General features: G+C 41.8%; 2 protein-coding genes, 1 non-coding gene and 1 pseudogene across 6 annotated transcripts; 2 read left to right on the plus strand and 2 right to left on the minus strand.

The window, feature by feature from the left end:
• Positions 1–6,520: 6,520 nt before the first annotated feature.
• On the minus strand, positions 6,521–31,951 carry SNX5 (sorting nexin 5). Of its 2 annotated transcripts, none has more exons than XM_075564023.1 (14): positions 31,788–31,951; positions 31,478–31,557; positions 21,388–21,492; positions 20,282–20,392; positions 15,692–15,813; positions 14,703–14,826; positions 13,662–13,757; positions 12,495–12,600; positions 12,324–12,399; positions 11,552–11,591; positions 11,384–11,470; positions 10,163–10,322; positions 7,681–7,766; positions 6,521–7,301 (listed from the first exon to the last, which is right to left on the minus strand). In XM_075564023.1, the coding sequence occupies exons 2-14, from the start codon at positions 31,523–31,525 to the stop codon at positions 7,251–7,253; spliced, it is 1,212 nt and encodes a 403-aa protein (XP_075420138.1). In that variant the 5' UTR covers positions 31,526–31,557; positions 31,788–31,951; the 3' UTR covers positions 6,521–7,250. The 2 variants fall into 2 exon arrangements, with proteins under 2 accessions (XP_075420138.1, XP_075420139.1); XM_075564024.1 differs by having other exon boundaries at positions 31,478–31,553; positions 31,788–31,937.
• LOC142422215 (eukaryotic translation initiation factor 4B pseudogene) lies at positions 17,928–19,140 on the plus strand (annotated as a pseudogene).
• LOC142423697 (small nucleolar RNA SNORD17) lies at positions 29,502–29,742 on the minus strand. The gene has a single exon (XR_012779300.1). It is a non-coding gene; the product is annotated as a small nucleolar RNA SNORD17 (small nucleolar RNA).
• Positions 31,952–32,079: 128 nt separating the features above from the next.
• Positions 32,080–53,217, plus strand: MGME1 (mitochondrial genome maintenance exonuclease 1). 3 transcript variants are annotated; one of them, XM_075564026.1, is made up of 6 exons: positions 32,080–32,206; positions 33,814–34,388; positions 38,295–38,511; positions 47,105–47,237; positions 47,615–47,885; positions 51,926–53,217. In XM_075564026.1, exons 2-5 carry the CDS (start codon positions 33,887–33,889, stop codon positions 47,846–47,848), a joined length of 1,086 nt encoding a protein of 361 aa, XP_075420141.1. In that variant the 5' UTR covers positions 32,080–32,206; positions 33,814–33,886; the 3' UTR covers positions 47,849–47,885; positions 51,926–53,217. The 3 variants fall into 3 exon arrangements, with proteins under 3 accessions (XP_075420141.1, XP_075420140.1, XP_075420142.1); XM_075564025.1 differs by lacking the exon at positions 51,926–53,217 and having other exon boundaries at positions 47,615–48,891; XM_075564027.1 differs by lacking the exons at positions 32,080–32,206; positions 51,926–53,217 and having other exon boundaries at positions 33,864–34,388; positions 47,615–48,892.
• Positions 53,218–61,603: the final 8,386 nt, after the last annotated feature.

Below are 61,603 nucleotides of genomic sequence, written 5' to 3' on the forward strand. Positions count from 1 at the left end.
TTGGAGGGCTGCACAGGGGCTTTTTCTTGCAGCTCCAAGGGCGGGGATCAGGACTCTGCTGCATTGTTGCTTTTGTTTCCCTCTTCTCTATATCCCTGCAGTCTCAGGGGGCTTACTTTTTTTCCCCCTCCTCTTCATCTCTTTCCTGATCCCTCACACTTCAATGCAGACTTCCAGACCACTCCCTTTAGCCTAGGGCATTTATGTCTGTGCCACACCCAGCTAGGAGAACTCCATCTGGTTAAACTAGCCTGAGGCTGGGAAAAGCCATGCCAACCTCCATAAGGGGATACTCTGCCAAATTTCTTTGCTGAGGAATTCCTGCCTGTGTGCCTGGGAGCCTAAGGCAGCTATGACAACACTCGCCAACATTCCAAGCTGCTGCAGGAACCTCTGCCCAACCTCCGCAACACCAGACAACCCACCAGCCTTCTGGAGCACTACTCTGAGAGGGAAGCCACAGGAGGACGAAGTGGTAGGTTAATTCAAAGAAGCATTCCTACAAGTCTCCCAGAGAGAGCCAGTGCTCTTCAACAACCTGGAAAATGGCACCTGGCTCCTCTAAAACAACGCAACACAAACAGCCATCAGCCTCAATGACTTCAACGAAAAAACAGGAGAAACAAAAGTCAATGGCAGAAAATGTCCCAAACATAACGACATACACAGAAGCAGACATTGAGCTGCCCCTGGAAATTTTTCAGAATGCTTCTTGGAGTCATACAGGATATGAGGCAAAAAATACAGAAAAAGGATGAAATGATAGAGGAGATAAAGGCCATACACCAAAGGGAAATACAGGAGCTTAGGGAGGAGATAACAAAAACCAGTAGCAGAATCACAAACCTTGAAAATCGACTGCAGGAAGCAGAGAACCTCATCAGTGACTAGGAGGACAGCCAAGTAGACTAACAAATGCGAACAAAAATCTAATAAGATCATCAGAGAAGCTGAAGAAAACAAGCGAAACATTAGAATTATTGGCTTACCGGAGGAAGACACAACAAAGAAGTCATCTGCAACAATAGCGAGAGAATTCTTGGAGGAACATTTCCCCAGCCTTTCACTACGTGTTCCTTGAAACAAGCATGAGATCTCGAGAGTCCTCCCCTTTGGCCGATAGTCTAAATTCTTCCCACAGGTGCCTCATTCCCTCAGCTAAAGGTACTCTGGATGGATCTGCACATAGCTAAGAGCTAGAAGGCAGTGATTGAGAAGAAAACCAACACTGGGCTGGGATTATGGGCATTTCTTTTACTAGGTGTTTTGAGTGTGAGGTGACCCACTATTTAACATCAGAAAGAACTTGGTAAAGGATGTTTTAGATAAAAAGAATGAAAGTCCTAGTGGAGGCCCATCACTCCACTTCTCCCTAATGAGAAGGCTATGGGAGAGGAGTAGAGGGATAGAGAAGATAGTGGCTGAACAGAGTGAAAAGACAGTAATGAGACGGAAAACAATTATCAAATGCCATTTATGGCATGTGGCAAAGGAACCTTTATTTCTAGATTATACATCTTTGTGTTCTTTAAGTTCCACACATGTATTATTTACTCCTAGAAAATAAATATTTCTTTTGGAAATGCAAATGTCTTTCAATAGCAACAGTCCAATTCTCCCATAAGGCGTTACTTAATTCTGGTCCAGGCCAGTGGTATTACACAGCTGATTGTTCGGGGGGTGGAAGTGAGTTGAATCTTCTAGTGTCTTTAGTGTTCCAGCTGTGTAAAGTTCCTGAGTCACTGGCTAGCTGTGATTTTCTCCCTCACGCATGTCACATGGCTCAATTCTGTATCCCCACCACCTCATGACTGACTGACACCAGTCTCAACAAGCCCAGTTCCCAGGACAAAATGAACCACCTTAACAGAGATTGAGTCACAAGAATACAGGGCCCAAACAAATCCTGAAGGGACTACCGGTATAGGAAGGCACCACTTGGAATTACAAACGCTCAAGTTTCCCTTCCCCCTAATAGCACTTAAGCCTCAAGGTAACTTAAGCTCCTCTGAGGAATGGGAGTCTTTGGGGCATAACAGTTATGCATTGGATTGTGAATTCCAAAGTAAGCAGTTTGAAACCACCAACCACTCTGTGGGAGAAAAATGAGGCTTTCTACTCCTATAGTCTCAGAAATTCACAGGCAATTCTACCGTCCTATAGGGTCACTTTAAGTTGGCTCAACTCTGTGGCAATGAGAGTAATGTCAGGCTTACGAGGGAGGACACTGTAAAAAAAGGGGGGGGGGAGAGACACTGTACTGGGTTGACACTGCCCACTACAGGTGGAAATCCAACAGTGCAAGCAAGATTTAATCCCTCCATAAGCTGGAACACCCACCAAAACCTAACCTTCCCAATTCCAGTAAGCACACTACTGTGGAAGCAGGTCCAGGAGGATGGATTATGTAAATGCATGCTGAGTGATCCAATGCTTACTTACATGTCATCAAAAGCTTTAGTTGCTTTTTAAAATCATTTTATTAGGGGCTCATACAACTCCTATCACAACTCATACATCCATCAATTGTGTCAAGCACATTGGTACATTCGTTGCCCTCAGCATTCTCAACACATTTGCTCTCCAGCTTTAGTGGTTTTTGGTGAACACATGGATCCCAGCTCATGTGTCCTTATCCTCTAGCCCCAACGGCTTCACAGTAAGCAAGACAGTTACACTCACCTTGATTGCTTCCGGATATTGGCTGCAACCTCCAATCAATTCGATGACAGTGAGTACTGAGAAGGCAGGGGAACTGACATGGATGGGAATGGTAACAGACCACTAACAACTCCAATAACCACACCTCCATCTATTTTGTTAGCTACTGTTATACCTAATGAAAGCGTGGCAGTGTCATGAGTTACATGTTGGGCTGCTAAACCCAAAGTTAGCAGCTCAAAACCACCAGCCCTCCCACAGAAGAGATGAAGTTTCCTACTTCCGTAAAAGGTTAGTCTCCATCTAAAAGTTTAGTTACCCCCCAAAAAAGTGGAGAAATACATGGGGTACACCCCAAAACTCGAATTTCTCTCCCAAAGTTATGTATTAAATTTCTTTTACAAAACTTATCATTTTCAAATACTCTCCATTATTACACCTACTACAGTTGACAAATATGCTATTTCATTCTTGGGAACATTTTTCAAACTCATCTGTTTGGGTGGCTAACAGCACCTCCATTGTTTTTTCTTCACCCCTTCTACATCGTCAAATCTCTGCCCTTTCATGCCCCTCTTGAAGGAAACAAAGTCACACGGAGTGAGGGCAGGTGAGTAAGGTGCGTGGGACTCAGGGCATAGTGTTTTGCCAAAAACTAGTGCACTGAGATGGCTGTAAGCAGGTGCATTTTCATAGTGGCAAAACTAGGCCTCTTTTGGCCACAAATCAGGCCTTTTTTGTGCACACGGTTACACTATCTTGTCAGAACCTCTAAATAGAAAGCTTGGTGAACAGTCTGATCTGGTGGAACGACCTCCAAATGCACTATACCCATCACATCAAAAACTAATTGAGCATAATCTTGATATTTTATTCCACTTAATGAGCTTTTTGTGGGCCAGGTGAAGATGGCACCTACCACTGGCTTGATGGATGTTGGTTTTAGAGTCCTAAGAATAGCACATTTGTCACCTTGAGGAAAAAAAACTCTTGGTGGCTTTGAAGCTGTTTTGAAAGCATGGCATGATTCCACTCAAAGCTTTTTCCTGGTCAGTCAGAACCCAGGGGACCAATTTTGCAGGGATCCTACTCATGCCCAAATCTTGCTAAAATTCACGGTAGTGAGCTCCAAGATAGTCCAAATAATTTCCCCATCTCTTCAATGGTCCATCACCAGTTTTGTTGACATTTTCGTTCATTCAGGAAGTTGACAGTCGAGAGGGATGTGAGTTATCATCAATTTGCATTTCACTTATTTTGAAACCAGAAAACCCCTTGATATTTTTCCAAAGCAATGTCCTTGTAAGCTGTGTTCAACATCACAAATTTCTGCTGCATTTTTCCCAAGCTGGAAACAAAACTTCATAGCCACATGCTGCTCTCATAAAGCCACATGCTGTTCTTATAATTTGGTCATCACAAAAAACAAGGTTCAAACACAACTGCTTTTATGAAAAAAAAAATTACTGTGTCCAAAGAGCGCTTTCTCAGGTGCCACTTGGTGCACCAACTCAGCAAGTTGCTCCATGCTTGCCTGGCAGGAAAAAGGTGTACTACAAAAGCTCCACCCAGGAGAGTCGTTATTCTTTTGGGAGGAACCTCCTCTTGAGTATGATGCCCTCAGGCAAACTCCCCCTGGAAACAGACCAAGGATGTGAATGCCCACATCAAACTCTGTCAGGGTTCATGCCAACTCATCGTGAGCCCCGAGTTGTTTCCAAGACGGACTCTATGGTAGTAGAAAGCTCCCGAGGAGCAGGTCCGCTTCAAACCAACTATGCCAGTGGTCCTCAACCTTCCCAATGCCACGACTCTTTAATACAGTCCTCCATCCCCCAACCACAAAATTATTTTTGTTGTTACTTCATAACTAATTTTGCTACTGTTATGAATCACAATGTAAATATCTAATGTGCAGGATGTATTTTGTTACAAATTAAACATAATTAAAATATAGTGATTAATCACAAAATTACATATTGTGAATTATTTGTTTTCTGATGGCCTTAGGCGACCTCTGTTAAAGGGTCACTTGATACCCCTCCCAAAGGGGTCGAGACCCACAGGTTGAGAACCACTGAACTGTGTGGATTGCAGCCCAATATGTAATCACTACACCACCAGGCCTCTGATAGATTTAACTAGGTTAAATTCCAGTACTGTATCATTTGACCGCCCTTGGCACATTTTTTGAGTTTGTTCACTTAATATTTTGTTTCTGTTGTATTTTATATTGATAGCCTTCTTGGCTCTTATGTACCATGTATACTCAAGTACAAGCCATCCTGAATATATGCCGAAGCACCTAATTTTACCACAAAAAGCTGCATTAAAAATGTGTGAAAAACTTGGCTCATACTCAAGTATATACCAGAACTGGTTTTCGGTATATGAAACCCAGAATGGGTGAATCTACAGACAAAAATTGGGATTAAGAGTTTCTTAGGGGCATAAGAAATGGGTGATAACATAGCAGTACAAGGAGAAAGAAAATGTTCTAAAACGGATTTGGTAGCTAGTGTCTAACACTATTTGGTATTACTGAACTACAGAATTGTCAGATCTGAACTGTGTCCTCATAAAAATCTTATTTTCTAAATGTCCCAGAAACCCATGGGATAGTTACAGCTCCTATATGGTCACTGTGAGTCAGCATTAACTTGATGACAGTGAGATTTTGGTTTGCTTAGACCTGAAGACTTTTAATTATCCTTGAAGCAAATCATGTAAGGGTAAGCCTATCTATAATCATGTTATAACCTTATCTAGTAACAAGTCTTCAAGATATTGAGGCTTATAACAGCTGGCTGAGAAGTTTCCTTAGGTCATGTAGTTTCTGATGTGCCAAGTTGGTTTAGCTTTGTAAAAAACAGGGCCCAAGGTTTGGGTGAAATTTGAGATTAGGATGAGGTCAACAGCCAGACCTCAATAGGTTCTGGATACCACATATACTGTTACATTCCAGGAACCTCACAGAACTCAAGGGTCACTGTGGACAGTAAAGGGGAAGGACAGTGCCATGCTTAAAAGGCAACGGAGTTATGTGGGGGCTTAAAAAAATTCTTGGGAGATACTGTTACTTTTTAATCCATTTGCATAAACTTTTAAAAGTCCCCTCCTATAGCAGCAGCTCTTCTATACTATGAAGGAGCCCGGGTGACACACAATAGAGGAGAGCAACTGCCCCCCAGAAAAGCTGGTGATCTGCTCATAAAAAGCTCCGCCTGGGACACGACGCCGGCACTGTTACAGGGAAGTGCCGAGTAGAAATCAGCTCATCACCTCGCAATGGGAAGGCAGAATTTACTGAATCCCACAGTCGGAAATCCAAAACACGAAGGTTAAATATTAATTATGTTCCATCTTGCAACTCTCATACATTTTATCCTAGTCAAGGTAGGGTGTCCAGTATGCTAAAATGGGTGAATTTAAGAACAAACACGTCCTCTCGTAAGTTACTTAATAAGCACAAAAGACAGAGTACACTCCAGCAAGACACTAGCAGTAGACTACCATTAACTAATAATGGGACAGACACCTTGTGACTCCCACATAATGCAGTAAGCACACAGCAACATTGGCAAACAGGCCGTGCCAAACATGCAAACCCGAAAAGAATCAAGCAAATGAACAAACTCAGACAGGGACCCTAAGGAACAGCTGTGGCCAGCCGAGTCCTCAAAGATACATGACATGAAATTTATGAGAATCCACAATAGTGTGACAAAGTGGGTTGGCACAGACTGGGCACAAACATACCACACTGGTCCCCCCAAAACCCAAAGGGAACCCCACCCTACTTTGATGTTATAACCGCTGCTATTATTGAAGTGGACAAAAAAAACTCCATAAAGTCAAAGTCTGATTTATTAGTTTATCACATACTTTATTTATGAAAAATAAAAGCCAAATTCTTACAATGCTGCTCACTAGGAGGTGTCAGAAAAGAATAACACATTCTTGTGGAGAGCTGACCATTTTCTGTAAGAGATCATAGCACACTTGTTTCAGTGTCCTTCCCCTGATATCCCAACTTCAAAAACGGAGTCGCATGTGAAGGGTGTATAAAGATCAACAAGATGATCTTGCTCTTGGTAGAGCGCACACACAAGATGGCTAAAAACCATGGGATCAACAGGGAGACCTAAGAAACGGAATGTCTGTGACTTATAACAAGTATTTGCTGTAAGTGATCCCTCTCTTAAAATATCTGTTTGTGGGGACATGGACACATAGTGAGGCAAGCATGTGCCAGGCATTTTCTTATCCTTGTTTCCAAAAGGCACACGTTTCCCACACCCTTTCTTGATAAAAATAAATTACAGGAGAACCCTGAATTTAGATTCTGACAACTTTGAGGTATTAAATGCGTACGAAAAGGATTAGTTATGACTAAGTAATATGCAATAAAAATAGCTTTAAACCAACATGGTTAAGTGTTAAGATTTTTAGAAATCAAAATATTTATCCACATCATTTTAAACTAAGGTAAGAAACTAATAAATCTCCCATGGCTAATGACTGAAGTGCAAGTGCTGCTGCTTTCACATTGGTTCTGTTGCTTTTCCTTCACTCAGAACAAAGGCAGATCAGTTGTTCTTAAACAAGTCAATGCAGCTTTGCAAGAGGGACACATTATTCTGGAAGAAAAGCAGAAGTCAAGATAGTGCTATTAACTCTCCGGTCTAAGGCATATCATTTACCTCCAAGAATAAAATTCAAACCTGCTAACCTTTCACAAAAATCAACCAAAACAAATTAAGTGCCTCCTTTTATTAAAATGTGTAATGAAAACCCCCAACCCCACCCCACCAGGGTCTGGGATGACTGCCTGGGAAGGCTCAAAGCTCAAGGACCAAAAAAATTGCTTTATAGATTTACAAATGACCAGGTTGAAGAAATTTAGAAAATTAGAAATACCCAGAACATTATATATGTGATTTACATACAAATCATCCCTGTTATAGTCAGAATCCCCGAATGATATAGGCAGTCAGTGGGCTCGGCTGCTTCACTTACCCTGGCATGCTTAATTTCCAACTCAGACATTTCAATGAGATTCTTTCTAAATGCTGCCACTCTCTTCTCTTTGAAATTAGTCAACTCTGTAAGTGAGAAAGAACAAGTTTGCAAAGCAAAGTAAAACAATTTTCATCTTCAGCCAGATGTTCTTATGCACCAGGACAGTGTATGTAAGACTTGCACATCACACTAGATAATAGAACCAACCTCATTATGGTCTACCAAGTCCCAGGGATGACCCCCCTACTCAGAGTAGCCATGCACAAAGGATGGTAGGGCCGGTCGCACCATGAAACAAGACGTTCTCTCACTGACCCATGGTGCTATGGGGAACAGCACAAGAGACAATGCGCGGCAAATGTGCCCATGTACCCCATGCACAGTGGAATAAAATACAAAGTGCAACAAGGCAGCAAAGGGAACAAAGCAACCAATTCCCCAAGGAATCCTAAAAATAGACTTGACTTGGGGGACAGGGTTTGCACTTCATCAGATCTGATTCAAAAACACTCAGAAAGACCTAGAACTATCGGTTGTTTTCCTTTTGCCCTATGTCTAGCTATATTAGACAGGCAGGACAAATAATCCTGAAGAGAAAACACCGGGAACAGGAGTCCCAGGGGGACATGGGAAAGGACAGGATGGGGAGGGTGAGTGGGGAGCCAACATACTCAGGGATACGGGAAACAAGAGATCTAAAAATGTTAAGGAGACCTGGTTTGGGGGGGTGGGGTGGTTGATCAAGTACAACGTAACAAGAATTTCTGAGAGCCAAGTGAAGGGTGAGCATTATAGTGGATCAGGAGGAAGGTGAAGAGAGAGGAAATAAGTAGGAAACAAAAGTTATTTATAGAGGTAGAGCTATAGGCATGTATATATATAAGTATATTAATTTACAATGAAAGGGATAGAAGCCAATGTATATATATTTGTACAAGAGTAAGACGATGGGCCTCTACTCAAGTCCTCCCTAAACATAAGAGCACTTTGTTCTAATAACCTGGCACTGTTTGATACTCACCATCCCGACAAAATCACTGAAGACAAAATGGGTGCATAGGCAAATGTGAAGAAAGTGGATGGTGTCTGGCTATCAAAAGATATAGTGCCTAGGGTCTTAAAGGCTTAAAGTTAAACAGCCTTTAGCAGGGAAGCAGCAAAGCCCACATGGAAGCACACTAGCCTGTGATTATGAGGAGTCATCGGGATCAGGTATCAAGTATCAAAATATCCAAAATAAGCAATTATATCGATGTGAATGAGGGGGGTTGAAGACCCAAAACCCATCTGTGGACAAATTGGACATCCCCCTACAGAAGGGTTACAAAGAAGGGACAATGCAACCGGCGTGCAGTATAGCACTGATGAAACACACATCATTCCTCTAGTTCTTGAATGCTTCCTCACTGCTACTACCGTGACCCAGAAGTTCTACCTTACAAATCCAGTTAGAGCAGAGTGCACACAGCGGTACAGCTACGAGCTCTTGACACATGGAATTGAGAGCAGATAAAACCCTCAGGAACAGTAGTGGGAGTAGCAATATTATGAGCGCGGGGGGACACAACACCCATCACAAGGTTGGATATATATAGCCCACCCCCCAGGACGAATAACAGAAAGGTGGGTGAAGGGAGACAACAGACAGTGTAAGACACAAAATAACAACAATAATATTTAATTGATCAAGGATCCACGAGGGTGGGAGTAAAAAGAGCTGACACCAAGGGCTCAAGTAAAAAAAAAAAGTTTTGGAAATGTTGATGGCAACATATGCACAAGTGTGCTTAATATAACTGGATGATGAATTGTCAGAAGATTTGTAAGAGCTCCTCAATAAAATTATTAATTTTAAAAAAAGAAAGGAAATAAGTCCTAATGGTACAATGGTCAGCACTTGACTATTAACTGAACCCACCTAAGGTTTAATGGAAGATTTAACAATATGCTCCTGGTAAAGATAGCACAATTAAACCTAGAGAGCAGTTCTACTCAATCAACTACCAGCTTTTCTTAAAGTGTCTCAAGAGAGATCAATCCCCGGGAGGACATCATGCTTGGTAGAATAGCCACGAGCAAAAAGGAGGATGACAGAATGGACTGGGGCAGTGACTGTGACAATAGGCACAAAAATAATTGTGAGGCTGGCGCTGAGACTGTTCCAGACTAAAGAGGACTTAGGAGACCTGACACTTAAATGAAACCCTAGACTGAATTTGCATGTACAGATGCAGGCTGTCTCAAGATTAACTTTACCACAGTTGATTAACTGTCCTGTGTGTACACAAGAGAATACATTCAAACCAGGAAGGAATGTGCAGTAGTATGTGTGTTCAAATGATTCATAAAGCAAATAAGGCAAAGTCTGATCATCTAAATAACCCCAAAAAAGAATTGGAAGGTGTTCTTTCAATGTTTTTGCAGCTGTTCTTCCCCATAATCTTGTAAATATTTCCAAATAAAGGTGTCTCTGTTCTACCTTCCTTTGCAGATCCAGAAAGCTGCTCAAATTTCTGGCAATATTCCTGTTGGTGTGTCTCTGCCAGTTTGACATCTTTGCTCTTTAATCGGGCCTTATCCAAAGCTTTATTTGAGTTCTCGTAGTCAATGAGAGCTTTGGTACGTCTGTGTAAAAGATCCTGAGAAAAAATGAACACGTATGGCATGGTAGTTACCTGATTCTGAATAATTCCCAGAGTTCCAAACAGGAGAACGAAATATTTAAGCTATTAATATAACCCGTCACCACTGAAATGCTCGATTACTGCCTGCAAAGTTAGATTATACAAGAATCTCATCTGTCTTCCCAATTTGAATTTTTTAATCTCGGATTTAGAAAGGCCAACTAACTCTAAAAGTGCTGCTGAGAGTTTTAGAAAGTTTCTTTAAATGAATCAGAAGACCAACATAGTACAAATGGAAGAACCTATTCTAATTGATTGCTCTTTTGCTTCAGAAAAATCAACCATTTTTTATCAAAATAGATGTACATTTACTGATGGAAGATTCAAAGGGTATACTAGTCAAACCAAGTAGGACGATGGGACAGTCGCACAACCTCCCCCACCAAATTCTGCTTCTATGAACTTAACCTGCCAAGCTAATTTGAAATAAAGATCTCTTTCAAGAAAGAAATTACCATTCACTAAATCACTAAACTGGGTAGTCATAAGTTTTTTTTAAAAAAACTATTACAATTAATACAATAGCCAAAAATGGGAGTTTAACAAAACAATTGAAGTTAGGTAAAAGATAACATGCGATTTTTAAACTATGTACTTTTGTGAATACTTGAAAATTTTCAGAAATGGGTAAGCTCTTTAATTTCATGAAAATAAAACTACTTTAAATGTCCCACATTCAGTAACCTATGTTATCGTATATACTCGAGTATAAGGTGACCCGAATATCAATCAAGGCGCCTAATTTTACCACAAAAACTGCATTAAAAATGTGTGCTAGAAAACCTTGGCTTCTACATGAACATATACAGTATATAACCTATGATGTGTCTACTTAGCAAAATCCTTACAGAACCAACAATAAACATTTATATCACAAAAAATGTTAGGCTCACTTACATAAATAATTCTGATAAGTGCCGGTCTTTCAGACTACAAATACACCATGAATCCTGTGTGGGTTGTGGCAAGATTTGCCCTGTACTGCTCTGATTTTTTTTTTTTAATCCTGAGCTTACCTTAGCAGCCTCTATGTTGAGCATGTAGTATCTAAGGAGCTCTGTCAGCTTTAAGTCTTCATCAGATGAAACTCGGTTCTCTACTTTCTATTAAAAAGTAAACATCAGAGTCAAAGTAGTTATCCTACATTAGAAAATACTTAAGAACGCCAACTCAAAAATCCTTACCCTAAGTTTCTCAAATAGTTCAGCCACCTTCAAAAGGTACCTGAAAACACAGGCATAATTTTAGTCTAATGTCTTAAATATGATCTTTGTCGATACTCATAAGTGCTTTCATTGAGACTGGCTCGAAATAAGGGAAAGCTCAGCCTACTAGCAGTGCCATCCAGCGGGGCTGTTGGGTTCTTCCTTATGATCACCATAACCAAATCTATCCTGGGACAGTGAAGTCATGGGCATAGTTCACGAAAAGATGACTCCAAAATCACTCCCGTATTAAAAGAATCAGAACCTGAGAGGAGGAGGGGTGGGGGGGTGGGGGGGGGTGGCGGGGTGTGTGTGTGTGTGTGTTTTAAATGGGGTGGCAAAAGGTGAAAATAGATAGCATTTACCTATACCGGGCACAAATTTGTTATGCCAACGTAAGGGCCAGAGACTGGTTCTGTCTGTGATTAATGAGCTTATACTCTGGAGCAGAACTGAAACCACATAGTTATTACTCACTTTGGCTATGTGCCAGAGTTGCTTCTGTCTCACAACAGTCTCTATGACAGAGAACTACATCCAGTCTTCTAAGGCAGTGATCTTTAGGAGAGCAGATCCAGGTTTTACTCTCTTGTAGTGGCTGGTAGATTTCAAACGCCAACTCTACAGTTGGCAACCAAGAACTTCACCAAGGAGCCACCAGTCTGCTCTATTACTCATTATTCTTCCAACTACACCAAAAGAATGTCTGCAACGAGGGCCCAGGAGCAATGTTTTGCCAGCAAACACTCACTTTTTGATGACGGTGGGCTCTTCTAAAGCCAGACTATGTAAACAGGCTGCGGTGTGGATATAGTCATCAGCAACACCTGCAGAGAGAAGAGAGAAGGACACCTCTTTTGACATGAACAGAGCTGGGCATGCTAGCAAAGCTGTGAGTAGCCAGTATGTGAATGGTATTTACTTTTATGAGATCTGGTCATTCTGTCAGCTTTTGTACACGAATCCTTGATTCTATTGTAATAGTTAATGAGGAAATTTTTCTCCTGCTCAAAAAAGTCATCCACCTCCTAAAAGGGAGGAACAAAAAATTTAGGAAATAGGAGTTTTGTGATTGCACTTTAAGAAACTACAGCAAATAAGCTGATAGACTAGTGTCTAGAGAGCAAGAGAATGTAAATCATTGAGGTGCCATTTTACACTACAGACTAGTACACACCCAAGGGGCACCAATAATGTGAGAAAACACTTACTATCGCTCAGACAGCAATATCAACAATTTGGAAATGCTGAGTAAATGCCTGGCATTCCAACCCCGTGCCCACCCCATGCTCCCTCCCTCCCCCCCAAAACCCAAACACTCACTGCCATCCAAAGTCGATGAGGACTCTCATAGCGACCTTCCAGGGCAGGATAGAACTGCCCCCTGAGTGTCTAGGACTGTAACTCTTCAGAGGAATAGAAAACCCCACCTTTCCCCCAGACATCCTCTCTGGGAGTCGGGACTTCTAGTACTACACACAGAGCTCAGCCTGGTGCAATACGACTACTTTTTCTTGTATACAAGGATCTGTGTGTGCATATGTAAGTAGATTTGACTGGTTCAAAACTGGAGGGAAGCCTGGCATCAACATTAGTACTTTCTTTGAGTACCTATGAATAATTAAAAAGTATATTCTGGGAATTCCTTACCCAAGCCTAAAGTAACTGTAAAGGTAAGTCAGTTTTGTTTTTTAAAAAAGGAGAAAGGAAGTGAATAAACAGCACCTATGAAAACAACTTAGCGGTTATGTATTCGGGTGGTAAATCAAAGGTCAACAGTTTGAAACTAGCTGATTCCAGGGAGAATGGTGTAAAGAGTTAACCTCAAAAATCCACATCAGCAGTTTTACCTTGTCCTACAGGTCAGTATGAGTCAGCATGGACTAGATGGCATTGAGTTTGTTATATGATAGAGATATGAGACTGTCCAAAAGAAATATATGCCATTATGTGGCAGTTACATTTTTTCTAGCAGACACATTATCATAAAAACCACATGAAATTACCACTACTATTTCACTTGAGATAAAAAATAATTCAACAGCTGGAAGCCAAGAGTTTCCTAAAACAGCCCAAAGTCAAGACTTACCTTCACTCCAGAAAAGAGGACTTCGTCAGCACTTTTCACCACACTCTTGAAAAAGCCGCCAAACATCTCTTTGGTATTTTTCCGCCTTACACTTAGCTAAAGAAGAAGTTTGCAGCATACATTATTTTTCCAGAGTCACATTTTATAGTCTAAACACATTCAAAAAAATACTTTCCACTAGGATGAGATACTTGTAATGTAGACCAAACCTAAGCCACTGAAATGACCAGGCCTAAACACAGGCCCTCTTCATTCTCCAATGTTAACATAAGAAATGTTTTCAAAAAACTAGATCTTGAATGGCTTTTAGACCTTTGGCTAAACTATTAATAATTCTTTTGGGTTATAAAATGATGAAGTTTCTGATTTGGCTGGTCCAATGGTAGTGGGTCATTAACGTTAGTGTCACTAAAGTTGGTATACAAACCCCACCACTGCTGAATTTGACTGCCTTTAAAAAAAAAAAAAAAGAAAACTTTCTGATTTAGAGTTTGTCTCAAACATATTCAGGAAAAGAAGGCAATACTTAAATAAAGAAAAGGCACAGGAAAAAAGCAAATGCAATCAAAAGTCCTTCCGAATATGAGCCACAGCAGAGAAGCAATGTCTGGAAGGAAGGGCGTCCTCACTGCCTCGGAGTTGATACCCACTCACAGCCACCCCTAGGACCGAGCACAACTGTCCCTGAAGGTTGCTGGGACTTTACATCTTCATAGGCACGAGGAGACACTTGTTTCCTGCTGTGAAACAACCGGTGGGTTTAAACTGCTGACTTTTTGATTAGCAAATAAATATATAATCCACTACAGCACAAGTAGAGAAGTCAACTTTTCTTTAAACCATTTTATAAAAATGCCTTACAGTGTGAATTTTAGTTGGTTTTTTTGGGGGGGAGGGGGGTTGTTTACATCAAGCAAAGTTTGCACTGCTGTTAAGGAACTAAGAACTTTTTAAAAATAGGTTTCAAAGTATACCAATATGTTTTTGAAGTACAGCCACAAAATTGCAAATGGATTCACAGAAGTAATAAAAATGCCTTACATCCTGATCATATTCCAGGAACACATGAAAGTTTCGATCTTTACTAAGAACTGGGTGAGAAGAAAGCCGCTGAAGAAAGACTTCATGGGTGGATACAGTCTTCTTAAAGACAGCAAGATACTCACTGAAAAAGATGGATGGCGATAAATTTGCATGACTCAGCTTCCTAGCAAGCACTACTCCTGGCTCACAGTGGGGAGAAGGTGACGCTTTTGAGCCAAGGTTGGTTCCAAATTTCCAGAATCCAGAGCAAGCTATTCAAGAGGGAAAGCATGTAGGGCGTTCCTTCTAGCATCCCAAATATTTAAGTGGTTTTGTAATGGGTAACTTTAAGAGTTGTCTATTTTTCTTTTTAAGAACTAGTTAAAGAACACCAGGTACAAGTTGTCAGTTCACCGGGTACAAGTTGTCAGTTCTCTTAATGCACACCAGCAGATAAGGCGCAGGTGGATGATTACATTTTTGCGAGAGTGGATTAAGGTACATTTCAGTCAAACTTCTCTTCCTGTTGACTTGGACTTCCCCTTTCAAATTTAGGAACCTAGTATTAAATCTGGTTACTTAGAATAGCTTTCGGCTAACGTGCTGAAATTTAGTTTTTCCTTAACTTGTAATAAAATTTTATAAAGAGACTTTGTACACTTATCAATAACTTGAAATTTTTTCAAAAGCAGAGGTAGGTTGATTTCTTTATTCTGCCAGACCAATACTGCCTAGCACCTTTGTCTACACCAGCGAAAACAAATAATTTTTCCAGTGCCAAATGACCACCACCCCATCCCTCCAAGGGAATCAATGTTTAAAATTTAAAATAAAATAAAAATGTCCTACATGCTACAAAATGCAGTTCTAGAAAAATATAGTAGGCAACTTATTATCTTTTAGAAAACAAAACCAGGTGTCAGATTCCCCTTGGTATTTCTGTATACATCAATCACCCTTCTCCACCTTTCAAAAGATGTAGTCTATCCATTAACAAACCAACTTACGCTTCCAGTTCTTGCTTCATTTTGCCAAATTCTTCTTTAGTCATAGACCCTTCACCCTCTCCCAGTTTCTGCATCTTCTCTCGAGGACCATCAAAGTCAGGTTTTGCAGGAGCAGGCGGAATCTGCAGCAGAAGCAGGCAACCTATGAGTCCTGCCCTGTAGTGACTTTTTTAGTTGGTGTGCCCAGAAAATGGCCCAATGCAGCGTGGCTGTCTAAATGTCAACTGCTATTTTCCTATTAAGTCTATTAATTCTTGTTATTTAAAAAGAAACAGAGGAGGGGGGGGGGTGGGGTGGGGAGCTGATACCAAGGGATCAATAGAAAGTAGACACCTAGAAAAGAAGGCAGCACATGTACAAATACGCTTAATACATTGACGTATGGATTGTTATGAGTTTTAAGAACCCCGTTAAATTAACTTTTTATTAAGAGAGAATTTTTTTTCATAAAAACGCACCGTCCTCCCCTGTAATTAGGCACTCACTTTGAACACAAATACTTTTTAGTTTAACTCATTAGCCAATTAGTGGATGCTACATTTTTTAATCTTGCTTCAAAGTCACTTCAAACCTAGAATAATCAAAGCTAAAAACAATGAAGTATCCTCAATATTATAAATTCTAAAAGCTCATAATTTTTTAAAACTTGAGGATAATCAAAAGATTCTAGTTATATGTGAACAAAATATTTCTAAACAAAAGCTTAGTAAACATTAATTTCTTTCTGTTAGTAAGAATTATATGGGCAGATTCTTTTAAACAAGTGTTTCTCAACCTGTGGGTCGCGACCCCTTTTTTGGGGGGAAAGGGCCACCTGAGTCATAACAGTAGCAAAATGACAGTTATGAAGCAGCAACAAAAAATAATTTTATGGTTGAAGAACTGTATTAAAGGGTCGCAGCATTAGGAAGGTTGAGAACCACTGCTTTAAACCATCAATAGCAAGAAAATACATACAGTACTTTTCTTTAAAATCAGTTGTCTGTTTCCGTAACCAAGAATTAAATCTCAAGGACTGACGAGAGACAGTTCACATTTAGTAAGTGGTGATAGGAAAGGTAGTATCGAGCAAGAATAAAGTGTGTCCAGCTTACTATCTATCTCACCTGTGTCTTGGTGAAGAGTTTTCTAGGATGCAGAGCAGCAGTGTCATATAAATCTGTCTTTGTTTTTTTTCCTAACTCTGCTAGTGAAGAAATAGGATCCCTGGTAGCACAGTGATACATGCATTGGGTTGCTAACTGCAAGGTAAGCAATGTGAAACCACTCGCTGCTCTACAGGAAAGACGAGGGCTCTCTACTCGTGTAGAGTTCACACGGTTGTGGACACTTCTGAGGCATAACCATACACCTCATGGAAGTGGTTTCTGAGTTTGAAGCATCAGGCATGATATAGTTTAAAAACAAATGGAGAAATATTTTCAGGTCAAACCAGGCCAGGAGCTGACTGGAGGACAGATCATCAATTAATTACTCACATGTAAGTTCAAGTTAAAGCTGAAGAAAATTAAAACAAGTCCACAGGGCCAAAATATGGCCTTGAGTCTATCCCACCTGAAGCTCACAAACTCTCAAAAACAGATTTGACACACGGCACACTAAAGACAGAAGGCCCGGCAAGCTGTGGGAGGACAAGAGCATCGTGAAGAAAGCAAAAGGCCAAGACCAGAAAGAAAGAAAATATCCCGGTGGACATCAGAAGAGACTCTGAAATGTGTTCTTCATCTTGAGTAGCTAGGGCAAAATAGAAGAAATGACAAAGTCAGAGAGCTGAATAGAAAATTTCAAAGGGCAGTTCAAGAAGACAAAGCCAAACATAATGAAATGTGGAGACTTCAGAATGAGAAAACCACAAGAACACATTATACGAAGAAGAATGAACCATCAGGTTTGGAGAAAGGCTTAACATCATGCAGCATTGCAGATGACACATTCTTGCTTGTTTAAAGTAAGGAGGACTTGAAACACTTGCTGATGAAGATCAAGGAATACAGCCTTCAGGATGGATCACAACTCAATGTAAAGACCCAAATTCTCACAACTGGACCAATAGGCAACATCAGGATTAATGGGTAAGATGGAATTTGCCTTACTTGGATCCACAATCATTGTTCAAGGAGGCACCAGTCAAAAGATCAAAAGATGCATGACATTGGGTGAATTTGTTGCTTCAGACAAGGTCAAGTGTATTCCCTAAAGAGCACTGAAAAGCACTTTGTGTTCTCTTTCTCCCAGAATGGCGGCCCCAGGGAGGGAAAAAAAAAAAAGGGACCTAGATTCTCTGCTCAATGTCCTGAGCCTCAATAGAGAGTCTCTAGGAAACAGGAGAATTTGAGTGGATGTTGCTGATCAAGTACAGGATAAAGACAGGAATGACTGTTCTTTTGTCCAAGAAAGAAATCAGGATTCTGACAAAGTACAGACTGAGGAGTCTATCCCACCCAGATAGCTTTGACAAGCTACCCATCCAAGAGAGGTGATGACAGCTTTAGAGACAAGTATTGAGGCTGTTGCCATTCCAACCAGTTTTATGACAGGTACCATGATGGTCCACAACAGGATGTGAATGACAGAGGCTCAGACTTCAGGAGAGGCAGTGGCAGAAGAGCATTGGTAGTGGACACCAAAGGGATGACAACTACAGAGAAGGTGGCAGACAGGATGATGGAGCACAGAGCTCCCAAGATGATTACTCAAGGTGATTACCGGCCTAATAATAGAGAGCTCCCCCACCCCCACCCAAAGACCCAAAGTCAATCACTGAACCTAAAGGTTTGGCGAGCTCCTAAGGAAGATGATTCCTCTGCGAGCACCTCCCTGTCTACTCAGTCTGCTTCTCTTCGGAGGGCAAAGAAAGCCTGCTGACACAGCTGCTAGAGAGAGAGCAAGAAGCAGAAGAGCAGCTAGAGGAGGAGGAGGAGAAATGCCAATGTCAGCAAGATCAGCCGAAACTCCAGTGACAGCCTCGAGAGGCATCCAGGCTGGTAAAATGAAGAAACGCAGGAACGGAAAGGACGGGAACAGGCAGTGAGTCATCATAGAAGGAAGTGAGCCATCATAGACCGGAACTCAGCCACTTCTGGCAGAAATACAGTGGGAAGACTGTCACTCTCCAACTTCTTCAAAGCCTCTCAAATTTAACAATCTCTACAAAGGTCATGCCAGCCCCCAAAGGAGAATGACGTTCTAATCCTCCTGCTCGGTCTCAGCTCAGACAGAGAGCAGCAATCCCCTACAAGTGTTGGACGAAAAGTAGCTCCAGTTCCACCATCTGAAGGACCAACAAGATGAATATAAAGTGGTTGGGGTGAGTGTCCTAAAAGACCAAAATGGCGCTCCAGCTGTGGTCCAGCAGATAGAAGGCACCGAGACCAATGGAAGGATTCGGACAGGAAAGAGCCAAAAAGGATCAAGACTCCAGATTTGTATATGAGCCAAAGGAAATCTGAAAAATTCAGCTTCCAGTTCAGTCTGCCATCAAGCATGCAGTTCTCTCAGCTGTTGGGGAAGAGGAAAGGAGGCGAAACTACACTATCTAGACCTCTGCATCCTGTGCGCTCTCCTAGGCTCTCTCCATTTAGAACATGGACAAGCAAATCAAACCTCTGCAGACACGCAAAATAAAACTTACTATTTTCTGGGGGTGGGGGGAAGGGTATTGAATGAAAAGCAGGAATATTAATTTAATGGACAGAGATGCACCTGACCTAGACCACAGTTATTTTTTTAAATTGCATCATATGCATGCATGTGAAAGGTGTACACTGAATAACTGATGTGTTTGAATTGTGGGACTAGTGAAGACTATTCAAAGTATCATGTACTGTCAAAAGGACAAACAAATCTGTCTGTCTTGGAAGAAGTATAGTCCGAGTGCTCCTTAGAGAAAAGGGTGAGTTCATCTGACATACTTTGACATGTTGTCAGGAGAAACCTGATCAGAGGGACAGCCCAAAAGAGGAAGGCTCAATGAGCTGGAGTGACACAGGGGCTGCAATAATGGGCTCAAACCTAGGTACAATTGTGAAGATGGCACAGGATGGGGCAGTGTTTCATTCTGTTGTGCCTGGAGTTGCTATGATTAAAACAAAAACTCAAGCATTGATGTAACACAACTGCCTTCTTGAATACAGGCTACATCAATTCTGAGAATCTACTGCATACCAATTAAGGCTTTCAAGAGAAAAATTCTACTTCAAGTGTACAAGACACTAGAGGAATAAAAAAAACCTCATTACGGATTTATATCATTAGTGTTTATACCCTTTTAAATGATACAGAAAGTATGTTGTCATTTCATAGCTGTAACACTGTTCTCCACAGTTAAGAACTTTCCTAGGAAGGAAAGTCATATATATTTATATAACAGAACAACAAACTGACTACCACTGAATCAATTCCGACTCACTGCGACCCTATAGAGGACAGATTAGAACTGCCTGTGTGTTTCCAAGACTATAAATCAGTACAGGAATACAAAGACACAATAATCACTATAAAAGGTGGTTAAGACTCTAAACAAAATAGCAAGGTAGAAGAATCTAGTTACAGAAATTACCTGACTTGATTTTCTATCTAAAATGTACTTACAATAAGTCCAGCATAATCTGGTGTTTCAATAAGAGTGTCATGTAACCACACAAAATCTTCGTGTTGCCTCGTAACAGAAAATTCTGGACTCTGAAATGTGGACAGTGTTGTCTGTGAAGAAACCACAACTGTATTTAAAACGGTTTAGGTATACTGAATTATACTATAATAATAAACACAGTATCACAGTGAGAACTAGTGAAGAACCAAGCCGCAAAACATGCTCTCTCTATGAATACTAAACACATCTACAATCCAGCTTGCTCTTATTAAATCTGTTCATAAACAATACATTTCACAGACCACCTTTTTGATACTTGTAATGAATAACCAATGAAAGATGAGAAAACGTTAGATAGTTAAGCTACGACCCCAATTCTATCTTAAAAGGCTGAACAAAATGAAACATGGACCTAGTTAACGTGCATGGGCAAGGACCTTACCTACAGCTTGAAAATTTATTTGGAGAGATCAAATCATATGCTCGTGCATCAAACTGCTTACTTTATGTAAGTGTTCTGTACTTGGTATTAAGTGCATGTTTCAGGTACTTTAAGTAAATGTATGCTTTCGTTTCCTCACATACAAAATGGTGTAAAGCCCTAAGAAAAGTGCTTAGCATAAAATATTTCAATAAATTTTTAGTAACTAATCTGGAAAGACAAACAGGCCAACCATGTTCTGAAGACTCATTAAGAAATTAAACTATGGTTTTCCCTACATGATGGGGTCTCTATATTGCTTCAATCAGATTCAAAATCGTGGGGGGAGATCTCCAGCTCACAAAGAGCAGGCTGTCGATGGAGAATGCACACAGGTGTGGCTTTCACTACAGCACCGCACTACGTGTGCTCATCAGGAGCCTCAGAGTACAGGTTCTTCAGCAAAGCTTTAAGGCACCACCAGTGAGGGGAATGATCCGAGACATGTGTAGATGATGTTTACGACAAGAAAGAGCAAGAGGGGTTAACCTTTTCTCACTCCAACAGCAGCAGAGCTACATGAAACAAAGACAAACTATTTCAGTTGCAGGAGTTCACTGTTGCCCCATTCTCAAGTACACTGCAATCTAACAATGCTTTGCTTAAAGTCATGCTGCTACTTACCTTTGTGTGCACTGTAAATTTGACCTTATCTCTCTCACTGAGCGCATCAGGTATGTCAATCTGAAGTGAGGGATCGACATTTAGGTCCACAGACACAGCTCTAAGCTGAAAAATAATTTTTAAAAATGTTAAGTCTAAAATTTTTAGCCCTAAAACACATCATTCTAAAGTGAGAGATAAGTAGTCTGAGATATTTAGAATAAAGCCGCTGTTTTGAGATGTCACTAAGTACCTAACTATAGGTAAATCTCTTCAAATTTGAGTTTATAGTACCTTATACTATGAAAAAGAAACAACTATTTCAGCACGTGGGAGGGGGTAATTCAAAAGTATGTGGGAATACTGAATGAAAAATAATGGAATTTTCCCAATTACTTTTTGAAGGCCTCTCAAATACCACATAGGCATTATTCCTATGAGCATTTATTCAAATGCATGAAGAACTAGAAAGAAAAAACTCATGAAAGGAAGCCTTCTTAAGTCCAAATAATAGAATAGTCTAACTAGTTAAGACTTTCTACCTTGTACTTTGTGCTTTCTAAAGATACACATGGTACTAAACTGACAAAACAACTCACTGCCATTGAGTCAGTGCTGACACATAGCAAGCCCTGAAGGCAAGACAGAACTACCCTCTGGTTACAAGGCTCCGTCACTCTCTATGGGAGTAAGTCCACCTTCCTCTCGAGAAACAGTTGGTTTCGAGCTGCAGGCCTTGTGTTTAGTAGCCCAACATGCAACCACCGCCCCACCAGGGCTCCTTAGCAACTGGAAAAACAGGAAACTTCAGGAGACAGTAAACGGTCATGAGTAGAGAGTAGAGAGAACTAGAAGAGGAAGCGGGTGCCCTAGTTGAAGAATGTAACCACACTTTACTGAATTAAACATGGAGAAACTGTTGAATCACTAGTTTGCTGTGCAGTCTCAAAAAAAACAAAAAGATATAGGTGAATTTCAAGCAATATAAATTATAAGCCCTAATTTCCAAGAAAGGCAAACTGGTGGTCAATCCTAAACACACACAATGCATGAGACACATAAAAATAATAAGCACATCGAGTACACATACAAATAAGTACTTCGAGTGCCCATTGCTGTCCTGAAACCATTTAGCCAACTACTGCTGATAAATCAAATGACTTTCCCCCTAAAATGTGTTGGAATTCTAATCTCTCTACCCCTCTAGATGTGAGTTTTCTCCATGTTAATTTAAGGAGCTCCTTTCTGAGCTTTAAGGAGTCAAATAAGCAGAGTGATGCTATGTAAGGATTGGCAAGCAACTAAGAAACATCAGGAAGAAGAAAGTCTTCCTCTAGAGCTGACAGAAAGTCTTCCCCTAAAGGCAATGTCCTGAAGTCAAACTTTGAGCCTCCAAAATGTGAAAATTAAAGTATTCTTTAAAGGTTCAGGACCAAAGGTTCATACATGTAGGATAAACTTAGAAAATCTGTTATCAAGTTAAAAAAGGACTATACATCTTCGCTAGAAATGCAGCTTTCTTCTGTAAAACCAGGCTTTACTAATCTTCCCCAAATTATTTTCAACATGAGCTATAAAACCACAAAGAAAAAACCCACAATAAACTTTAGCAATCGCCCTCAACATCTCAACGTAAGTACTTTTCTTCCTAAAACAATTGTTGATGACTCCTATGAAATAGTTGCTAGTTTGGCTTAATTTGCACACGTCCACTTATGAGATCTCTGCAAACAAAGATAAAATTTCAAGGTCAGGACAATGCACGTGATTCTCAACTTCTAGCTCTAGCACATTTCTGATAAAAAGCTTCCTTCCTCCCGATAGCACGAGACGAACACTGCACTCAGTAACTTCAAAATATAACTGAAGACTGCAGACTTTGGCCTCTCGTATGAAGGGTGCTACCCCTGGAACTGAGTATAGGCAGGCCAGCCCCGAGTTCCAGTGCAAACATGGCCGTAAACTTGGACTTAGTGGTATGACTGTTTGCTGGCCCCCATGCCCATGGTGCTGAAATTGCTTCTGGGGCAAAGGGCAGGGCATCTGGTCACCATGGAAGGCAGGAGCAGTACCATCTGATTAGTGGTGTGTGCCAAGACACCATGTTGGCTGAGGGCTTCCACTTCAGGATCCCCTGGTTCCAATATCCCATCATTTATGATACCCTGGCACCCAACCCACCCCCAGGCCCCCAAATCTCGACAAGTTCAAAAAATCTACAGATGGCAACTTCAGTCTCAGTTCACCACCTTGGAGCTTCATAGCACATACCATAACCTAGGGCTAGACTATGAAAAAATGCTGTCATCCATCCTCAATAAAGTGCTTAAGAATGTGGTGAGTGGCCGAGTTTAATGCTTCAGCTGATTGCCATCAGGCTCAAGTGTCCCTTTTGAGCTGAGGGTCAAAGACACCTGGATGGTGTAGCCAGAGCTGAGCTTTAGCTGGAGTTCACCCACTGCTACTGAAGCCAAGCAAGTGGCCTAGCAGGCCCAGTTCTTATTAGAAGGGGGAGGGGGTGTGTATAGGAACAGTGGCAGAAGCCTGTGCAATGGTGAGGCTGAGGCCATCAAGATGCTTCAAGAAGTACTGAGCAAGAATCTTGGCTGAATCAAACTGTTCAACCCAGAACATGTCCAAGAATAACACCAGGTCACATCTCAGAATCCTGTTTCACTGCTGACAACCTTGTGGTAAACCTATTGGATAAAAGTGTCACCTGGGGAAGTGATCTCATTGTGAGCCCGGTGACCCTGGAGATGAACTGGATCCATTTCTCCCTGGGTTTAGAGGAGTTAGGGGATCCAGAAAACCCCCTAGTCAATATCAGCATCATGATGATCCCCTCTGCACACCTTCTGCATTAAGAATGGCCACTGGCCCTTTCTCAAGATTATTTTCCTCCCTCATTTCCCCCAGGGGCTTTGGAACCATGTGTGATTTGTGTGAATTCCCTCCCTTGAGGATGGAAAGAGAACCACCATTCCAGGAATTAACAATGTTATTTGGGTTGTAGAACTCAATTCATTCCAAACATATTTTTCCCATTAAGAAACGGGAACTCTTATGGGCTTGTTGCTTCTCTGCTGGATGGTCACTTGTTTAGCTTCAAGCTTTTAAGACCCCAGCCACTGTCTTTTGATAGACAGGCACCATCAGCTTTCTTCACATTTGCTATGTAGCCATTTTGTCTTCAGTGATCTAGTCAGGTGTACATCACAGAATGCCAGGTTGTTAAAAACAAAGTGCTCTTGCATTGAGGCAGGGCTTGAGCAGAGGCCCAAGGTGCATAGGCTAATACATTTATATGAATTTACATATGCACACATCTATGTTTATACCTCTATCCATAGCTTTTCTGTCCTAGTTTTCTTTTACTTTCCTCCTCATCCATCACGCTCACCCCTATTCTGCCTCTCAGTAAGTCTTAGATTGCTATTGCACCAATACCCCCAGGATCTCTACTTGCTCAGTGTTTGATCGCCACTCCCTTCACATGGAAGCACACCAGCGTGTGCAATCATGAAGTGTCAACCGGTTTGGGTAACAGGCATCAAAAGACCCAAAATACACACACAGAAAAACCGTATTGTTGAGAACATAGGTCAGAGACGAGACTCAAAACCCATCTGTAGACAATGGGATACCCCCTTTACAGAAGAGTCACAAGTATGGAATGAGCCAACCAGGGCACAATACAGCACCAATTAAACATAATATTCCTCTGATCCCTTGAGGCTTCCTCATCCCCCACTGTCATGACCCCAGTACTGCCTTTCACTGCATCCTAGAGCGGGGCATGTGCACAAATAATGAACCATTTCACCTTTGGCTGCCTTAACTTTTCCCTCAAAAAACTTGGTAACACTAACTTGGGCCATGTTGCATCCAGCTGCCCAAATCAGACAAGTAGGGGCCTTATCCAAATTTTTCAATGTAACTCTATTGTAATTTGCGGTTTTCTTCCTCACTTTACAGCTGGTGTCACTTTCTTTGGAGCCATGGTTAGCAACATTTTGTGTCAGTGAAGTTGAAGACAAGCAAAATGTCTAGTGTTTTAACAACTTACACAAGCATGATTGCTGAGTGGTGCTTAAGACCCATGTCCAGTGAGATGCAGTGCTCACTCTGGTGTGCAGGATTTTTCAAGTCTGGTTTTTGGGTTGACCATCAGGATAGTTATGAACAGGTTTTTCTCCCTTGAATTTTGCGGTTTTAGTAGTAGCAAGTTTGAGCTGGAAGCCATTCCACAACTGAGGTCATTACTGTAAATTTCTGACAGAAACTGACACCAAAAGCCCCCGCTGAACTGCATATTCCCTCCTCTTACATTGTTTTATCTGGCAAAGCCAGGCAGATCCAGGTATAAGAATGAATGTGGGCCAGCTGCAAATACACTGGCACTGGAGGAGCCGGGCAGATCCCGGTCCAATGGCAACCTCCTCCTTTAACTCACACCCGACACCCAATGTGAGAGCTCTCCATGGAGTGCACCTTTGAGATTTGGGTTAGAGGGCCTTCAAAGTCCAACCCAAGGCTGTCCAGTAAATTCCAGCTCTGCAACATGCCTAATGGGACAGGATACAAATGGCCTGTATGGTTTCCAAGATTAACCTCTGTGGAAGACTAGCACCTCTCCCATAAAACTGATGGGATTAGGCAGACTTCTGGTTGGCAGGTGATTTAGCTCCACGTTATCGGGACCCCCATGCAGACCAGTAAATGGAGAAGTCAAAGCTATGAGCTTAATAGCTGTTTTTCATTCCTTTGAACCATTATTAAATGGCACCAAACGATAGCTAAAAGCATAGACTATTACTGTCCTTGTCAATATGGAAAGCACTTTTGCCTTGAGCGTGGTGAGGTCACAATAAGAAGGGGTTTAACAGACTGTTATGGGGATGTACCTCAACTTCTCCAGAAGACATGACACCACAGAAAGAGCCAATCAAAAAGCCTATATAACATGAAAATGCAGATGACAGCTAGTTGGCCACCTGAGACACATATTTGTGTCCAGTCTAAAGAAAGGTGACCTAATCTAACTATTGCACCCAAGTAATTTTTCTCTGAAGATCATCCAGAAATGATCTCAGTACATCAAGAGGCAACTGCCCTTAGTTCAAACCAGATTCAAAAAGGGGCATGAAAGAAGTTATCACTGCTGCTGACAGGTGGATCTTGGCTGCAAGCAGAGAATACCAGAAACATGTGTTGACTGTGAGGACTTGGATTGTGTGCACTATGGAACCTTACAAATAGGGATCCCAGAAAACATTTATACGTGAATCCAGGGGCAGAATAGAACAAGGGAACACTGCATGGCTTAAAATCAGGAAAGGTGTATACCAAGGTTTTATCCTCACCAAATTTATTCAAATCTGTATGCTGAACAAATCAGAGCTTTATTACATGAAGAATGCAGCATCAGGTGTGGAAGGTTTCTAACAACCTGTGAAATTCAGATAACACCTTGCTTGCTCAAGTGAGGACTTGAAGCACTTGAAGGATGGCAACCTTCAGTATAGGCTGACTCAAAATTCTCAGGCGATCGTCTATGACTGACATGATAAATGGAGAAAAAACTATAGGGTCTTTTTTCTTTTTTGAGCACTAAAGTGTGGGAAACAGAAAGATTTCTCTCAAGTAGTCTCCCCCAATGTTAGACTTAGGACACTGCTTGCAACTAATAGTAAATGATTGGCAAGTTATCTCCCTGAAGACTCCAGCCATCCAGAGCAAGGAGACATCACTGTCCCTCCCACAATAGGCAGGGTTCACTCCCTGCTGTTAGGGCCAGTGGATTGCTTCCCCTGAAAGCTTAGGCTAAATATTCTCCAGCTCTAGGGCAACCAAGGTTAGACTGCTATCCTGAATCTAGGACGCACCCATCTTGTCACATGTGCACCCTTATTCCCTCATTTTCCTGTAGCATGTGTACCCCTAGATCACCCTCCCATTACTATTATCCATAGCACAACCCTTTCCTGTGACATTATGTCTTCATCTGTACTTAGGGGGCTTGCATGTCCCCAGAGTATAAGCCTTGGTTAGCAATAACTCCACGTGGACCACCAAGGCTGAGGTAAGCACACTACCGTGAAATGTCTAACTCCATTATTTCAATCTCTTCTCATGTTCGCTATGACTTTAATCCTTATTACTGCTGTAAAATGGTACCTACCAGATCTGTGATTAGGGGCTGAATTCCATGACACTAAAGTGTCCCTGACCCCAGCCAGGACGTATATATGAAAATGCAGTAAGACAGAATTGATGTTTGAATTGTAGGACTGACAAATATTGACAGTACCATGGATTGAGCTGCCCTAAAGCCCTCTGCAGGGCTGAGAAGCAGCTGTGTACACCTCCATGGGGACTCATGCGGCATGTGGGCTGGTCCTACACCCCACGGACACTGCCCAGTGCAGCAAGGACATGGTGTCGTGATAATGGTCTATGAGAAAGCCAACCCCAGGCAGCCACACTTTGGGATGCTGTCCAACCACATTCGCAGGAGTGCCAAAGTTGAGAGCAAGATCTTAAAGCGAGGCTCCTCAAGGCCAGCTAGGTTAAGCGTGGTCTTAGGCAAGCCTCACCAGACTGACTGCATTTCAGTGCATGTGGTCTATCTTGACCCCTGAGGCCTCTCCTGTGTCTCAGCTAGCTCCGAGGTCAGTTGGTCTTTCCACTGTAATTTGGTGTGGACCCTTCAAGCTGAACTGTTCCTGGATTAACCAGGCCCAGTAACAGGCCCTGACCTCTCAATGTTTCCTTGCATAATCCATTTCCCTTTTAACTTCCCCACATTTCTAAGATTGTTCTCATTACTGAACTGCATCCTCCAAACAGCAAAGTTGCAAAAATTAAATCTATTTAAATGAAAAGGATCTCTGTTGCGAAGCATGCCCAGTGCTCTTAGAAGCAAGGATAGTGAGATTTTTGCCTTATACACTTTGGACTTATTGTCAGACCAGTCCCTGGTGGGTATCCTGCTTGGTAAAGTGGAAGGGCAACAAAAAAAACCACCTAAGGCCCTCAAAGAAATGGATGAACACTGGCTGTAACAATGGGCTCAATCATAACAATTGGGTGGCTGCTGCACTTGTTTCAGGACAGGGCAGTGTTTCATGATGCGGCACAGTCACTATGGGTTGGAATCCACTCTGTCAGTTCCATTTATGTCTTAATCTTTGCATGTATAGACCACTAACTCAATGGTCCCCATTCATAAGCTAAATGAACATTCTTATCATGGTGGCATATAAGGTATCAGATGAAACAGGAGTAAAGCATTGTGTAATGTTTACAGCTTCTAAGCCAGTACTTGTGCCGTAACTACAGAAGCACCAAGCTGAGTATGAGCTCAGCATTTCTTGTTTAATCAGCAATACCCGAGACATGTGCACAGCACTTAGTCCCTCGTGACATCCTTAGGAGGCAAGTGGCATTCCTCAGTGTGCTATGCTACCATTGTTAGCGTCCTCCAAACCACCCCACCCCAATTAACAGACCCAAACTTGAGTTTCGTCTTCCTAAATTTCCCCACCAGAATAATCTGACAATCATTGAACAAGAGGTAAGGGTTTTTTCACTTATAAAGTGAAAGTAAATGTTTCAAGAAATCTGCACACTTATGATTAAGCCAAAGCAGCTTCTCTACCACTCCCACCCTCAGTGGTCCCTGTGGTATGAGGTTTACCTGTAAAACTCCTTCAAAAGGTTTAATGGCTTCTATAGGGCAAGGGCACCCATGTAACCAGATAACCTTTGGAATCCTCACGAGTATGTTTCCAATACCCCATTAAGAAATAAAACCCTAATAAAATTATTTTGAAAATTAAAAAAAAAGAAAATTCAAAAATATTGTCACACTAGATTTTATTGAGTTTCTAAGTTTCACACAATATATACTATTTTGATACCGTTTCAACTTCTGGGAGTGAGGTTCTTAGCACAAAATTCTACTACCACCCCCACTCCCATCCAATAAGAAAACATTTCAAGTATTGTGCTGACTCCTAACTGGTCTTTCCTCATCCTGTACCTCACCACATTCCTCAAAGTCAAAAGAGAACTAAGGATTTTCTGATGTCATGTGCTCAGCTGCAAAGCTAACAAAAGGGCTGTAGCAAGTGATCAGATTTCCACCATTCATCTTGGTGAGATGAGACTCATAGGAAGGAACTCATCTCTGCTGACACCAACTATTCTTACCAATAGTCTACCAACGCACAGCTGTCCACTGTAGAACACAGCAAGACTGCAGCGCAATTGATAAGCTACATAGCCTGAGTTCCTAGAACAGGAACCAAGACCTGGAAAGAGGTCAGTGCAGCGCGCTCAGCGAATGGATAAACTGAATCATCATTTCACAAGTTCATAAGCCCATTCCAACATGGAGTACAAGAGATAACTACTTTCAAGAAAATAAAGCTAATTACTAGATATCTGGATTAATCCCGTGAATTCACAAGTCTTAAGTGTCTCAGCAAAATACTCCTCCCCTCCCTTCAGTTCTGCTTATCTAGTTTCCAGGTACATATTGTCCAAGCAATGAAATGTCTAAATTATGTTCCCTATTTCATATGCTAAAACTTAACCCATAGCAAACCTATGAACTATCGTGGAAATTACAAACCAAAATAAATCAGAAAACTTAAACACAAAGTATTTAAAAGTAAAATTTTAAACCATTTTCCAAAACCAAAAAGTTGTATATAGTTATAGAATAATTTGTGCAAGACTTTGCCTGTTACTATTTCACACTTGTGAGCTCTATTTTGGAGTGTAGTACCTTACAGATTGGATTAATAAGCTGTCCAAATAAAATGTTATAATACATTGGACTAGCACAAAGCAAAATGACTTAGTTTCATTATTTTTTGCTTAAAACTGAAGAGAAAAAAAATCCCATTAATCCTTTTTATTAAAGACAGGGACAAAGTTCCGATCGTTACTTCAACCTAGAGACAGAAAAAGGCTTCCATAATCCTTAGATTTTAGTGATGGATCAGGATGGTGGAAAGCTAATTTAGAAACCAGTATGGTCACCAGTTGCAATTAACTAAGATGGCTTGAGGCAAATAATTTTAAATAGCTTCCTGAAAAACGGGTTGTGAACTAGGAAAATACAAGGTACCAACAGCAAAGTAAAAGTTGCTATCAAAATTTTTATGTGATGGCTACATTTTTGGAGGAAACTGTTAGAAGTTTCTGGAAAGAATGGCATGAAGCTCCTACTTTGGGTTTAAAAAAAACTAAAACCCTCTTTACTTTTGCTGTCAAATGTATATCCCAACCACAATCACCCGTCCTTTGAAAATTTGTTTTAATAAAATGATAGGCTTTAATATTTTAGTCAAGAAAATTTCACCATCTAATGTTGAAACAGCGTTATTTTAAAAAATGCCTTCTAAGATACTTACATTTGAAGAGCATATTAAAATCCCCCGCCCCATCTATTTTTTAGGGAAAAACTAGTGTTGGCAAATCTGCACCTATATGACTAGGCTTCGTTTTAGTGAAGCGCCCTGACGGTAAACTGGCTAAAAACTGGACTATCACATGGCCTGGAAAGCTTGGGAAAAAGTCTAGTCTCTGCGAGGGCCGCTAGAATTCAAATTGACTCACAAATACAAACGTGGTTTCTCAAGTTGGCATGCAACTGTTAGCCAACTGAAACTTCCCAACTCCCCCACGCTCGCCGCATTTAATGCCTATAAAGTTGTAACGTGCATGCTACAGATGAGACTTGCATTCCCCACGGCTGCGCTTCCCCCTCCCCTCGGGACAAAGTTTCTCAAACTGAGGCAGGTTGTTGAATTGTTATTTTCTCACGTTCACCATCAAATTATGAACCCACGCGAAGATTTAAAAGAGTTTAATGTAAAAGCCTGTCCCCAAGTTTCCAGAGACCAGCCCGAGAGCGGTTCCGTCGGGTGCAGCCCGCGTCCGAAGCCCTTAGCTCGGAGCCTCGGGAGCAGGGCCAGGACCCACGCGGGGGGTGTGGGTGACGATTGGGGAGGAGGGTGACAGTGGGGTGGGGATGCAGGCGCGGGACGTTGGCGGGGCCCGCACCCTGCAACCTGCGCGAGGAGAAGAGCCTCACCTTGCTGTGGTCCTCCTCCTCTTGCTGCAACCCGGGAACCGCGGCCATGGCGACGCGGGTCTCGAGAAGGGGCTGCCTGGCTGGGCGAGGAAAGAAGAAGATGGACGGCCGCCTGGTCGCCTCTCGGGGGCGGCCGCGGTCCCGCCTCCGCTGGCCCAGACAGACTGGGACGGGAAGCCTGGGGACCCCTCCACCATCCCAGCAGCCCCGGGAGATGGCGAGCCACGCGCCACGTGCTCCCCCAAATCGCCTCCCCCGTCCCCGCTGTCGCCCATCTTGGAGCCGGGCATCAAAACCACGCGGGGCCTACCCTCGCTCTGCACCGCGCAGACACCGCAGACCGAAGGCCAGCGCCCGGGAACAGAGTGACTAGCTGCCGCCCAGGCCGCAGGGCACGTCGCGAGAAAGAGCGCGGTCCGCTGCTGGCGGAATTTATCCGCCAGCCCAAGTCCAAGATGGCGACGAGCGGTGACGTGAAATCTCGTGAGAGTAAAATGGCCCGCCTTATAGGCGCCCGCACTTCCTCCGGAAAGAAAGTCTAAGGCGAACTGTGACCTGGCGACTGCGCGCGCGCGCCGCAGTGCATGCTGGGTCGCCGAGTGTGGGCGGGTCCTATTTCCGGAAGAGAGCGCGGAACCAATGAACGTTCGCGTGCCGAGGGATGTTCGTGGCCTGGCGGCTACGTGAGGCGTCCGGTACCTGCCAAGTCGCAGCCTCGTGACTTCTGAGGTACCTTCTCCTGTCGCGGGGACCCAGCTTCTCCTTAAGCCCTTCTTTCCTACCCCTGACTGACTTCCCCCACGAAATCTTTACTGGAATTAAAAAAAAAATCAGCCTTTCTCCCGTGGAGCGGCTCGTGGTTTTGAACTACTGCCCTTGTGGTTAGCAGCCCAACCCTATCCGCTATGAAACGAAGTCTACATACCACCCTCCTTTAAAGATGTTTAATTGAAAGGAGAAAACTCCATTCAGAATACTTTGTAACTCGCTGTCAGGAGTTGATTCCCGTCAGAGCGACCCGATAGGATAGGGTAGAACTGCCCCGGTGGGTTTTCATCAGTTTGATATCTGATAACGCCCTCTATCCAACACAACCTTTTCGGGATTAAAAAACGTAATCTTTCTCCCGAGGACTTTGTGGTTAGCAAGCCCATGCTTGACCACTACCCCAGCAGGCTCCCTCTAGCAGTGGTTCTCAACCCTCCTAATGCCGCGTCCCTGGAATACAGTTCCTCATGTGGTGACCCCCAACCTTAAAATTATTTTCGTTGCTACTTCATAACTGTAATTTTGCGGTTGTGAATTGTCATGTGAATCTGATATGCAGGGTGTATTTTCATTGTTACAAATTGAATATCAAAGCGTAGCGATTAATCACAAAAACAGCATGCAATTAGATATTGTGAAATACTTATTTCTAATTAAAAATAAATGAAATCTTGCCTTGAAGCATGGGGTGGCATGAGTTCCAGCCTTCACGCCAGGTACTGGTATGTGGGTGTATCTGCATGTGGGCGGCCCCGCCTAGAGATGGATAGAGGAGTGGTGTCTCTATTCCTAAGACCATCCCATCGGAAATACCCTGTGTCTTTCAGATGGCCTTAGGCGACCCCTGTGAAAGGGTTGTTCAACACCGCACTGCTCCCCAAAGGGGTCGCGAACCACAGGTTGAGAACTTTTGCTCTAAAGTATTAGTAAAGTACAGTATATTTATGGGAAAATGAAGTTAAATGATACTGGAATTTTCCCCAGAACTTTTAAGCATTATCGTGTAGCCACTCTAGTATGGTCACCACCATTTTTCTCCCTCTTGCCTCCACTACTGGGCATCACAGTTTTTGAGGGTGCAGATTGAGGATGTCTTGCCCCGAGCTGCCCACCAATTAGCATTTAGTAAGTGCTTATTGCCCAGTCTTGAAAACCCCGTGTAGGATCCTAATTTGGAATGGACGTGTGGTAGTAAGGTTTTTCCCTTTACTGAAAGGGATGGGTCCTTCTGTAGGAAAACCCTGGGTGCAGTGACCACGGTGCCAGCGCTGCTTAGAAAGAATTTGAACCCACAGCCACTTCATGGGAGAAAGACATTGCAGTCTGCTTCCATGAAGAATACAGCTTTGGGCAGGAAACTGGGGTGGGGGGGGAAGTTCTACATGCTATGCTATTAGGATCCATATCAGTTTGGTTTTGGTTTGAGACAACTTGTATTCATGCAGGGCTTCGGAAATTGCTTTGTCCAGCCTTGGAAAACGTAAATAAATTATTAATGTGCAATATTCGAATGATGATTCATGTACTTTTGCAAATCTGGTACCTAACACTATTTTTCTCTTTAATAGGAATGCAAGGGGAAAAGGCCTTCAAAATTGCAAATAGACTAAAAGGAAGTGCGATTTTTTTAAAAATCTAAAGATGAAGGTTTTTCAGACCATTTACAAGCAGTTCAGAAATTCAAGAGGGTTCTCTGTGGAACCAGCCCCTTGTGTGGGTTTCTCCACTTCTAATTCATGTGGAGGGAAGAAAAAAGTGAACTCTTATGAAGTAGACCAAGAAAAATACTCTGAGTTAGTACGTTCTGTGTTGTCTTTCAGAAGCCGTGCTCAAACACCCGAATCACTGTTTGAGGAAGATGCTTTACTCTATGGACCTGTGAGTAAGCACAAGGCCCCAAAGCAAGATGAGAAAACAAAGGTTCCACAGAACTGGTTTCCTCTCTTAAATCCAGGGAAAAGATCACATACAACAAGCGACCTTTCCATTCCGTTGAAAATCCCTTTGCAAAAGAATAAGGTCCCAAGTGTGACCCGGGTCCTACAGCAGACCATGACATCAGAACAGATCTTCTATTTGGAGAGGTGGAAACAGCGGATGGTTCAAGAACTGGGAGAAGATGGCTTTGCCGACTATCAGTCAAGTAATGCTCTCAACCCTGGTCCTAGGTGGTGACACGTTTTCTTGGATGTAGAGTAACCTTGTTGTAAAAATTAAATTTTGAGGTTTTTTTTAAATCTCTACTAGTGAAGAACTAGAAGTCCTGGTGGTATAGTGATTACCTCAAGGTCAGCAGTTTGAAACCATCAAGTGCTCCGTGGGAGAAAGATGAGGTTTCTACTCTCAGTAAAGTGTTACAGTCCTGCGGGGTCACTGTGAGTTGGAATCAATTTGATGGCAGTGAGATTTTTTGTTTTTAAGTGAAAAACTATTTCTACATAATAATTAGCATTAAATAGCAATTAATGTGTATTAACTCCATTCTTCTGACAAACCTATGAAGCAGAGATAATATTCCCATTTTACAGATGAAACTGAAACACAAAGGGACTATTAGTTTGACTAAATGATGCATAAAGTTCACTTATAAGCTACAAACAAGGATTAGAATTACCTATTGCCCTTGATGGGTGGCGAGGTGGGTGGGAAGATACCTGTTAACATAATTCTGATTCTTTGCTGGACATTCTGTTCAGAGTCTAGTCAATATCCTCTCTACTTCCTTAAAACCGATTTGGTTGAAAAATGAAAGTTCAATAGGCAGTTGTTCCTCAAAAGAATTAAACTGATGTCTTATAAGTTTTCCATTGACTAATCCACAGTGCCTTGCTTTCCAGAAAGTATCCGGTACATGTGTCCTTGCGGCACACAAACACTTTACAAAGCAGCTTCAAAAAGTTGATGTAAAAACTCCATTGAATTATAACTGCCTTTTTCCATGAACTTTTTGAAGTTCCCTCATACTTACTTTCAGGTGTCGTGGGCAAAAGCACTGCCTATGTGTGTTTAACTTGCTAAACCCAAGAACATAGTATTATAGAGAAAAACGCATTAAGTATTTATATAAGTAACTGCATTTGGCCAAAAATTACAAGGCTTTAGGACATTATAACATTTCATAGGTAGCAGGTGCAAGGGTTACATTTAGCAGCTGACTACCTTTTTAAAGATAATTACTATATCAAACTATTCTGTTGTCATATTGTTGCAAATGAAATTCTACCCACAAAACATACAATCTGTTTTCTGTCTAAAACCACATAAAATATCTCGTAATGGCATTTTAAAAGTTTTTTATTTAGACTATCAGAATTTATAATTAACACTGCTTCTCCAGGAGAAACTGTTTACATTTTCTTCAACCAGGAGTGTCACAGTTTGTGGGAATCGTAAAATCAGTATGAAAATGTAAAGGCAGAGAGTTCTCTGGGACAGTTTTGGTCTGCAGGTGTTGGCACTAAGTAAGAAGTAGCTCTGGCGGCCTTGATGAAGAGGAGGAAGTTCTATTTGGGATGAAGAATGAACCCCCCCCACCAGCCTATGCGAGAGAAAACTAGATTTGTTGACCTACATAATAATAGGCACACATGTTTTTTATTCTAGTATTTTTAACAAACATTTAGATTAATACTGTGGCCAGAAAAGGGGTGGGGGAGTACAACATAGCCCACTAAATAATGGATCAGGAGAGGAAGTTTGAAAAATACTGAATTGGTAATATCCCTTTTGTACCATGTTTTGTCAAAGCCAAAGGATAGAGATGTGCCTGGAACTGTCATTCTCCCTAATGCTGGAGCAGTTTCCCAGGCAACAATTTACCTTGTGAAGACAGCAAAGATGAGAACTCCTAATTTAACTCTTTTTTTTAACTTTTAATAACATTGTTGATGATAGTGAAAAGAGCTTGCACTTGTTTTTTTTTCCCAATGATTTTGCTACTTGGATATTTTTATCTAAAAGCAATCCTGACAGTTCTATCACCTCATAAAAATTTTAAAATGTACTTATATATTGAAGTTTGAACATATTTTACTTAACTAATTTTAATTTACTGAGTAAATAATCTGACTTGACGTTACCTGAGTTAAATCTATGGAATCATCTTTTAAAAGTTGAATCATGTTTAATATTCTAAGCATTAGAATGTAAGGAATCATGTACTCATTTCCTATGTTTATGGTCATGTATGTATGAAAAGGTCATGTATGTATGAAAAAGCTATCCAGGGATTAAGTCTGCATCAGAATAATTGTCTACCTGCATGGTAATAGATTGAGCAAATTTTTTTCTGTCTTTAATAGGCTTGTTGTTGACTATTAAGCTAGTGTAGATGACTACTTGTTCCTTCATAGGTTTTAACTACCATATAGACTCGTGTATAAGCCGAGTTTTTCAGTATAAAAAATGTGCTGAAAAACTGGGGTTCGGCTTATACACAGGTCAGTAATACCCCAGCAAGGTATAACCTCTCCTGGGTGCTGTTCATTCAAAGCCCACTGACACTGCAGGGCTTTGAATGTTTATTTACTCACATCTAACCAATCAGAACTGTCCTATGACGTGGATGCCTCCAATTTGCAGAAGCACCCATAGTGATTCACTTAGGATGGCGGTTGAACTGGTAAGGATGTGTCTGTGGCTGCGCTCCATCTCCCCCTTCTGGTCTCTGTGTTAATTCACATCCTGCATTTCCCACTCTAGGCTTATACTCGAGTAAATAAGTTTTCTGGTTTCCCAGGTAATAATTAGGTACCTTGGTTTATACTTGGGTCGGCTTATATTCGAGTATATGCGGTACGTCAATCTTAAAGTTTCCTTTAGGTCTTCGATGAGCTAATAAGTTCAATTGAACCAGTAAATTTGGAATAGAATAACTTCGTACTTCCCAAGTTTAATTTTATTAACTTCAAGTAAATTACTAGAAGCAATTCCATTTTTTACCCATGTTAGTGGACTGGACCTTAAAAACACTTTGTAAATCTACTTGAAAAATGTACTATGGTCTGATAATACTTTACTTAATGCGATTGGTTTTCCTAGCTTCTGTAGATCAGTCTCCAAACATGTATGCTTCCTGCTCTGTTCTTATATATATCTAATGATGTTTTTGGTGTCCGAGTTTCATTCGGTGCTTGTTTGTGTGATGGTTGGAAAGAACACCGGCTGCCATTCTAGTCTTTTGCTTTTGGGGAAAGCTGCAGCCCTGCCTAGGCCTGGAGAGCCTTGTGAATTAACATACGAGTTATACTTCTTACCTTGCCTGGTTTTGTTTGGAAATTAGTGTTTTGAAAGTACCAAAGCTACAGTTGAGCACAATGTGACCCTTCCTTTCTTTCCTTCCCTTACTAGGAATCAGTTGAATATATATATATATATATATATATATATATATATATATACACATTTTTTCCATTTGTTGAAACATGTTTGTTTAATTTTTCTTTTTTTGGCGTGTGCATCTGCTAGCTTTGTTGAATTCAACTGCCATTGAATAGATTCCAACTAATAGCCACACTGTAGGACACAGTAGATATGCCCCTTCTGTTGTCTTTTCTGAAAGGGGGAGAATTAAGACAGAGCAACAGTCTCAAATGACTAAACAGGTCGAGGTAAAGAAGGTCACAAATAGCCCCCTCAGCCCCAACCCCCCCAAAAATCCCTCATTATATTCACCGTTTCTACTTAGTATGTGCCTGAAATTTCATTCTGTGCCAGTTTAATCCTGTGAACAAAAGGATTCTTTCACTTACACTCAAGTTTAGTATACTTCGTTACATTTCTAAATTGAACTCGACAATCCATTAATGACTTAAACTAGATACTTATATACTTAGTACCAAGACATAATCCTAGCACTCACAGCCACTTCAGTTTTACTAGCTTTTTGCCTAATTCCAAGAATGTTTCATTTCAATCCGTTTTATTGAATAAATTACCCTAATCCCTTTGATTTTTAAACTGTATACTTCTGGTTGAGCCTGAAATTTGATTTCTTAGGGGTTGTCACTTAAAGGTAATTATTTTATTGTCTTTTCCATAATTTTCTTAGACATATTTTTACAAGGAAAACAATTCCATGAAGCCTTGGAGAGCATACTTTCATCCCAAGGGGCTTCAAAAGAAAACGATGGAAATCTGGCATCTGGCTACATTGAAAGTATCCAGCATGTTCTGAAAGATGTCAGTGGAGTGCGAGTTCTTGAAAGCGCTGTTCAACATGAAGCCCTACAATATATGGGTCTGCTAGACTGCGTGGCCGAGTACCAGTAAGTATTAGCTGTTTCCTTCATAGAGTGGGGGTGAGTTAATGTAGGGTGGGACATTGCTCTTTCCTCCTGCTTCACGATGTGCTTGCAGGCTTCCAGTAAAAATCTGTGTTACAGGTAATAGAATTAGATTGTGGGTAGAGGTGGAGGAGGGATAATAGGAAGAAAACAAACTCATTACCACCGAGTTGATGTCAACTCACAGTGATCTTCTATAACAGGGTAGAGCTGCCCCTGTGGGTTTCTGAGACAAACTCTACAGGAGTAGAAATCCCCATCTTTCTTCCATAGAGCAGCTGATGGATTCAAACTGCTGACCTTGCGGTTAGCCGCCCAACATATAACCACTTCATTTCTAGGGCTCCTCTGATAATAGGAGAAGAGACTCATAATCTTTGTTAATTGGTGTCCAAAAAGCAAACTGTGACCTCTTGTTAAAGGTTTTCTGTCAATTAAAATAAATCTCATTGTGTGGTAAAGAAAAGGTGTTGTTTTTCAGTATTCCTATGATGTCCTGTTTTCTAGCTTTTTGTCCCCGACTACCCCCAAGCAAGGTACCAGACATAAGATCCAATGTAGTCCTTGTGTTTTCTTTCCTAAAGATAGCACCGTGATCTGTAGACCCTGAAAATCAAACTCTTTTCTTGATATCCGGTCAGTAGTTGTAATGGATAAGAATTTAGAGTTTATTAAAGCTTCATATAGTTTTAAACTGCTTTGGTATTACTGATTTTTCCCATTACACCTTATTTCAAGGGTAGCTAACATAGATTATAAAGTATTAGAGCAATAAAACAGAACAGGGAGAAAACCTTAACCCATGGAAATCTAGTTAAAATTCAAGTTTTTAAAATATTTTGAGAGAATATTCATTAATCTAGAATGTAGGCCACCTGATTGGCAATGTTGTACTTTCTCGTTTTGATGGGTGTTTGTTTTCCTGCTTTTAGCTTGTTTTCTTGGTGGTGTGCTTTTTTGTTTTTACCCTGTTTGTTTGCTGGTTGATTTGTTGCTGTTATTGGAATAGTTGGTCTTATGGGGTTTTGATTTTGTCATCTTATGGATGCCAAAGTCAACCTGACTCCTGCATTCTCCATGGACATGCAGATAGCTTCCACAGTCCAAGGACAATTAGTTCTGATAGCATGGCCCTGCTCAGTGCCTTCATGAAATAAGATAAGGGTGCTATAGCAAAGTGTGACGAAGAAAGCAGATATCAATCAGAATAGTGTCTGAGGTCTGAAGACTTATATTCAAACAAGCAGCCACCTAAGCGAGTAGTCAACTAAGTCCACATAGAAGAAGCACACCAGCTTGTGTGATCTAAAGATGACAAAAACAAAATATCAGAGCTAAAATTATGACCATCCAATTGGTAGAAAGCTATAGAGGACAGTGGGAGCCCAAAACCTGTCTGCAGAGTAACTAGTTAGATTAAACCGCTGGCAGAACACCCCACCCCCACCTCAGGCAAGGGTCTCACGCAAATAATCTTGATTCTGCTGGATTGACCTTGATACTTGGTCAACTGACCTCCCTATTGACCCAACCTGAATTTATTCTAGGTACCTGTTTCTCTTGAATGTTCCATGATCAAAAGTTTCTTCCCTGGCTTTTTAAATATTAAGGGTGGTCTTTTCTTTCTTACTCATTATTTGTACTTTTATCTTTATATTATCATTTTAACCTTACCATATTATTTCTATTTTGGCTTTTTGTTTATTTTATCATTTTATTGGGGACTCGTACAAATCTTATTACCATCCATCCATCCATCCATTGTGTCAAGTACATTTGTTGCGCTCATCATTCTCAAAACATTTGCTTTGTACTTGAACCCTTGGTATCAGCTCCTCATTTTTTCCCCTCCCATCCCACTCCCCCCTCCTTCACGAACCCTTGATAATTTATAAATAATTATTTTGTCATATCCTGTATTGTCTGACATCTCCCTTCACCCACTTTTCTGTTGCCCGTCCCCCAGGGAAGAGGTTATATGTACATCCTTGTAATCAGTTCCCCCTTTCTACTCCACCTTCCCTCCACCCTCCTTGTATCGCCACTCTCACTACTGGTCCTGAAGGCATCATCTGCCCTGGATTCCCTGTGTTTCCAGTTCCTGTCTGTACCAGTGTACATCCTCTGGTCTAGCCAGATTTGTAAGGTAGAATTGGGATCATGATAGTGTGGGAGGGAAGCATTTAAGAACTAGAGGAAAGTTATATGTTTCATCATTGCTACACTGCACCCTCATTGACTCGTCTCCTCGCGACCCTTCTTTAAGGGGATGTCCAGTTGCCTACAGATGGACTTTGGGTCCCCAATCTGTACTCCCCTTCATTCACAATGATACGGTTTTTAGTTCTTTGATGCCTGATACCTGATCCCTTCGACACCTCATGATTACACAGGCTGGATTGCTTCTTCCACGTGGGCTTTGTTGCTTTTCAGCTAGATGGCCACTTGTTTACTTTCAAGCCTTTAAGACCCCAGACGCTATATCTTTTGATAGCTGGGCACCATCAGTTTTCTTCACCACATTTGCTTATGGAACCCTCTTTGTCTTCAGGGATTGTGTCGGGAAGGTGAGCATCATGGAATGCCAGCTTAATAGAACAAAGTGTTCTTACATTGAGGAAGTACTTGAGTGGAGGCCCAATGTCCATCTGCTACCTTATTACTAATCCTATAAATATATGCACATAAATCTATTTCCTCATCATCATATATAAATACATTTATATATGTATGTGCCTGTATTTAGACCTCTGGAAATGCCCTTTGCCTCCTAGTTCTTTCCTCTGTTTCCTTTTACTTTCCTCTTGTCCCACTATCATGCTTAGCCTTCATTTGGTTTTCAGTAATTCCTCTCAGTTACATTACCCTTGATCAATCCCTACCAGGCCTATTATACCCTCCTTGCCACTGATTTTGGATCAGTTGGTCCCTTGTCCCTGGGTTGCTTAACACCACTTCCTTTCCTCTACCTCTCCCATGTCCCCTTGGAACCATCGGTCCTGTTGTTTTCTCCTCCAGATTGTTTATCCAGCCTATCTTATCTAGATAGACCTACAGAGGTAATAATAAGCACCAAAAAAACAAGACAGAGAAAAACAAAGACAAAAGAAAATAAAACAACATGACAAAAAAGAAAAGCCTGTAAATAGTTCAAGGTCTGTTTGTTGACCATTAGGAGTGTTTTCTGGTGGTATATGATGGGGTTCCACGCTGTGGTCCCAGAGTCTATTTTTGACTCCCTCGGAACTTCCTTGCTCTGCTCCTCTTCCTGTTCTGTTGCACGCCCTTAGTGTTTTCCCTTGGTTGTGGTAGTGTCAGATCGGGCGGAATTCTCATACTCTGTCTCCAGTGTTGCCCTTTTAGGGCTATAGATAGGTTAGTGAGGGATGTCATGTCTCATAGTGGGACCAGCCATATGGTCCTCTCTGGGCATTGGCTTCTCTGAGCAGGGATATCGTCCTAAAGGCTTGATGGGCCAGGGTGTGCTCCACTTTCTCTTCCTCCCCTTCATTTGCTCCTTTGTGCTCTGATCAGACACATCCCTCTCCCTAAGCTGTTGCTTCAGTGCTGTCCTCTAAAATAAATTATTCTGGGGGGAGGGACAGCTGTCCATGTAGGTGGGATTGGGGCCAAGCCTTCCGACCTCTCTAATGATTCCCTGTTGATTTTGTTTTTTATTGTTTCTGTTGGTTTTACCAGTTTGTGAGGAACAGGGGTGGATGCATAGAGATAATAACTTATGCGAGGGTTTATAGGGGATGTAGGGTTGGGGGCGGGAGATAGGGAGGTGAGGGGATTTCAGGATTAAACAATGAAAGCGGGAGGGATTAGGGAGCACTAGAATTGATTGTGGTTATACAACTCATTTTAAAGACAATTTAAACGGGCGATTGGGGAAATATTCTCAAGTTTTTTGGTAATGATTTTACAATTCTTGATATGATTGAACTATGGAATTATATATGTGGATTAAGTGCTGATGAAATTTAAAAATTATGTTTCAAAGTTTAAACTTGTGTAAATTTGTTCAAGTCAAACCAAAAAAGTTTAAAAAGTTTTCCTATGTAGAGTTCTTTTAAAAAAAGAAGAAGAGGTGAGGGGGGGGGGGGGAGACGGGCGGGCCAAAAAGAAGAAGAAAGAAAGTAAGCCATTTAATAGTTTTGTGCCATTGCTATCTAACATCTGAAAAGAGTACTCTCGGCCTAGAAACTTACTGGGCTGTTTTTGACTACTTTGGATTAGCCAAGACAAATAGTAATCACTTATATTCTTGACCCCGAGTTCATGACCCCATGCACTTCTTATGAGAATTATAAAATATGTCCCATGGCACCACCATTTATTATTGGTTTATTGATTAATTGTGGGGTTTTTTGCTCTAGGCCTTCAATGTTTCAATTTTGTATATAAGGTTTTCAGTGACTACCTAAAGTGGGCAGCCGATTCCTTCTTCATAGTCTGGTGGAAGCTCGACTGAAACCTGTTCAGTTTGGGTGACGTGGCTGGCATCTGGAATACAGTGACATATTTCTAGCCAAGCTATCACAGTCCGACAAACTGACAGACAGTTGGTAGTATTATATTGAAAAGCAGGGATGTTACTTTGAGAATTAAGTTATGCCTGACTCAAGCCATGGTATTTTCAGTTTCCTCATCCAACCTGAAAGTTGGACCTTGAATAAAGAAGACCAAAGAAGAATTTATATATTTGAATTGTGTGCAACAAAGAATATTAAAGGTATTATGGATCCTAAAAGGACTTATAAATCTGTCTTAGAAGTATGACCAAAGTGCTCCTTGGAGGCAAGGATAGCAAGACTCACTTACCTCACGCAACTTTGGGCATGTTGTCAGGAGGGAGCAGTCCCTGGATGAGGACATCATGCTTGGTAAAAAAGTAGGGCATCGGGGAAAATTGGCTGCAGCAGTAGGCTCAAGCAGGGGAGCGGTTGTGAGGATGGCGCAGGACCGGGCAGTTTCCTTCTGTGGTGCATAGGGTCATTGTGGGTCGGAGATCACTCCACGGCACCTAGCAACCACAACATACGAAACACCTTACCAAACCCATGGTCTTGAAGTCCATTCTGATTATAATGACCCTATAGCACAGGGGATAACACCTAGGGTTTCTAAGACTATTTATGGGGGCAGACAGCCTTAGTGTTAGGAGTGACTAGTGGATGTGAACTTCCAACCTCACATTTACCTGCCCAACTTTTAGCCCACCATGCCACCAGGGCTGCTGGATAACAGGTATTTGGTAATTCAAGCAGTACTAATGAGTGTTCCCACCCCACTCTGTTTTTAACCTCTGTTAACAGGTCCTTTTCTTCCTAGAATATTTTATGGCTTTATATATAGTCATTTGACCCCACTTTTAGTGCAAATGCAGTGTTTATTCCCTTTGAAAAATGTAATTTTGCAACTTTTCCTTATTATTTGTGTAGATACGCAATTTTCTTTTCTAATACTTTTCCACCCCCTATAATTTACAGCTTTTAAATTATTTGTCATGGTTGCATTCACATTTTTTCCCATTTAAGAAGTACAAGGGAATTTCTAAAAACTAGTGGAAAAAATAGAAATAAAAGATAGTGGTATGATTTCATCAATACTCTGAAGCCTCTTTGTATAATGTTACAAATTAGCTGAATTCCCCTTTAATCCCAGGGATGAATCTGATGTTTTTCTCCAGTCTATTTAACACACCCACAAAACAAATGCTCAGTACACACAGACAGCACATTTTAAACCCTCTGCTGCTCTTTAATTTACAGACCCCCCACACTCAAACTGCCATGGAGTCCATTCACACTCATAGTGACCCTGTAGGTCAGCCTCGAACTGCCCTTTTGGGTTTCTGAGATTCTCTTCCTTGGAAGGAGTCTGGGTGGATTATGTGTTGGACTGCTAACCGGAGGCCAGCAGCTGCGCCATGGGAGAGAGATGTGGTTCTATGCTCCCATCAAGATTTACAATCTCTGAAACCCACAGTAGCAGTCTCTTCTCTTCTGTTGTGTCACTGTCAGTCACTGTCACAGTCACTCAGTCAGTCAATGGCAGTGAGTTAATGAACTCTTTAACAGAAGCAGAAAGTCTCCGCTTTCTCCCCTGACCCATAATACATAGTGTTGGGTGTATTGTGTGGTGCGTACATACCAACACTTTGAATTGTTGCACGGTGATCTGTGAGAAGCATGATAGATAGGAATCTCCAGGTATACAGTATCACAATGCTGGTAAGAGATTGGGTTCTGGAGCCAGGCTGCCTGGGTTTAGATTCTGGCTTATTAGAATGATTAAAACTTTTCCTTTTATTAATTCCATGTTTTAATTCCAGGGTTTAAGATGCTCCATAAATGCTAGCATGCTTGCATTACTATTTTGATCCGTTTCTCTGCGTTAACTGCTGTTTGCTATTCCTTTATATGGCTGGATCATCTCCATTTCCCTCATGGGAACATTTCAGTTATTTCTAATTTTTCACAATTATACTGATGCAGTGAACACGCCTTCTTATTTACAGCTGTGAGAGTTTCTCTGGGCAAGATACTCTGGGTTCATTCATACTGTGTTTGGATTGGTGATTGATGGACCCGGAACAAATTCCATTTGTGAGAAGTGAGCCTGGGCATGAGTGCTTAAGTCTCCCGGGTAATTTTCACTTACACCCAGGATCTCAATCACTAGTTAGAATACGCATATACTTAGAAGGCAACTATTTGACTCAAAAGCTTTGTGCATTCGAAATGATAGAAGAGTGAAGTATACTTATTTATGCATATCTTGTAACAATGAGTTGCTAATGATTTTGATCTCATTGTACTTTCATCTATTTTATGTAACAAGACTTGGCATCTCATGTGATTTTTATTTCAAATGAATATGACTAAGATCCCCCTCGCCACCCCACCCCCCTTTCTACAAGCCATTTTTCTATGTGATACCCAGGGAAGAAATCTTTAGGGTCTCTCTGTTAGTCAAGGGAGAAAACTGGTCAGCAGCCTTCTGGAATTATTGCATATTATCAAACATTGCAATATTACAGAGACAATGATAGTACTATAAATATTGTGAAGGCGATAGACCTTAACTGTTCAATAGAGTAGCCACTAACCATATATGACTGCTAAGTACTTGACAATGACCAGACCAAGGAGGTACTGTAATATCAAGTGCAGACTAGATAATGATTTAGTATAAAAATAAATGAAAAGGGATGGACAACAAAAAAGTGGGTGATGGGAGATAGCAGTTAATGGAAAAAATATCCTTTATAAATTATCCAGGGTTCATGAAGAAGGGAGGGGGAAAATGAGGGGCTGATAACAAGGACTCAAGTCAAAAGAAAATGTTTTGAAAATGATGATGGCAACATATGTACAAATGTGCTTGACACAATGGATGGATGTATGAATTGTTATAAGAGCTGTAAGAACCCCTAATAAAATGATTTTTTAAGTGAATGAAAAGTATTCTATGAATAATTTATATGCTAATAGAATCTGTTGGAATTTGGTTTGGGTTTTTTTTGGGGGGGGTATATATTCCCAACTACAAAGATAAATTATTTCTTTAGTAACATATAGAGATGATAATATTTTGGATAAGTTGGCTTAAATGAAATATTAATATTTCACTTTTTTCTTCCTTAGACATGGCTGCTAGGAAATTTAAAATGATACATGGGTCACATTTTATTTGTTTGAGACAGTGCTAGTCTTAGATCTTATAAGTACCTTATATAGCCTATAACCCTTCTGTACTTATAATTACAGGTAAGTAACATATCCATACTTTGTCTAAAATCTCCCAATAAACTGAAGCTACAAAAGACATTTATAGAGCCCTTGGAGAATCACCAGCTATCAGTTCAATACTTTTTATCTCTATAATTAAAAAAAACAAAAAAGCACAAGCCCACTGCCATCAAGTTAATTCTGATACATAACAGTCCTCTAGAACAGAGACTGCCCCCTTTGAGTTTTCAAAAGTAGAAATATTTATGAGAGCAATAGCTTCATCTCTACCGAGGAGTAAGCTGGTAGTCTTAAACTGTTCACCTTGCTATTAATAGCCCTACCACGCCTACTATGTCACCAGGGCAGGATGAAATGAAACCAGGATGGGGACAGTGGGGAGTAATGCACTGGCTATTTGACCAAGAATCAGGTAGTCATTGAAAGTGTTTCCCAGTGCCCCTCCTAATAAAACATCCTACCCATAGATAAACTTTCGGATTAGAGACAAGGTCTCCATTCTCATACTTGTGCACATAGCTTGTACACATGAGATGTTGATGGATTTGAACACCACCTTTGGTAAGAGAACTTCAAAGGTCCCACGGTACTTCAGAGGATACAAACATTGCTACGTTGTATTGCACTCTGATGAGGCAAAATCAACTGGCAGTCCAAAGGCATTGTGAGGAAGTTTGGAAACACGAACTATTAGAAGATTTCCCATCATCTCCATGTGATTCACCAGTAACTCCCTGAGTACTTCAGGGGACAGTTTTGAAAGTGATTTTAATTTGAGTTGTTACTTACAGAGACTTCCTTTGGTTTCTCTTTAGAGGAAAGCTGTGTGTGATTGACTGGAAGACATCAGAGAAACCGAAGCCTTTTATCCAAAATACATTTGACAATCCGTTGCAAGTTGTGGCCTACATTGGTGCTGTAAACCATGATGCCAGTTACAGCTTCCAGGTCAAGATGTTGAGCTACTTACTTAAAAGTCATGTTCAGTGCTTCTTCATAGCTGCTAAACTTCTTAGGGTTTCCTCTGTTCATCCCGTTGCATACCCTTCTCCTGGACTTTGAACCATTTTACCCCTCTTCTTGGACTCACCTTATTTTTAATCTTTAATGACCACACTCCATTCCTAAGTGTCTTCTCTGTAATCTGTGTTTTCATGTAACCTGGTGAAGTCTTCTGCTAACCTGCCTTAAATTTTAATTAGGAGATACTATTAGCATAGATTGCTTTGTTCTAACTCAGTTCACCCTAGAATAAGAAGAAAAGTAGCATACATTTGGGGCCTAATGTGAAAATTCTGAAAGTGCCTGTGTTTTCTTTTTTTTAGGTTCAGTGTGGCTTAATTGTGGTGGCTTACAAAGATGGGTCCCCTGCCCACCCACACGTCATGGACACAGAACTCTGTTCCCAGTACTGGTCTAAGTGGCTTCTTCGACTAGAAGAATATAAAGAGAAGGAAAGAACCAAAGTATGCAGAAACCGCATTAGAGGAAGAGAGCATTTGGGAACATGCAGTAATTTCGCAAGCTTGGGAAGATCTGTTACTGTTTACTGTGATTAAAAATGGAGATACCAGAAGTGCTATATTAACCCAAGAGGTATTCATTTGATGAAATGTCTTGTTAACTAAAGCAACTGAAAAGCCAGAACCTTTCAGATGTAAGGAGCTGGACTCTAGCACATCAAGTGCCAACAGTTTACCTGAAAGAGGATGAGCCCGACTGGCACAACCTTGATGACTTGGATTTCTTTATAGCTGGTGTCCTGGGCAGGATGCCCAGTCTTTGAATCAGAGATTGAAAGGCAGTGAGGCTTGATATGCAAAGCCACAGGAGGTGCTTGCTCCTCAGTTTTCCCCGGAAAACACTGTGGCAGAGGAAGAGGACAGTTACTTCCAGATATATATGAAGGAGAGCTCCCATTAGCCAATTGCTATGCCAACATGGTTTCCTTGGGTGGTTGTTGTTGTTTTTTTTAATATATTGGGGTTCTGTATGGTTTGGGGATGAGAAAGGCTTCCGTTTAAAAATTTTTGAAAAGTATGTAATTATTTAATATCAAATAAATATTACGCTTCAGGAAATGGAGCATATTCACCATGTTGTTCACAATATTCCTCAAAATATCATCAAATAACCCCACTTTGAGAAATGTTAATTGTAGGTGTCTTAGTCACTAAATGCTGGTTTGATTTGATCATATTTCCTTGAGAAAATCAACTCCGTGGAATTTTTCAACTATGGGGAAATGAAGCATTTGTATGAGTATATTTGATAGATGATGTGGTTGTTATTATTAGATGCTGTTGAGTTGGTTCCAACTCAGAGTAACCCTTTGTACAACAGAACAGTACACTGCCCAGTCCTTTGCCATCCTCAAAATTGTTGTTTGAGCCCATTGTTATACAATGTGTCAATACATCTTGGTGAGGGTCTTCCTGTTTTTTGCTGTTCCTGTGGTCTCTCCTGATAACACATCCAAAGTACATGAGACAGAGTATTGCCATTCTTGCTTCCAAGGAGCAGTCTGGCTGTACTTCTTCCAAGACAGATTGGTTTGTTCTTTTGGCAATCCATGGTCCTTTTTTTTCCTTTAAATTCTTTTATTGGAAGCTACCACAATCAGTTTTAAAACATTTTCTTCTTGAACTCCTTGAGATATTAACCCCCCATTATCCTGTATTACCCCCCCCTTTTTTTAATCATTTTATTAGGGGCTTGTAAAACTCATCACAATCCATACATCCATCCATGTGTCAAGTCCTTTTGTACATTTGTTGTCATCATTTTCTTTTTTTGTTTTCATTTAAATCATTTCATTGTAGGCTTGTACAACTCTTATCACAATCCATTGTGTCAGGTACATTTGTTACCATAATCATTTTCAAAACATTTTCTTTCCACTTGAACCCTTGGTATCAGCAACTCATTTTTTCCCCACCCTCTCCAATCTTCCCTCCCTCACAAACCCTTGATAATTTATAGATTTTTTTTTCATGTCTTAACACTAACTGATATCTCCTTTCACCCACATTTCTGTTGTCCATATCCTGGGAGGGGGTTATAGGTAGATCATTGTGATCAGTTCCCTCTGTTACCTCCCCCTTCCCCTTCTGGTATGGCTACTCTTAATATTGGTCCTGAGGGGTTATCTATCCTGGATTCCCTGTGTTTCCAACTCTTGTCTGTTGTACCCACGTACATGCTCTGGTCTAGCCAGATTTGTAAGGTAGAATTGGGGTCATGATAGTGAGTAGGGAGGAAGCACTAAAGAACTAGAAGAAAGTTGTGTATACTCGAGTATAAGCTGACTCGAATATCAGCCAAAGCACCTAATTTTACCACAAAAACTGCATTAAAAATGTGCTGAAAAACTTGGCTTATACACGAGTATATATGGTATGTTTCATCGGTGCTGTGCTGCACACTGACTGGCTCATCTCCCTGCATCCCTTCCATAAGGGGATGTCCAGCTGCCTACAGATGGCCTTTGGGTCTCCACTCTGCACTCCCCCCTCATTCACAATGATATGATTTTTTGTTCTTTGATGCCTGATACCTGATTTCATCAACACCTCATAATCAGGCTGGTGTGCTTCTTCCATGTGGGCTTTGTTGCTTTGAAGCTGTTGACCGCTTGTTTATCTTCAAGCCCATCAGCTTTCTTCACCACATTTCCTTAGCCTATGTACTGGCTTTGTCTTAAGCGATCATGTCGGGAAGGTGAGCGTCATGGAATGCCAGGTTAATAGAACAAAGTGCTCTTGCATTGAGGGAGTGCTTGAGTAGAGTTTGGTCATATCTTATACATCCATTATATTCATTCACATACAATTCTGTTCGATCTTGTCAAGTGGGCTTATACAGTCATCTTCCCATACCCTCAGGGAACCTTACTCCTGTTACTGTTTTTAAAGGGTTATCTATCTTGGCTTTCATCTATCAAACGATCCTAAACATACAAATGAACCTACACGAATCTTACATGATTAATGAGGTAAAACACCTCATTAATCTTGTTAGACTTGGATATGTTCATTTGTATTGTAAGATACGGCAATATATTAATATATTATAAGGGTTCTCTGTTTACCTGCTCACGTCTCAATAATTCCTCTCCGGTACAATTTGATTGATGAAGCACATCCAGAAAAGTTCTTCCCTCCTCGCCATCTATTCTAGAGCACTATTCCCCTGTCCTCACCGTTATTGGCTCACTGCTCTCCCCCTATCTCCCATGCCCCCCAGGAACCATCAGTCCAGTCTCTGTCTCTGTAAAATTGCCTATCTTGTATAGATAAACACCAACAACAACAAAAAAAGCCCAAAACATAAAGATAACAGATCCTGACGAGGAACAGAAGAATATCTGTTAAATAGAAGGACATGTTATAAACCATCAACCCAGGCTCCGTTTCTTCTACGGTTACGTATCCTGGGTTCCACCTATCTTAACAGTACATCCCACCCCCTTGTAGTCTTAAGCATTTGTGTCCAAAAGGCAAGCATCTTAAAAGTCTCCATTGCTGTTCCTATGGTCAGGGGTGGGGCGGTCTAGTACACCCCACTACATTATGCCTTTTAAGTTTTCTGTGTGGCTCCATTGTGAGTAACCCCTCCAGTCAGGTTCACAACATGGCTTCACTTCCATCACTCTCTGTTTCACTGTCAATATTCACCAGCTTCAAATGCATTGATTCTTTTTCTTTATTCATGCCCAACTTTCACATGCATATGAGGCAATTAAATATACCGTGGCCTGGCTTAGTTGAATCTTAGCCCTTAACATAATGTCCCTACTTTTCAACATTTTTAAAGAGGCCTTGTGCAGCAGATTTGTGCAATGTAATGCATCATTTGCTTTCTTGCCTGCTGCTTCCATGAGCACTGATTGTGCATCCAAACAAGATGAAGTCCTTGACAACTTCAATATTTTCTCTGTTTATTACAATGCTACCTATTGGTCCAGTTGTGAAGATTTTGGTTTTTTTCTACATTGAGCCGTAATCCATACTGACGTCTGCAATCCTTGATCATCAGCAACTGCTTCAAGTCCTCTTCACTTTCAGCAAGCAAAGTTGTGTTATCTGCATATTACAACTTATTAATGATACGAATGTTAACACCCCATCCTTCATATAATCCAGGTTCTTCGATGATTTGATCAGCATCCAGATTGAATAAGAGTCAGTTCCCTGCCCTATAGAGTCACTATGAGTCAGAATTTACTCAATGTCAGTGAGTACTTTGGGTTTTGTTTATTCAAATTGTTAAGGATTTCATTTTGCTTGGATCCACAATCAATGCTCATGGAAGCAGCAGTCAAGAAATTAAATGATGTATTGCATTGGGCAAATCTGCACAAGATCTCTTTAAAGTGTTGAAGAGTCAGAAAATCACTTTAAGAACTATGTTGCATGTGACCCAAGCCATAGTATTTCCAATTGTCTCATAGGTATGTGAAAGTTGGACAGTGAATAATTAACAGAACCATACTGCCATAGAGTCAAAGCTGATTCTAGCCACCCGATAGGGCAGAGTAGAGCTACCTTTGAGTTTCTGAGACTTTAATCCTTTACCGGAGTAGACAGCACTGTCTCCCATGGAGTGACTGGTGTTTCAAACTCCTTACCTTGCAGATTACAGCCCAACATGTATATAAGCTCTATGCCACCAGGGCTTCTTGGACACTGGACAAGGAAGTCCAAAGAAGAATCTGAATTTGAATGATGGTGTTGGTGAAGAATGCTGAAAATCCATTGGCTGCCAACAGAACAAATCATCTGTCTTGGAAGAGGTACAAGTAGAATGCTACTTAAAATTGAGGTGAAGAAACTTTGTCTCATGTACTTTGGACATGTTTTCAGAGAGACCACCCCCTGGAAAAGGACATTATACTTGATAAATTGGAGGGACTGGTGAAAAGAGGAAGACCATCATGGAGACACATTGAGACAGTAGCTACAGCAAGACTCAAACAACAATTGTGAGGATGGTAAAGGAATGGGCAGTGTTTTGTTCCATAGATCGCTGTGAGTCAAAGCCAACTCACTGGCACCATCTATAGGATTGCTCAGATGCCCTGTTGACACTGCAGTTAAGATACCCAACAGCTTACTGAAAAGTCAGTGGTTCAAATCCACTTGCTGCTCCACAGGAGAGAGATGCTCAATCTTTGTCCGTAAGGATATATAGCCTCAGAAACCCTGGAGGATGTTCATTTCTGTTCTATAGAATTACTCAGCGGGAATCAACTCCACGGCAGTAGATTTGCTTGTGAGTCAATCAATTTGATGGCAACCAGTTTCCAGGGAATCATTAAGGAGGCCTGTCACACAATGGTTAGAACACACCCAGCAGTCCATGGGAGAATGACCTGAAGACCTACTGCCATAAAGATTTCAAAGCAAAACAAATACACTGCCATCGAGTTGTTTCCAACTCATGGCAATCCTGTCAGGCAGGGTTCAGCTGCCTCTCTGGGTTTATAAGATTTTAACACTTTGCATGAGAAGGAAGCCTCCTCTTTCTCCTTCAGAGCAGCTGGTGGTTTCAAACTGCTAACCTTTTGGTGAGCAACCAAATATATAGCCACTGCCATTGGTGTCCCCCTCTCCGTCTTAGAAAATCCTATGGAGCAGTTCTGTAGGGTGGCTGTGTCAGAATTGACTGGGAGGCAAGGAAACTATTGAAGCAGCAGAGGCCTTGATGTTGAACAGGTAGGTATGTATTGCCTCTTATCCTCCTAAGTTGCGTGTATTTTAGAAGAGAATCTCTTGTGATGTCCTGGGTTAATGTGAGAGTTCTTTCCAGTTTGCTTAAGATACTTAGAGAGTAAAATAAAAAGTAGCACATTGCAGATAAACTTAACAGCTCTTTTCTTTGTTCCCCTAATCCCATTATCCCACCCCTGAAGAAAAAAATCATAAATTGGTTATGTCCCTTTAGTATATTTTTTCTACTTCAAAAAGTTCGTGGGAAAAAAACGCATTACATCTTCATTCCATTTTTCTGAGAACTTTCAGAAGCCGCTTCGTAAACAGTTTCTGTGTTTTTTACTGCTTACATTCCAATGTTTTTCCTATCTATCCCCGCTGATGACATCTGGATCTAGTAAACTGCTTTGAACTGCTTGGGAGTATTCCCTCACTTGCCCTTGTCCTGCTAAGGGACTCCTAACTGCAACAGGGCTGTGCTGCTGTATTTACAGAGCGTGCTGCAGGGAACGCTCCGTGTGCGTTCTCATGGACTCGAGGGCCATGCAGTGCGGTGGGATGCAGGGTTTGGATCAACTTTCCGCAATTTACTACCTCTATGACTTGGGGCAATTTACCTAATCTTTCTGTGCCTGGTTTCCTTATTGGTAAATTGGGGGAAAATAATATTACCTATGTCTTAGACAGGGTTCTCTATAGAAGCAAAACCAGGACACTTATGAGTATGTAAGAAGAGATAAGCTTATATAGTGAAAAATAATTATAACAGCAAAGCAGCCCACCCAGCAGTGCAGAGAGCTCAGTGGGTCGGTTAATAGACTGAAGGTCTGCATCTCACGAGGCCAGAGGCCAAAGAAGCAGAAAGTAGGAAAGCACTAGGTGGCAAAGTGTAGTGGAGGCCAAGAGCGCTCTGTGGCAAAGCAAGTCAAGGTGAACCCTCATGACATGGCAATGCGAGGTGGCTGGTCAGTGGTGCGGTGAGGCGACGCTAGATGAGGGGAGTCGGCCTACAGGCAGCACAGCCCGGCATGGGGAGGTGGTCCACAGGTGGCATGACATACAGGATGATGCAAGGCAGCTGGATCAGGCACCAACAAAGAGGGAGAGTGAGAGGCTGGCCTCCCAGAATTATTGTCTCTAGGCCACATCCCCAAGGTACGGAACCACTCTGTAGCCTGATGGACAGGCTAAACTCCACCCATACCTTCTTACAGGTGTTGGCATAAAAACCTATCCTGCCCTACTTCTTAGAGTTGTGAGGATTAAATCAGTTAATACTTGTAAAGAACTGTACCTGGCACATAGGTGCGCGTAGTACAAAGTAAATGTGATAGCATATTATACTGTCATTATCTGGAGATGTCTTTGCACAGGCACAGGGTCTACACATGTTGAACCAACCCACTGCCATTAAGTACGAGGGCAAACAACTTCATATTTCTCCCAAAAAGCAGATGTTAGGTTGGAACTAGAGACCTCGTGATTAGCTGGCCAATGCTTATGTAAGTAATAGCGCCACTACCAAATTCATCTCCAAAATGGTGATACCAGTTTACACTCACAAGTGGCGTCAGAAATTTCCTGTCTTCCCACATCCTCATCAACACAACACTTTAGGGACTTTGTGTGTGCCTATCCAATTTGATGGGGTAAAAAGTTAATTTTTTACATTTTTTAAAAATTGAAAGATCATTTTATCGGGGGGTCTTACAACTCTTATAAAAATCCATACATCAATTGTATCAAGCATATTTGTACATGTGTTGCCATCATTCTTTTGTGTGTTTTTTTGTTTTTTTTGCCATCATTCTTTTCTAGATCTTACTTTCTGTTGAGTCCTTGGTATCAGCTCCTCTTTGTTCCCTCCCCCACCCACCTTCATGACCCTTTGATAAATTATAAATTATTGTTATTTTCATAACTTACACCAACCACTGTCTCCCTTCCCCCAGGTTTCTGTTGTTCCTTCCCATGGAGGGGGAGTGTGGTTATGTGTTGATCATTGCAATTAGTTCCACTTCCTCCCCTCCTTTCCCCACCTTCTCCCTACCCTTCTGTTATCACTTCTCCCATTCCTGTTCTTGGATTCTGTGTGTCATGCAACATTTTTTTTTAATCATTTCATTGGAGACTCACAACTCTTATCACAGTCCATACATACATCCATTGTGTCAAGTACATTTGTACATATGTTGCCATCATGCTTTTCAAAACATTTTCTTTCTACTTGAGCCCTTGGTATCAGCTCATTTCCCCCTCCCTCACCCACTTTCCCTCATGAACCCTTGATAATTAATAAATTATTATTTTTTCATGTCTTACACCGACTATTGTCTCCCTTTACCCACTTCTCTGTTGTCTGTCCCCCCAGAAGGGGGTTGGTTATATGTCAATCATTGTGATCGGTTTCCCCTATCTCCTCGACCTTTCCCCTATCATTCTGCTATCACTACTCTCATTATTGATCTAGAGGGGTTTATTTGTCCTGGATTCCTGTCTTTCCAGCTCTTATCTGTAGCAGTGTACATGCTCTGGTCTAGTCAGATTTTTAAGGTAGAATTTCGGTCATGATCATGGGAGCAGAGAAAGCATTAAAGAACTAGAGGAAAGTTGTTTATTTTGTTGGTACTATAACACAACCTGGCTGGCTCATCTCTTCCTTGTGACCAATTGTCTACAGATGGGCATTGGGTCTCCATTCCTATCTCCTCCTCATTCACATCGACATGATTTTTTGTTCTGGGTCTTAGATGCCTGATACCTGATCCCATCGACACCTCATGATCACACAGGCTGGTGTGCTTCTTCCATGTGGACTTTATTGCTTCTCATTTCATGAGCTCTTATCTCTTACCTGTACCCTCCTGTGAACATTTTTTTATGCAGAATTCACATGTTTATTCATCAAAGGGATAGTATATATTCTAACATTTGTAGTTAGTATGTGTTCTAACAACGTTTGGACATACACAGTCACACATCAGGCAATACATCAAAGGTGGCTTACCTTACTGGTGGAGAGCTCAGTGGCATGGTGTCCTCTCTGAATCTGCCACTGGTAGGGTTTTGATGCATTGAGGTAAACAGCTTTGCTTAGTCACACATTATGTCAATGGCCCTGTCTGGGAGTTTTATAAGTTTTACCAGTGGGCATCTGAAGTTTCTTTTTCTTTAAATCATTTTATCGGGGGCTCTTACAACTTGTTACAAACCGTACATCAATTGTATATGACATTCATCCATATATTCCATCGTGTTTTTCCAGACATTTACTCTCCATTGAGCCCTTGGGATCAGCTCCTCTTTCCTTCCCTTGCCCCCCCTCCAACCCTCATGGCCCCCTGATAGATTGAAGAGTGTTAATTATTTTCAAATCTCACACCTACCGCTGTCTCCCTTTCACTCTGGTTTCTGTTGTTCTCCCCCCTGGATGGGGGTGTGTGGTTATGTGCCATTCATTGCAGTCGGTGCACCTCCTCACCTCTACCCTCTTCCACCTACCCTTTTGGTATCTCCATTTCCATTCTTCTTCCTGGGTTCCATGTGTGGTGAGTTTTATCTCTTGCCTATACCTATGTACATGCTCCCATCTAGTCTAGATTGGGAGGGGCACTGAGGTCGTGGTAGCTGGGGTGAGGAGGCCTCCAGGGAACAGAGATATATTGTATGCCCCATTAGTGCTCTACTGCCCCCTAATTGACTGGCCCCTCCATGCGACCCCTCAATGGAGGGATGTTCCATTGTCCATAGATGGGCTTTGGGTCTCCGCTCCAACCCCCCTCCATTCTCACCAATGCATTTTTGTTTGTTTGTTTGTTTACTGTTGGTTATGAGTCTTCTGATGCCCGTTGCCCAATTTCGATGATACCTCACTATCGCACCGTCTGGTGTGCTTTTACCATGTGGGCTTGTTTCACTGTTGGATGGCCGGTTGTTTAATTTCAAGCCTTTAAGACCCCAGATGCTATGCCTTTTAATAGCCGGGCAGCATCCTCTGTCTTCACCACATCTGCTTATTCACCCAGTTTGTCTTCAGCAATGTGTGTGTGTGTGTGTGTGTGTGTGTGTGTGTGTGTGTGTGTGTGTGAAGGGGGGCCAGGGTGAGCATCCCAGAATGCCAATTTGTTAGAACAAAGTGTTCTTGTATTGAAGGAAGGTATGAGCCGAGGCCCAAGGCCCATCTGCAGCTTCAGTGTATTGCCTTATAAATATATGTGCATAGGCCAATACCACTATTGTTATGGATTAATATATTTGCCTAAGTGCACACTCAGCGTTACCCTTGAATAAAATCTCCTTTAACACGTGGTTGCCACCTAGTGGTGGAAAAATACACTGCAGTATCTATCTTGGTAATTTGGGCATTTTAATTACACAGGTCTGGATTGTATTGACGCAAATAAAGTGAGAGTTCTTTGATGACCTGCTACTCATTTAGGGTCAGCTTATAAGTTTGTCCTCACGTTTTCTAACGATAAAGGAAATCTTGTGCTCATTGTTGCCTTTTACAGCAAATGTGTCTGGGTCACTGGTGCAGGAGCAAGGCTATTTGCAAAGCTGGTGAGGGAGACTGCAGCTTCCATCAGACGGGAGCCTTCCCTTGGCCAATGTTGAGTTTCCAGGGGCAGAGGTGGAGTCCAGCTGGTGCTGTCCACACACTGCCAGACCACAGAGCCGAGTCTGTGAGCGAATCCCAATTAATCTTTTCAAACCAGGTGGCAACATAGGTACAAATATACTTGATACAGAACCCCCAATAAAATTATCTTTTAATTTAAAATTTTTTAAATCATCATCTAAAAGAAATCAAGAGTGAATAAAAATGTTAGCTTGTGATTATTAAGAACATCAATACACCTTTAAATCTGCACCAAAATATTCCCTGAGAGGTGATGGTTGCAGCTGCGGTAGAGTCAGCCTCATGGACAACAGAACAATACTGCCTGCTCCTGCCCGGCCTTCCCCTGATCTTTCAGATTGAACCTTTGAATCCACAGGGTTTTCACTGGCTGATCTTAGGCCATTCTTCCTAGTCCATCTTAGTCTGGAAGCTCTGCTGCCGCCTGTTCAGCTTCATAACCACATACAAACCACCACTGACAGACAAGTGGTGACTGTGCGTGGGGTCCATTCACAGGGAATCCAGCCCAGGCTTCCCACAGGAAGTGTGAATTCCACCACTGAGCCACCAGTGTCCCCCTACATCTTCAAGAGTAGCTGCTTTATTGTTGTTGGTAATAATGCTAAAGTTTAAAATTTCTGGTGGAAATTGATGACCACTTTCCAGCCTCTCAAGACACTGGGAAAAGGAAATACATATGGACCATTGGACAAATTGGGTTTGCCAATTACTAATTGTTTAGCCACCTTCCAGTCCGTTGAAATCAGGGTCTTGGTTTCCTCAACTGAAAAACACCTCAACTGTCATCTTCAGAACCAACCAATATGTCTCGATGCTTTGTAAAATCTTTAAAAAGCTGCATAAATAAAGCAAACGCTGGTTTTGTCCCTAAGACTCAGCATGCAGTGGGTCTGAGGAGGGGAGGTCTCATAAGGAAGAACAGCGCCATATTCATTCAACACTTGCCAGTTTACAAAGGAGGGAACCCCTCCCCTCCGCTGACCTTTACAATCAAGAATTTGGTCAGCTGGATAACACTGATGAGCAGCAGCCTTGGTGATCCTATTGTGTAAGTTTTGGACTACTAAGTACAAGGTTGGAGGTTCAAACCCACCAGTCACTCTTCGGGAGAAGGCTATCTATCTGCTCCATAAAAAGTTATAGTCCAGAAACCCTATATAGGGTCAGAATTGACCTGATGGCCCCGGGTTGGGTTGAGTTGGATTCGGTTGTGAGGAAGCAAGGCCATTGACCTCTCTAGCACCTTTCAATTCCAGGACAATCTGATTTGTCACCTGGGGTACCCATGTGCCACCCACATCTCCCCCTGAGATGCCTCCGGTTTCACTAAGGAAACAAAATCAACTGGGAAGACCCCACTTTGTTTTATTGTTGAATGTGCAGGAAATAGCGCCCTGTGAAGAACTCCAAGTCCCTCTCACCAGCAACCCCAGCTGTTCAGAGGCAGCTATCATGGGAGCAGAAAGGCGTTATGAACTGCTACACATGTAACCTGACTCACGAGTTCCAGTTTCTGCTTCCTCGTCTTCCAGGTTTCCTGCGCACCCTCAACCATCTCTGCTCCCACAGAATTGATCCGTGCCACTTCTAGTAGTCACCACATCTATTTACACAGCCTTTTCCCTCACTAGACTGTGAGCAAGGACCAGTTTTGTATTTCTTCTGCCCCTAGTCCTAGCAGAGCCATATGCAAGCTTTACAAGCTATGCTGGTTGGCATTGTAAACACTTTCTTTCCCTGTCTGTTTTCCTGCAGCACTTGCTGTTCCAAACAATGGCTTTGTACTAAGCACCTAATTAATGCTTTCTACCTGAAGTTTTCCCTGGCTTCAGGGCAGGCTAAAACTCCCTTGGAATTAATAGCCCTGGGAGCAACCCCTAGCCAAAGAAAAGTAGAACTTGGTAGAAAATACCTCTTCTTCCTCACCCCTTAATGCACCAACTCTAAAAGCGGTTCTGCGAAGTTGCCCAGAGCTCCCCGGCCAGGAATGAGTCCCAGTCACCCCTAGCAGTAACTGGCTCACACATGCTGCCTGCTCTGGCTTTCCTCCCAGCTTTGCATCTGCATTACCTCATCAGAGATCTTGGAGTCACATCTCAAAGCATTTGTCACAGAGTCTGTTTCTGAAGGAGCCCAAACTAAGTTGGTCAATCGGTTGATGGAATGGATGTGTGAATGTGATTCACTGCAAAGGAAGGGATGGAATTCAGCTTGGTGGTTTCCCTTACCTCATGCTACTGCCTCAGAGTGTGTCTAGGCTGCACTGGAAGACCTGTGCAAACACCTGTGCACACCCACTGACTGGCACAGGAGGAGGCACTTCTCATCTATCGCTACCATCCTGCTATTTGTCATCCCATGCATCTGATGTCCCCACCAAACACGCATGTCAGCTAAAACGGTGCACTGGGTTTGAAATCGACAAGAGAACAGTCAGGACAAGGGTACAAAGGAACTGTTCCAAAAAGGATCGTGTGGATCATGGTAGCTCTTTGCATAGAAGCAGAATTCCTAGAGTGCACTAGACCTTAGGGAATTGTGGTCATTGGGGGTTGGGGTGAGAGGAGGGTGGCGTGCATAGGGGCCGTCCCTAAGCATCCGTACTGGGCTGTAGACGCACCGCTGAGTCAGGACCCTCAATCCCCTTCTCCTTGGTCCTTGGGCGCTCTGTGCTCCTTCCCCCAGCAGCCTTTGCATCAGCTATTGCTCTTAGCACACTCTGAGGGAACTGCGTGGGGAGATTCCCCCAAACCTAAAACCAGACTGATTTGTTTGAAGCTTGTCTGACGTTCCTTGTAGCTACAGAGGACATCCCTGGCTGCTTCCGTGTAAGCCATCAGTGCCGCAGAGAAAGACTCAGAGGCCTATTTCTGCCGAGAAGTTAGCCACTCGCATCCCACGGAGCACAATGTCTGCTCGCGGCACAACGAGACTGAGAGTGAGTCAGAATCCACTGCGTGGCAGCTGCTAGTGGCTAAGAGGGCTGCTCAGGGTTGCGTAGCTGTTGTTTTCCAATCATGACTTCCATAAAAGTGTGTGGGTTCTCATCACCAACGTCAGCTGTCGTGTGGACCTCATGAAAGAATGTGCTCTGATGAGGTGGGCATTGTTCTCAGAGGAAAGGAGACCTTCTAAAACCAAGACTCCTCTGAAGGCGGAAAAGTGACGGTTTATATATTCATTCATTCAGCAATTATGTGTTGAGTTCATTAGTCCTGGTTACTGTTGCTAACTGCTGTTGAGTTGGGTTCAACTTGCTGTGCCCATCGGTGCCATATTCCGAATTGCTATATCTAGGAGCCCATGAGTTCATCAGGCTGAGGGGCGTCCTCTTTTCATGCACCCTCTGCTTGACCAAGCGTGATGTCCTTCTGCAGTGCCTGGTGTCTTCTGAGAGCATGTGCAGAGGACATGAGGCAGGTCTCTCCAGCCTCACTTCTAGGGAGCACTCAGCTGTTTCCCAGACAGATTTACTTATTCTTCTAGCAGTCCAGGGAAATTTGAATATTCTTCACCAACACCATAATTCAAAATAAAATGATCATTCAGTCTTCCTTCATTTGTCCGTAGGAAAATGTACATCAAAACTATTTCTCAGAAAAACAAAACATAACAAGGGTTGAAGATGTAGAGAAATCGGAACCCACTGTGATTGTTAGTGGGACTGTAAAATAGTGCGATTACTTTGGAACAAAAATTTATTTTTTTCCCCTCAAAAAGTTACCTTGTTGTTAGGTGCCATCAAGTCAGCTCCAGCCCGTAGCAATTCTCTGCCCAACAGAACAAAACAGTGCACATCCGGTGCCTATATATTGTTGTAGCCATGGTGTCCGTACATCTCATAAGAGTCCCTCCACTTTACCCAGCAGGATGTCCTTCTCCAGGAACTGGTCTCTCCTGGCAATGTGTCCAAAGGATGTGAGGTGAAGTCTTGCCATCCTTGCCTCTAAGGATCTGGC

This window comes from Tenrec ecaudatus, chromosome 12 (genome assembly GCF_050624435.1).
Source record: "Tenrec ecaudatus isolate mTenEca1 chromosome 12, mTenEca1.hap1, whole genome shotgun sequence".
In the NCBI taxonomy this organism is placed as follows: domain Eukaryota; kingdom Metazoa; phylum Chordata; class Mammalia; order Afrosoricida; family Tenrecidae; genus Tenrec; species Tenrec ecaudatus.

Bases quoted from the DNA above. Each gene is read 5' to 3' on its own strand.
- MGME1 (XM_075564026.1), top strand. From the start codon at position 33,887: ATGAAGGTTTTTCAGACCATTTACAAGCAGTTCAGAAATTCAAGAGGG. The intron at 34,389-38,294 runs GTAATGCTCTCA...TAATTTTCTTAG, and splicing joins CTTTGCCGACTATCAGTCAA to ACATATTTTTACAAGGAAAA. The intron at 47,238-47,614 runs GTCAAGATGTTG...TCTTTTTTTTAG, and splicing joins ATGCCAGTTACAGCTTCCAG to GTTCAGTGTGGCTTAATTGT.
- SNX5 (XM_075564023.1), bottom strand. From the start codon at position 31,525: ATGGCCGCGGTTCCCGGGTTGCAGCAAGAGGAGGAGGACCACAGCAAG. The intron at 10,323-11,383 runs GTAAGCTCAGGA...ATTTTTTCTCAG, and splicing joins TCAACATAGAGGCTGCTAAG to GATCTTTTACACAGACGTAC. The intron at 7,767-10,162 runs GTAGAACAGAGA...TCTCACTTACAG, and splicing joins TTCTGGATCTGCAAAGGAAG to AGTTGACTAATTTCAAAGAG.